This window comes from Diuraphis noxia, unplaced genomic scaffold (assembly GCF_037042655.1).
Source record: "Diuraphis noxia isolate RWA-SAM2 unplaced genomic scaffold, SU_Dnox_SAM2 contig0001, whole genome shotgun sequence".
Classification (NCBI taxonomy): domain Eukaryota; kingdom Metazoa; phylum Arthropoda; class Insecta; order Hemiptera; family Aphididae; genus Diuraphis; species Diuraphis noxia.
The window spans coordinates 11,488,681-11,560,769 of record NW_028301711.1 but is presented as its reverse complement, the minus strand read 5'-3'; the positions used below and the strand labels follow the sequence as shown (position 1 = coordinate 11,560,769).

General features: G+C 28.3%; 3 protein-coding genes and 2 pseudogenes across 6 annotated transcripts; 3 read left to right on the top strand and 2 right to left on the bottom strand.

The window, feature by feature from the left end:
• Positions 1 to 19,519: 19,519 nt before the first annotated feature.
• On the bottom strand, positions 19,520 to 20,211 carry LOC107171221 (uncharacterized). The gene is made up of 3 exons (XM_015521449.1): positions 20,143 to 20,211; positions 19,770 to 19,883; positions 19,520 to 19,711 (listed from the first exon to the last, which is right to left on the bottom strand). The coding sequence occupies exons 1-3, from the start codon at positions 20,209 to 20,211 to the stop codon at positions 19,520 to 19,522; spliced, it is 375 nt and encodes a 124-aa protein (XP_015376935.1).
• A 9,047-nt stretch (positions 20,212 to 29,258) lies between these two features.
• Positions 29,259 to 29,693, top strand: LOC107171222 (uncharacterized). Its single transcript, XM_015521450.2, has one exon. The coding sequence runs from the start codon at positions 29,259 to 29,261 to the stop codon at positions 29,691 to 29,693; it is 435 nt and encodes a 144-aa protein (XP_015376936.1).
• A 16,201-nt stretch (positions 29,694 to 45,894) lies between these two features.
• LOC107171223 (uncharacterized) lies at positions 45,895 to 46,666 on the top strand (annotated as a pseudogene). Its single transcript, XR_016189864.1, has 3 exons — positions 45,895 to 46,109; positions 46,235 to 46,404; positions 46,526 to 46,666. The product of XR_016189864.1 is annotated as an uncharacterized LOC107171223 (transcript).
• A 755-nt stretch (positions 46,667 to 47,421) lies between these two features.
• On the top strand, positions 47,422 to 57,448 carry LOC149059633 (uncharacterized). 3 transcript variants are annotated; one of them, XM_089217786.1, is made up of 11 exons: positions 51,072 to 51,166; positions 52,443 to 52,745; positions 52,822 to 52,872; positions 54,838 to 54,971; positions 55,035 to 55,155; positions 55,318 to 55,525; positions 55,591 to 55,770; positions 56,128 to 56,325; positions 56,386 to 56,499; positions 56,566 to 56,652; positions 56,723 to 57,448. In XM_089217786.1, the coding sequence occupies exons 2-11, from the start codon at positions 52,734 to 52,736 to the stop codon at positions 56,785 to 56,787; spliced, it is 1,170 nt and encodes a 389-aa protein (XP_089073912.1). In that variant the 5' UTR covers positions 51,072 to 51,166; positions 52,443 to 52,733; the 3' UTR covers positions 56,788 to 57,448. The 3 variants fall into 3 exon arrangements, with proteins under 3 accessions (XP_089073911.1, XP_089073912.1, XP_089073910.1); XM_089217784.1 differs by having other exon boundaries at positions 56,113 to 56,325; XM_089217785.1 differs by lacking the exons at positions 51,072 to 51,166; positions 52,443 to 52,745; positions 52,822 to 52,872 and adding an exon at positions 47,422 to 47,618 and having other exon boundaries at positions 56,113 to 56,325.
• Positions 57,449 to 65,367: 7,919 nt separating this feature from the next.
• On the bottom strand, positions 65,368 to 65,749 carry LOC149059632 (uncharacterized; annotated as a pseudogene).
• Positions 65,750 to 72,089: the final 6,340 nt, after the last annotated feature.

Here is a 72,089-nt window from a genome sequence, read left to right as displayed (position 1 = left end):
TAAATAGGGTATGGCCTGATTCATGGAAACTAGGTCCTGATATTGAATATACAATAACAGGATCAAACAAACCAATTTTTTATACACAATGTTTTTTAAAAAATATAAACGGTGTTATATTTAGCCAAACAAAAAAATCTGATAAAATATATAAAACTAAAATTGAAGGTAACTATTCAATTGATCAATTGAATAGTATATTACCTTCAAATATCAAATTACTAAATGATAATAATTTTATTAAATTAACTTCAAAAAATACTTGTTTGATAGACGAAAATTTAAAATTAAGTTTAGGGATTGATAATAATTTTTTATATAAACATGTAGGAGATTCTGAAAAATTAGATAGTAATATAAATAAACAATTGTTAGAAGTACATTGCAACATAATTGAAAAGTCTGTTTCATTTATTGATGAAAAAGTTATCGAAGAGGAACTTTTGTTTGTTTTTTATTATGATTCAAATAATCCTTTTATAAGATGTAATTCAATAATGTACAGACAAGTAAATGTAAGAACAATTCAAAAGATAGAAATATGTATTCTTGATCAAAATGGTGATATTGTTAATTTTGGTGATGATTTTATTGTTTATCTTGATCTAATTGAAGAAAAACAAAATAAATATTAAAATTATTTTTCAATAGAAATATTTCTATTGAAAACACAAAAATTTATTCCAGAAAGAGGTGGAGTACTATTATTGTTGTCAGAAAGACATGAAAATAATTCTCTTAAAAGAAGTGTAAATCTATTATCTAATTTAATTAGTAAAAGATTCTTCAATTGTTCCTTTTTCAATATCAAATAAAAATTCATCATTTCTGATGAAAAATACATAACAAATTGTACTTTTAGGTAAATCTTCATTGAAATCCACATGTAAAATAATATTTTGTTTAGTTGCAGAAATATTTGTTGGTTGTCTAGTCATGTTTACAAGATATATTGTTCTAAATGTTTTAAAATCGTTTGGATCATTATACATCAAAGGAAGTTCTTGATGAGTTTTATGAAAAGTTTTTTTATAATCCATTAAACTATCATAAGCTTCACAATATTTTTCATTCTTAAAATCTAAATCTTGAGTTTCTTCAGGATAACGTCTTCCATTTATTTCAAACCTAAAATTTTTCACATTACAATGATCAAATTCACAAGGATCATGTTCTTGAGTATTTAACTTGTTTGTTTGAAATACCACACCCGCAAACAAAGGACTATTAAGACTTCGATATTGAGTTGTTAAATCGAGTTTTATGGTTTTTCCTGATATATTTCTTTCTTCAATACATTGCCATGATTTAAAATTAAAAATATATTTTTTTTCTTGAGAAATTGTTTTTAAATCATTTAACAATAAAACTTTATACATAGGATTGAATTCTAAAATTGGAATTTTAATTGTAAATTCATCAATAATAATTTTTCCATCTTCTGTACCTGTAACAACTTTTTTTATTAACGCATCATCATCTGTATTTCTCGTAAAACTTATTTCCATATCACCTTGGAAAACAGGATATATTTGGTCTTTAAACCATCCTAATCCGAATTGTGATAACTTACCCATTACATTAAAACGACCTCCACCTTTATATTTACTTGAAAATCCTGAGTTTATAATTGGTCCGTTTGGATCCACAGAAAAATCTAACACACCTTTAATTGTACTAGCAACTCCTGGATTTTCGATTTCATCCAAGACTTTACCATGTTTTTTAACTTCAATTCTAGTAAATAAAAATGCAGGAAAATTATCAATTAGTTGTATTTTTGAATCTTTAGGATAATCTTTTCCATCTTTTTGCAAATATCTACCATAAATATAAAACTTTGCATCTTTAATGCTCAGAAAATCATCCATATTATCTATTCTAAAAATTGTAGTTTTATTAGGTGTATTAAGTTGTGAATTATTCAAAGGTAAAAAAGTTTTATATTGAGATCTTTCAATATATTGATCGTATTTTTTAAAAATATTATACATTATTATTTATAATAGCAAATATATATTTTTTTTTTTATATAAATGGATAAATTAATGGTAAAAAAATATATTGAAGATGATAGTAAAGAAAAATCTTTATTTGAAATACCTTCACGAGTTTTAGTGGTAGGAGCATCTGGCTGTGGTAAAACAACTTTGTTGTATAATATGATTATAAGTTATTGGATTCCATATAAAAATCTATATATTTTTACAAAAAATATTGATCAGCCAGTTTATAAAAAATTAAAAAAAATATTTGATGGAATATCTTCTATAAACATTCATTTTTCTGATGGTGATATAATATCTGTTGATGATTGTGAACCTAATAGTGTAGTGGTTATTGATGATTTTCTTTTAGAAGATCAAAAGTTGATAATGGAATATTTTATAAGATCGAGATCAAAGAATATTAGTGTTATTTATTTAACACAAAGTTATACTTCAGTAGATATAAAAACAATAAGAAATAATTTAACTGTTTTAATTGTTTTTAATCAATCAAATTATTATATTAAAAAAATATGGTCCGATTTTATTAGTAAAATTATACCATTAGACAAATTTAAAGACATTTTTAGAACTTATTGTAAAACATATGATAAAAAAAATAAAATAAAAACATATGGTTTCATAACAATAGACATAATAAAAAATGTTATCTATGACAATAAAGGTAATGATATTTTAAGTATTGATGAACGATGAAAATTTTTTTTTTATTTAATAAATGGATATCAAACAAATTCAAAATGAATTAAAAAATAAAATTAAAAAAAATGTAACATTTGAAGATCAAAACAATTCCAAGGTAGGAAATAACTTAGAAAACGAAACAGACAAAATGAAACAATTAATTCATCTTAGACAAAATTTACAAAAAACTTTTAAAAAATCAGATTTAGAACAATCCGAAAAAAATTTAAATTTTATAAAAAAAGATGAAGATGAAGATGAAGGTGACAACAATAACGCGTCCCCTATTCTCGGACACGTTGAATATACACCAAAAAATATCCAAAAAATAATTAATCTTAAAAAAAATTTACAAAATAACTATAGAAAAACAGTTTTAAACGATAAATATACATCAGAAGAAAAAGTAAAACATTATGAACCAATATTAAAAGCCTTATCAAACGTTGAATCATCTGTTAATGATGTTAAAGAGGTTGCTATTAAAACCGATAATGATATTCAAAAGATGATAATACCTACTCCTTATAAACCTCGTAATCCAGAATTATTACGATTAACAGAAGATCAAGATAATATGAAAACACCTAAAAGTTCTCCACTAATAACAACAAATAAATCTCCTATGCCTAAAAATATAATAATATTAGGTGAAAATGCGCAAAAATATTTACCAACTTTACCAAATGAAGCTAAAGGTGTTAATCCATTTGGAATATATTATATAAGTAAATCTGATGAATTCATGATCGGAAAATACCCTATAATATTTGACTTTGATGATATAATTTTAAATGGAAAAAAACATATACTAACCCCAGGTATGTGGAGATTATTAACTCATACAGATGTTACAAAATCAGAATTTTATACAAAAGAAGATTTTGAAAATTATGAAAAAATATTAATTGAAACAGATTCAATATACCAAAATAATGATATTAACACAGGAAAACCTAAATCAAGTGGAAGTGCTAAATATAATGAAATGATTAAACCTATTTGGGAAAAAATTAAACTAACATCAACAAAAACTAAAGAAAGTAAACCAAAAACATCAAAAAAAGATAAATCACCAACACTGAAAGAATCACAAAGTTTACCCAAAGGAGAAGGTTTAATAAAATATACAAATAATCCTATTGAATTTATTTATATCGATAATATAATAAAAATAATTGACAGACTATATTTTATATTAGCAGAAGAAATAGCGGGAAATTATGGTTTTCATAATGAAAAACTTGGTATTGTTCATTTGTTTAAACGAAACATGGAAACACTGATTGATACTCCCAAAAAAGGTGTTGAATATTTACTACAATCTTTGTTAAATTTACCAAAAGAAACAACAAATAAGTTAGAATATAATATTAAACAATTAATTGACAGACTACATGTTATATCATCTGCAGAAAGATCGGGAAAAAACACTTATCATGATGAAAAACTTGAAATTCTTAATTTTTGTATTAAAAAAATAGAAAAGATAATTGATATTCCCGTTAAAGGTGTAGAATACTTAATGTCGTATATTTCACATTTACCAAAGGATATTATAAAAGGTTCAGGGTTTTTTAATGATTTTTTAAATTGTTCAAAATTACCTCCGATACATTGGCCTGGATATAATTATCTAGGACCATTTACAAATTTAGATAAAAATATTCCCCCGATTAACAAGTTAGACGAATATGCAAGAGAACATGATTATTTTTATAAAGATCATAAAGATACTAAAACAAGACATATCGCTGATAAAAATTTACAACAAAAAGCAATGGAAAGATTTAATGCTTCTGATAGTTCTTTGAATGAAAAAATTGCTGCTTTGACAACTGCAAATGTAATGAAAACAAAAAGATATTTAGGAATGAATTTAATATTTGAATAAAATTTAATATTTTGTATAATAAAATGCATTTTAAATTAACTGAAAACCATAAAAAAAAATTGGCTGAAGCTCATAAAAAAAATTCTAATGCAACAATTCATATTGCTAGTGATAAAATATATAAAGGAGAAAATAAATATTATTTAGATCAAAATCAAATAGATAAATTAAAAAATGCCAAGAAAAAAATTTCTGGAGTAAGGTTGGAGATTACACCGAAGCAAATTAAAGGTGGATTTTTACCATTAATTTTACCTTTTCTAGAAGCTGCAGCAGTAGCTACTCCAGCTTTAATTGCATTGTATGATAGTTATAAAGATACTAAACATAAGAAAAAAATAGAAGAGGAAATAATTCGTCACAATAAAGAAATGGAAAAAAATAAAGGTTCTGGATTGAAGACAAATAAAAAAAAAAAATCGAAAAAATGATTAATTTCGATATATCAACATTTAGAAAAAACATTAAAAATTATCCAGGTTGTTATACAACTTTTTGGAGTAAAGTTAAAAATATAAATATCGAACCGTTAAGTAATTTTGATATAATAAAATTTGGAAATAATATAAAAAATTTTAGAGGTTGTTTCATGATAAATGAATTACCTGAAAAACCTTGGTTAAATGAATGTGGGATATTTAATTTAAATAATTCTACTCAAAATGGTTCTCATTGGGTTGCATGGAAAAAAATAAAAAATTATAAAATATATTTTGATTCATTTTCGAGTACTCCTCCTCCTGAAATTTTAAATTATTTAGGTGATGATAATCTGTGGTATAACAATGACAAGTTTCAAAACTATGATGATCCACCTATATGTGGACATTTGTGTTTAGAATTTATTGAAAATTATAAAAAATTTATTTAAATATTTTTAATAGAAATATTTCTATTAAAAATGACGATTATTTAGTTATATTCTAAGCATTTTGGTTTTAGTGTGTGTACCTCCCATGCCAAGGACACATATTTTAATATTTCCTAAATCTTGAACAACACAAATATCATGAAGATATTTGTAAAAAAAAGTACCTGTTGTAATTAATAAATCATTAGCAATCTTACAAATTTCTAACCATGTTGGTGATTCTAGTATTTTAGAAGCATAAGGCTTTCCATTTCCAGAAATATTGTTTCCATGATCGACAATTACAATATTTCCTTTAATAGGAATTGTATTTAGATTATATTTAATTAATCCACTATCCTCATAGTATTCGTGATTACAAAAGTTCACATAGATTTCATCATTTAATATAGAGTTTCTTATTTCATTTTCTTGTAGCTTATTAAATTTGTCTACACAGTTTCTCATTTCTTCTCGAAGTTTATTTAAATGTTTTATAGAATTTATGTTTGCCATTGTTTATTATAATTTTTATTTTTTTTTTTTTTTTTTAAATAAGATATTCAATTTCTTTTGAAAGATTTTGCATTTGAGGATTTTATTTCATTTTGTGATCTTTTTATGAATAAAGTTATTTTACTGATCTTTTTATGTTTAATTACAGTGTCCTGATCTTTTTATGTTTAATTACAGTTTACTGATCTTTTTTATGTTTAATCACAGTTTACTGATCTTTTTATGTTTAATTACATTTTACTGATCTTTTTATGTTTAATTACAGTTTACTGATCTTTTTCTGATTAATTACAGTTTACTGATCATTTATGTTTAATTACAGTTTACTGATCTTTTTATGATTTATTACAGTTTACTGATCTTTTTATGTTTAATTATAGTTTACTGATCTTTTTATGATTTATTACAGTTTACATTTTCTGATGATTTTCTGATGAAAATCAATCTTGTGATCTTTTACTGATATTTTTAGGAAAAGTGTCCTCAAGTGCCCCACTTACTACTATTGTCATATATTCTATTTTGAAACAAATCAATTCTTTTTCAATTAGGACACATTTTGAAAAAGGCATGGTTAATCAATTTTTCCAAAAACATTGCATGTAGTTATCATAATTCATAATACTTTATATTATCATAGATATACATATACCTGGTTTGAGGATAAATTGTTATCATTACGCGATTTCATAAATATTTAAAACTCAAACGCTCAAAACATTTTTCCTATAATGACGCTTCAAATTTTCTCTATAGCTATTTGAAGCAAAACTTATGGAAAACTTAGTGTTAAATTTAGATATAAATACAAACAATATTATGAGTTTTGAACTACAAAATAATTTGCAAATATTCATGGTTTTGACGAATTTTTGTCAATATTTGAAATTCAAATGCTAATAAAAATTTAATTTGAATTTCCGGTGGACATTTTTTTTGTGAAAAAGATTGACAAATTTTTAAGGAATCTTGTATTAAATTTTCAAATCTTTGATTTAAAAAGAAAATGTTTTATGAATTTCTAGCTTAAAACAATTTGCGAATTTTTGTGATTATTACGTATTATGTCAAAATTCAAAATTTCAATGCTTATAAAAAAAAATTGTGAGTATGAATTTATTTTATTTTTCAACTGCTATTGTAACAATATATTAAGAGCCTTGTATTAAATCTTCAATATTTTCTACCCAAAAAATAAATTTTTATCGATATTAATTTTAAAAAAAAACTAATAATGATCAAATATACCTATGAATAGTACAACATAAGTCAAAAATTTTTTGAAAATTTCATGGCGGATAGAATATACTTATAAAAACATTCGGTGAAAATTTCATGTATCAATGGTCATTTATTTAAAGTTACATCAATAATCAAAATCGATTTTGTCAAAAACTTATTGTGCGTAAAATTTCCCGTTTTTCCCTTAATTTTTAGTTTGTTTATCCCGATTATTTAGAAAAGTATATAAGAATTTTTTACTTTTGACCACCAAAGTACCAACTAGATTTACTTTCTGATCGATTAAGGTACTGAAGTCGAATGAAGGCGAACGACTTGAAATTGGACGTCGACAAAACAGAGTGCGTGATGTTAACAAAGAAAAGAGGGTACAAGGAACCAATATTCACACTCAACGGCACCATAGTTTAACCAAAGGAGAGTCTTAGGTACCTAGGAATAGAACTGAGCAAAAAACTTGGGTATAGAACGCACATTCAAGCAGCAGCAGTCAAGGCAGGGGAAACTGCGAGTGCCCTACAGCGGATTTTACCAAATGTAAGAGGCGCCAGACAATGCAAAAGGAGGATTATGGCTTCAACGGTTCAGAACCAGCTGCTATATGGAGCACAGATTTGGGCAGGAGCTCTAAGATACGAGATTAATGTTAGCACACTGCTCTGACCACAAAGACAAATCGCCCTACGGGTAGCCATGGCGTACCGGACGGTATCAACCCAGGCGATAATGGTGGTCGCAGGGATGATCCCGGTTCATTTATTGGCGAAGGAGAGACAGAAGTTGTACAATCATACCAAAGAAGGAAAAGAGATGAACAAACAGGATCATCGAGTTAACACATACAAAGAATGGCAAAAGGAATGCGACCAAGCGAAAAAGGGCAGATGGACGCACAGACTAATCCAGGACGTAGAGAAATGGTCAACAAGAGGATTTGGTAATACAGATTATCATCTCACTCAAATGATAACTGGACATGGGTGCTTCGGCTCCTACTTGTATAAGTACAAGAAACGCCTGAGCCCGGAGTGCGTGGATTGCAAGGCTGTGGAAGATAGTGCTGAGCACACGATTTTTGTGTGTGATAGGTGGTGGAATAAAAGAAGAGACCTTGAAGCGAAAATAGGAGGAGACTTCGAAGTGGACTCAGTAATAAAATTAATGTTAAGGTCAAGAAGCAATTGGAAAGCGGTGAAGGCCTTCGTCGGCGAGGTTTTGAGGACAAAGGAAGAGGAAGAAAGGCAAGCCCAAAGAGAAGTTTTAGTAGAAGCAGTTAACCATTAGATAAGTAATCTTACGTTGTACACCGAAGGTGAAATTAAAAGGGATAGAGCCCTTCATTATTATGTATTTATAATGTATTTATGTACTTACGTTTGTTTTCAATAAAAGATGTGGATAGGGTGGAAGAAAGGACGGCTCAACGGAGTGAAGTACCCTTCCACCCCTAGCGCCACGATTCCGCATAAAAAAAAAAAAAAAAAAAGGTACTGAAGTCAAAAATCGAAGCCCTTTTACTGCCCCAAAACAAGATGACCAGACACAAAAAAAAAAAAATTCATGGTTTTGACGAATTTTTGTCAATATTTGAACTTCAAATGCTAATAAAAGAAAATTGTGCCTATGTATTCTTATAATTTTTTAATCACTATAAGAATAACTTATGAGAAACTTTGTATTATAATTATCAAGTATTTTTATAGGGCCAAAAAATTTTTATCGACACTTCAAAAAAAAAATTTCTGAAAAATTGAAAATTTCAGTTGTCTATAAATATCTCAAAAAAAGTCAAAACATTTTCAAAAATTAAATCATGTAAACATCATGCCAATCTAAATAACTTGTGAAAATTTCAAGTATCTACGACTTATACTTTTTGAATAATAACAAATATTTAAATTCGTTTGAGGATAAATCGTTATCATTACGCTATTTTGAAAAAATTTAAAATTCAAACGCACTTAAAATTTTTCCTATAATGAAGCTTCGAGTTTTATCTATAGCTATTTGAAGGAAAACTTAGTGTTGTATTTTTAATTCTTAGTTATAAACACAAACAATTTTATGACTTTTCAACTTCAAAATTACATTAAAATATTCGCGTTTTGGACAGATTTCGTAAAAATTTGAACTATAAACACTTATAAAAAAAAATTGTGACTAACGATTTTTAATTTTTTTTAGCTACAATTAGAACAACTCATAAGAAACCATGTTTTAAATTTTCATGTTTTTTTGGTTGTTCAACATTTTTTTACCGACACTTCAAAAAAAAATTCTCAAAAAATTCGAAAATTTCAGTGGTCTATAAAAAACTCAAAAAAGTCGAAAATTTTTGAAAATTAAACTGTATATATATATCACTAACATTAATATTTGGTTAAATTTTCAAGTATTTACAGTGATTAGTTTTTGAATTACAACCATATAAAAATATTTATTTCGTCGAAAACTGGTTTTGCGTAAAAATTCCCGTTTTTCTGTCATTTTTTTTTTTGTTCTTCTCGATTTTTTTGAAAACTGTTGGAAAATGTTTACTTTTGACCTGTATAATACACCAAGGATCTTCAATTTTACATCGGAATCTACCCCAAAGTTTGAAATCGAAGCATTATTTCGACTAGTTATGCTGTACACAGACACAAAAAAAAAAGCGGGTAAGTCGTGGATGTCCCTGTCGCATGGTCGACTGATAGCCGCAGTATTCCGACAGGTTATCCGTAGGTATTTGACTTGCTGTGGGGCTTGTCAAAATACCCGCGGACGGCTGTCCGAAAAAGTGACTGGCGTTCGTATCTACCAGCGTTGTCGAAGCTTCCGGCTGTTCTCCTGTACCGTCCGCCAGTATATTGATTGGCGGTTGTACGGAATAGAATCTGACGTTCGCGGGATCCTGTCCTCTTTCCCGAATATGTCCTTCGAGCCTGATAATTATGTCCGGTTTAGAGCTGGACATGCTTATTCCCCGGGCCGTACACACGCTACGTAGCTCCGCCGTCGACAACTGTTGCAACGATTTACCTGACATTTTGTATTTCTTTTGAATAAAGTTACAAATGCGGACGTTTAACTGTTGCGTAGACGGTAGCATGTGCTTGCTATACGGGACGGATGCTCAGAGGGAGTGTAGTTTAGGACATGAGCGAGAAAGAGAGCAACAGAAAAAAAAAATTTTTTACGTTTTTTTTTTAAGAAGACGTAATTTGCGCGATGTTTTGATTACGCTCACGCAAACACTAATCAGCTGTACAGCTGATTTTGGCGTCGCCGGTACGGTCCAAATATAACGTAATTAGGTCAACGTATTCGGCGAAACCTGTTTGTCTCGGTGACGCGCGGCGGCTGCTCAAATAAAGACGGCGGCGGTCGACAACGGTGGTGTGCGGCGGCGGTGGTTTGCAACAACGACAGCGATACCGGTTTGAGTATTCTTACCCGTACGCTGCGCTGTTATCTGCGGTAGTGTCACCCGGCAGTGTTGCCAGGTCTGGGGAAATTTCCTCATTCTGGAGAAATTTGATTGGTCTGAGGAAATTTTTGGAGAAATAAATAATCTGAGGAAATTTTGGAGAAATAATACCAACCTGGAGAAAGCGAAAAAGAAATCTGAAATTCTTAGTTTACACTTTTCTTTGATGATTATTTATTAATTTTATTAAGAGTATATTATCATTAAATCATGATGAAGCGATGTGATTTGTGATAATGATATTACTATCACAAATTCTCGTTCACCAAAATATGTATATCTTTAATCAATAATCAATAATATACAATTTACAATTATATATGACAATTGCTAGGTACTAGGTAGGTAGTTCTTTGTTTGCGGTTATAGACTATAGAGTCTATGTCTATGTTCACTAACATTTATTTCATATTTGTCTTGTCATTCACTCATTCAGCCAGTTATTAAGTTAATTTGTAGTTTCGTGTGTCATAGTCGTAGACGTCAGTTTTTTTATATTTGAAATGTATACTGATTCGGACAATGTCGATTCACCTGACGAAGAAAAACGAAAATCATCTAAACGGAGATCTTCATTTGGAACCAAAAAAAAGCCGTATGCACATACATTTTGCAGTGATTGGTTAAAAAACCCATTATTTAGTCGATGGCTGAGACCAAGTATAAAAGGAGACTTATTTTATCATTGTGCATTATGTAACGATGATAATAAAGGTGGTTTATCAGCAGTTCGAAAACATCTTGCATCACAAAAACATACAAAAAATGTTAAATCGGTGAAAAATGTTGCTCCCATTAACAAAATGCTTGAGACAGGCAGCGAATCTGGCAATTTAGTCAAAACTGCAGAGTTACGATTGGCCATGTTTATTTCGGAGCATAATATTGCGTTTAGAACAACTGATCATCTCGTTCAATTACTCAAAGTACTTAGTTCCGAATCTCAAACTATTAAAAATATTTCGTGCAACCGTACTAAAGCTACAAAAATTGTGACAAATGTTATTGGTGCTACTGGATTTGAACAAACGGTGAGTAAATTAAAAACCCAATATTTTTCATTAATATTAGATGAGTCTACTGATAAGTCATCCATCAAACACTTGGCTTTGGTTGTTCGAATTTTTGACAAAGAGACATTTACAGTAACAGATAAATTTTTAGACCTCATACAAGTCAGCAATGCTACTGCATTGAGTGTATTCAATGCTGTAGTATCATTGTTCAATAAAAATAACATTCCATTCAAAGAAAACTTAATTGGTTTTGCTGCGGATGGGGCCAATACCATGTTTGGAGATAGACATTCGGTTAAAACTTTATTGGAAGATGCTGTACCAAATATTTTTGTAGCTAAATGTATTTGCCACTCTCTTGCATTGTGTGCTAGTTATGCATGTGAAAAAATTCCCATTGAAGTAGAGATATTAGTTCGTGATATGTATACTTACTTAAAATACAGTTTTAAGCGTCAAAAAGAGTTTATGGAATTTCAAAGTTATATTGACAGTAAGCCACATAAACTGTTACACCCATGCCAAACGAGGTGGCTTTCCTTATTATCCTGTGTCAATAGAGTTTTGGAACAGTATGCTGCATTAACATTGTACTTTCAAGGCGAATACTTAATTGATTCTAAAGCTAAAAATATTTATGACAAACTCACGAATCCAATTTTTAAATTATATTTACAGTTTTTATCATTTATCTTGCCAATAATTTGTGATCTAACTCGAGAATTCCAGGCAGAAAGATCTAAAATTTATATACTATATGCAAAAATGGAATCAGCTTATAAAATGATTTTAGAATATTATTTGAAACCAAAATATTTAACCGACACTAAAGTAAGTCTTGTCCAGTATAGAAATCCAAACCATTATTTACCAACAGAACAAATCTATCTTGGAGGAGATTGTAGTGCTGCATTTACTACTAATCCTAATATACTAAATAGAATGGAAAAAAAAACATTTTATGATAATTGTTTAGTTTTTTATGTTGAATGTTGCCATCAAATGTATAAAAGATTTCCTTTTAACTCAAATCACGTGAAGTTACTAAAATCATTAACATTTATTGACCCAAAAAACATAAAAGCTATTACATCAGTTGCTCCAATTGAATCACTGTTGCCAAAATTAAGCTTCAATTATAATAAATTAGATCAAGAATGGAGACAAATGAGGAATATGAATTTAGATTTTAATTTAAATGTTCTTGATTTTTGGAAATATGTATTTAATTTAATTGATGGTAATGACAATCCAGTATTTCCAAAAATTATCAAGCTTGTAAGCTATATACTAACGTTACCTCATTCGAGTGCCGCAGTAGAACGTATTTTTAGTACCATTAACCTCAACAAAACCAAAACTAGAAACAAATTATCCACGGAAACATTAATTGGCATATTACATTCAAAAAATATGATAAAAAGTGAACAAAAGTATGTTTTAATTTTTCTGTTACCAGGGAAATGTTACAAAAACACAACAATAGTATGTACAAGTAACTATTAAATAATAGTAACTTGATGATTATGTTATATACCTTAAAGTGAATATTATACCTAATTGTTTAAATTGTGCCTCTAAAGACTGAGATTTTTTAATATTATAATACAGTTTATTATTATGTTAAGTTTGTTAATATTATGTTATGGACGCGCACTTAGCGATTCCACACAAATAAAATAACACGAGTTTAAATTACTTTGGCTCAAAATAATATTCTTTATTTGATTGTAATACGTTTAATTATATGAAAACATTCTGCAATGGTCTGTCGTAACACCAACACTCAAACACTGACTGACTGCTACGTGTGCGAGTCTCCGCATACGAGCTGGTCGCCCGTTCCAAAGGGTTTATTCAGCAGATTCCTTAGACCAGTCGTATGGAAAAGGAGTACTACTCGCCTGTTGTCACACACGTATCAGTTTACAATATAAATAATAATAATAATAAGAATGTTACAACAGTATTCAGTGGTTCTTAACAATTATATAAATACCTATGTTGTTGTAGTACATAATATTAACTATTCAGTTTGTTTAATTGTAATATTCAATATGTATAAAATAAATATTTTATATTGCATTTCTCTTACCTACATGAATATGTTATATACCCTTAAGTGAATATTATACCTAATTGTTTAAATTGTGCCTCAAAAGACTGAGATTTTTTAATATTATAATACAGTTTATTATTATGTTAAGTTTGTTAATATTATATAAATACCTATGTTGTTGTGGTACATAATACTAACTATTCAGTTTGTTTAATTGTAATGTTCAGTATGTATAAAATAAATAATTTGCTTCAATCTGAATAATCTGATAATTACAATACCTGCATAATGCCGTTTCTATAGTTTTATTACTCTATGATTAATATCCATAGAACTTACTTTCACTATTACTATCTATTATCTAACTAGGAAGTTGTAGTTCATGCTTGCTATAGTAGTCTTATCTATTATCTGTTGAATGTTGGTGTATAATCTAAGATAACACCTAAACATTTTTTCCCTTGTACGTCGTAGCTGGTATCAATTATCTTAATTAAATGGTAAATCATTCAATATACAACTCACAAGTTAAGTGTATTACCATCGGCGAAGACCGAGCGAACCGAGGTCTGACGTCACGTGACGAAAGGCAAGTGTTCGGCGGGGTTGTGTTATATAACGCTATACTATTATAATTAATTCCCATAGCCGGTTCATGGTTATTCGCGGTCGCGACGGAATTCCCCTTACGTACCAGAATACTTCTTACGTAATTCAACTCGGGAACCTAGCTAACCGGAAAACACAGACCTGGCCAAAATAACTTAATACTACTATAGTAAGCACTTTTCCGAGGTATGTGTCAGCGTGAATAAAAACTCTTACCTTTACGCTGACTGCAACTTGAAGATTCCTCTTCGGGGAGCCAATTTGACGTGGCCTCGGCGACGACGATGGAGGTGGTGATTCGCGGAAGGCCGGTCGCTAACGTATGGAGTTGAGGTTGGTGTGACGGTATAAAAACAAGAACCAAAAGAAAACACAGACGGTCACTCGGTGGATGAAATGTGGGATTGCCACGTTTATTTACTGACAATAGAATTATGCGCATACAAAAAAAATATATAGTGACATACAAAGTGTAGGCATATCACGGAGGTCGGTCAACGAGAGAGCCCGGCGGCGGCCGGTACTCGTCCTGCGCGACTTGTCTTCCCGTCCCGCCTAGCCTTTCCGGCGTGGTGCGAGAGTCGACGGTGTCGCGTCGTTGTCACCCGTGGTGGTGGTTGATAAAGTCGTAGATCGGTCGCGGCAGTGCCTGTACTTTGTACTGGCTGCTGCTGCGTACCATGTCAATATAAACAAGAACAATTAGTTTTTAATTTTTAGTTTTTTTTTTTTTAACTTTAAATTTTAAATTTAATTTATAATTAATTTTTTTTTTGACGTCCAATTGTCCCCACGTCCAAATGGCCACGTCCAAACGGCTACGTCCATTTGTCCCTATTCGTGATGATATTAACTACTTTGCCAGTAAGTGTTGCTTCCGCAGAGAGGAGTTTTTCGACGTTACGCAGGTACTCACATAAAGTTTGATAAAAAATAATTATAGAATAATTGAAATGTTATGTAATTCTTGATTATTTTTGCTTATTTATGCTTCTTATGCTTTATTGCTTTATGATTTAATGCTTATTAGATTAAAAACTTGGTTAAGAAGTCAAATTGGACAGGAAAGATTGACTGGTTTGGCACTGTTGCATGTACATTGCGATATAGAATTAGATGCATGGAAAATAATAGATCGGTTTGCAGAACACAAACGCTTTAAAGAATTTGTATTTAATATTTTAATTAGATTTTTATTGTTATTATGATTATTAACTAAAGGTTTCATATTTGTATCTTTTTTTACCTATAAATAATTTGTATGTATGAAATTTGCAGATCAAAATGACTTGACTAGCAATAAGTTACTAATTACTATGTTCATAAATTAGAATTTAATAAATTGATTAGGGTAGAACACGATTGTGTACGTTTGTCCTTTTTGGCAACACGATTGCGTATGTTTGTAGATTGGTTAAAAGTACCTTTCAGGAAAAAAAAATAAACACGATTGCGTATGAAATTGTATGCAACATTGTCAAATTTACCAATTTCATCGTATATAAAATAAATAATAATATAATATAATATGTAATAATAATATAATAAATACCGAATACATTTACAGTTCTATAATAATAAATAAATAAAAAAAAAATAATAATAATAAAATAATAAATAAAATGGGATTAACTTAATAAATAAATAAATCGTCAATTATTATTTTAATAAAATTATCGTAAATAAATAAATAAATAAATAAAAAATATGTGAAAAAAGGACGTTGCATCAGCGTAATCGTTCTATTTACTTAATCTATACATTTACAACTTACTTGATAATTCGATTGACCAAAAAATATAATTTCATAAAATAAGACCGATTTTAATTCAGAAACAGTTAAAAATCCAAACAAGTCTCAAAAATCCAAAAAAAAGCACTAAAAGTTAAAAAAAATCATTTTTATTTCGTTCATAAGCAATCCAACGTTAATAATGTTTTTTCTTTTTTTTTTATTACAATAGGTATTATCTAAATTAAAAAAGAAAAAAACAAGTTATACAAGTATATTTTAATTTATATTTAATATATTTTTTTTAAGTTAAAATTTTATTTTGCGGGCTTTGAGCTCAGCTTAATCAATGGTTAAATATTAAATGACTATATAATATATATTATATTTCATAAAATGTTATTTAACAATATTAATTAATATAAAATAAGTATTTCTACTAAAATTTCAAAAATTACAAATAAATTTCAACGGGCCCCTGTACTCAAAGTCCATCAGACCCCCTTGTGGGGGTTCTGTATACCGGTATGAAAATTGGCAACAACGCTTAAAACTTCGTATGCAATCGTGTAGTTAAAAAACAGGTAAAATCGTACGGAATCGTGTTGCTTAAAAAGGTATAGCCGATAACGAAAGTACGCAATCGTGTTTTACCCATTGATAATGCCTATATTATTGTTTTTTTTTTTTTTTAAATTGTGTAAAAGTCGCCCCCTCCCCTGAAAACAGCACTTGAACTTACCTAAACATAGTAAACATTGATGTTTGATGATAAATGAATACATTATTGTAAATACATTTTATAAACCAATAAATAGCTCAACATAATAAGTCAGAAATGTTTTCAAAATAGTAGAAAATACTTAAGGGAATATTTAGTGATAAATTAATGCATATATTGCATATATATTTATTACTTTATTAGTTATACAAAAAAATAAAATTAATTTTGTAAAAATCCGAAAATGCGTAAAAATTTCCGTTTTTTCACATATTAGACGAGTGTAATATGTAAATATTTATTTATAATGAACAATCAAAAAATATGTGTTATTCTAGAGTTTTTGTGATGATCGTGTTACGAATAATTGCGTATGATCTACACGGCATTGTGTAACATCGTATTAAATACGTCATGATCTTGACTCCTCTCCAGTTCACCGATCTTCTACCACCATATGATTCTGGTGGATACATATTTCTTAAATATTGTCACCTTCAGAGCCTAAGGACTAAAAATTGCATTATCGTGACAATATCAAATATACTTACAAGGGTGAACCTTTCTACTTCACAAAATCCCATATAATAATATAATATCCTGCAATGGAATAGCATCGTCATGTTCAATCTATATGATATTGTAATATTTAGTTTCTTGATTTTCTTTATGGAATGTTAAATTCGACTTCATTTTGAGTTGAACATTACGTGTAAAATAGGTATTATAGCAGATAATTTTAAATAATGTCTAACTTACATGTCTGCTCTTACAACATTTTTAACATAAAAATAGCAATATTGTAGTTAAAATTGACTTATTTACATTTTATTTTACCATATTCTACCTTTATTTACCTATTTTTTAAAATAATTTACTAATAAAAAAATAATTACTTATATATCCACTGTTAATTATAAGATTTTATATCTTTTAATTCATGTTTGATACATTTGAAAAGGTGGATATTAAATATTTAAATAATATATTTGTTGATTAAAAATCAAAATCATAATTCTTATAAAATAAGATAAATAAAATGAAACTATTCCACTATTGTTCAACACTATTCAAATTTAAAAACATGATTTAATCTTATTCTTTAGAAAAATGTGGTGACAATATACATTATAACCACAGATTGCATAGATCAAATACGTTTAGCATACTAAATTTATCATATACTATAATCATTTACTATTCAATAAGTAGTATGCCATAGGATTTTGTGAAATAAATAAGTTAAAACTTCATGTATTTTTATATCGCCACTCATTTTTAAAGCACTCGGACTCTGAAGGAAATAATGTTTAAGAAATGTGAAATTTTACTTCTTTTGATCATTTTTCCACTAACACATTAATATATTATTAGATCAAAAGGATTAGTATCGAAATACATCATTAGCCTACTACTACTATCTTTGATTATTATAATATCTGTAGTAGACAGTAGTGAAATTGATTGAAAATAAGATTTAGTTGTTATCCGTACTCATATAAGTTGTCCAAAGTGTCTGCCTAGGGCGCTCATGAAATTTTTGAAGTACACCGGCCAACTTTAGGTACATAGTATTTTTAATTTGTTAAAAATAATACATTGATTTTTAGACTTAGAATTGCTACTATAATTTATTTCATCATGCAATTTTGATGTGTGATTTTCGTCAATATTTACTATCAAAACCAAATTACAGAGCAAATTGAGACTGCATCTCAAGCTAACAAATGTTGAAGTGGATATTGATGAAGTGATAAAAAATAGGAAAAAAATATAGCCTCATTCATATTAAAATAATATTTAAAAAAAAAAATAATTAATTTAAAAATTAAAGTCCATTGATATTATCTTGAGTGACCATAACATTGTCCTAAATGGGTCGTAAATGCTGTAAATACTATACAAATTTTTTTTTTAGGAGGGAATTCAATGAACAGTGAAATTGGATGTATTGAGGTTTTTTCGGTTTTTTCGGTTTAATATGGTAGTTTCTATCATTTGCTAAACAGCGATAACTCGTTTGGGTGCAGTTTAAAAAATTTACCTGAAAATTGTTTACACGTTTGGGCGTATTTATCAAAATACTATCGGGCACAAAACTGTAATTAGTAATCGAAACATCCAAATCATCAAAATGTTAACGTATTGATCGAAATCAGAATTGAGACCAATTTAAAATCTACAGCATTGAAAGAAAAATAACTAATTAATTAAAAACAAACTGAAGAAAAACAAGTTGTAAAAAAAAATTCCTGGAAACTTTTGCAATCAAAAAAATGTTATATTGAATTACATAAAAAAATTAGGACCACGCTTTGTGAGAAAAAAAAATTAATCAATTAATATTAAAATATAAATAATATTACGCCCAAACGTTGTACGGATTTATGCCCTAAAGAGTTCTGGTTTGGGTAAATGCGTCCAAACGTATTTTTCCCAGCTAGATTGTCACTGCGAATGAATCTAGTTACGCCTACGTCCGTGCTTAAATTGGTAAAAAGTAACTAATAAAGAATACATAAAATTGTACTAATAATTTGTGTTGATTGTATAACTAATGAGTTCGGTGAAATAATCTGGTTAGTTGGAATTTCTGATATAAAATGAAGACATCTTCATAAATCTATATCAGCCATTCAATATTCAAACACTGATAATTAGTTTAGACTAAAGAACTAGGTAACAAATGTTAACGAATAGAATGTGTATAATACTATGTTACACCTCTAAAAAAATGTCGTTAGCCGTTTTCGACGCTTCAATGAACTTCATATCATATATTCTTTCATCTTCCTTATTTTGAAAGATGTATCCGTACCGCGTCAACCCGATTATGCCTATTGGAGGAAACGGTACATTTGATAATTCATCGTTATGGAGTACAGCAATTTCGGTGGACGCATGGTTTTGCTGAATGTTAAAGCATTTTTGATAAATCCTAGTAAGCACTTAACACTGATTAACTTACGTTGGGTAAGACATCATTTATGTCATCTAAAAATTCATTCAGGACTTCTTCATGATCTTCAGGTATGTATACATTTACAAATTTTCTATCATTATTCAACCTATATTGTCTGTTCTATGTAAATTCACATATATAAATGAACATCCATGATGTGCATAATTTAATATATTATATTATTACATATAATTTAACGGGGTTGTTAAAAAATTAATATTTTATGTTATTTTTGATTAATCAAAAATGTATTAACTTGTAATAACTTCATTACAATATTGTCAATTATTCGATTATTTGTGAGATTCTAAGGGAAGTGAGAACGACAACAGCAGTGCTCCGAAAGTGTAGGATATAAACTAAGAAATATTTTACTTACTATTAGCCGAAATAATAAAGCTAATTGAACGACCATTGTTAAAATGATTTGTATTATAAAATTAAACATTATGAACTATACAAAATGATCAAGTAGAATAAAATAAAACGTAAGATAACAAATTTAATGCATTAAAAACAAAAATAAAAATAAATTACAAGCATATTGTCATGACATTGGGCTGATCTGTCTTTAAGCTTAATAGCAATAATTAATTAATGGCCAGATATATAGGCGGTAAAAAGTATATTTTAGTAGTTTTTCTTTTTTGAAAACATTTTTATACATTTTAGTTTTTTAAACATAAGAACACCTTATATTAGTGTTGTTTTAGTACTTTAGCTACCATAGCTATTAACAAAAACCTATAAATAAAACTAAAATTAATCAAAGACAATCCAAGCAAAGACGCTCTGCCAAGGTTACCAAATAATTTCATTCGAACACAGACACCTTCGGCACGCTTTGATTTGGAAAAATTTCACGGCGGTGTCGGTGACAGTTCGATCATCAAGAGACATTTTCTACCTTGTAGGTCACACTATGATCTCCGCCAACCTCGTCGGCCGATCGCGGATCGTCCCATTTATTGTTGACCAGTGGTGGTCATGTCCAACACCTCGGTTATACGTATTTTCCGATGCATAATATTGTCCACGTGTCGGAGCATTTTTCTGTTTGAAAACCACGTGTTGTTGGTACACACCATTTATTAAGTCAACGATCGTTGTACCTAACGGTGTGTTGTTCGTGAGAATATTGACACCCTACCGTCCGTTACCGCAAATTTGCTGCGTGACCACGGTATCACAATTCTATGGAACTTTTGTGCTGCTTATGAGAAGACATGTAGTTTCAGGTTAAGTGGCAGATCCTGGGGGGCAAATGTCCATTTGCCCCCTCCCCAAACGCCCGCTCCCATAGTGACTCTATGTTTTATGTTGTAGATATTCATATTACTAGAGTTACAGCATTCAATCATTTCTGTATGGGGCATTTATTGTAAATATCTAACATAATTGTGCATTGCGATTTATACTTATTTGGTAGTCAATGCAGCCCTCACAGTGCAGCTGTTGATCAGTTTCTTGGATTGGTTAGGAGCAACTTTCAAATGAGTACTGAAGCTTGTTTTATTGTAATCATTGTGCGTTTTTTCTTCACTTCAACCACCAATTGTTTTCTGGAGCTTTTGTGCTAACTGTGGTTATTGTTGTTTGCTAGTAATTACTACTAACATATCTAACGTATCTCTGCCATCAGTCCATGAGTGATATCAACACTAGAATCCTTTTTGTTTTATCTCCACTACTATACCATTTATAATACATTGTCATAATGTCTGCTAAAACAACTGTCGCTGTTCAAAAAGCTCCCAATGAAAACAGTATTATCCATAGGTACCCATGATGAACCTACCTCCTCAAATCCATTAGTTACCAGCAGATAAGATGATGTGATGTATACACTATTTTCATCCCAGAATGACTATGTGTCTCTAATAAAGCACGGCAGCTACCCTAGAATTTTAATTTAAAGACTTGAAAAACTGCCTTAAACAGCTATCCTGCAGATATTAAATCTGAAAATTCAGCGCAATGTACCGAAGTTGACTTGCTCAAGAAAAATATGACAACCTTTGAAACAGATCCAACCTCTGATATTGTGACATCTGCTGTTACTTATGTTTTACATGAGAGTTTTGAATGTGAGAGGTGTTTTTCAACAATATTGTCACAATTTGTTTATTTACGCACCACAAAATAAAACAAAAAATATAGTTTATCAGAAAGCTTTAAATTGATTAACATACTGTATCATAACTGTGTGTGCCTATTAATATCAATTGAAACCTTATAAGTAGCCAGTAATTCAGGAAAACTCTGTTTTGTAAGTATCTCATTGTTGTGACGTGACTATTTCTAAGCAAAATTATGTGTGATAAATAAAACATCATTCATACCGAGCATTTTTTTTTTAAATTACGGATTCCTTTTGTTCCTTTTAAGTTTTTTTTATATAAAAGTTTAGCTTTTTTATTTATCGAATGAGGCAATACGAAGTCGAAAAAGTCCCGGTTTTCACCTAAGGTGACTTTTGCCCTGGCAACGCCGGATGGGACAGCTAGTACCTATTATATAAAGAGTCTTTTTTATAAAGCGTCCCGTCCGAATGCACAAAGTGCTCTGAAACAATTAATATAAGTAATATTTTAGATCTCTTATTTTTATACTATTTCTATAAATCATGAGTTTTGACATATTTTATTCGATTATTATTTATATTATGAGTTAAACATTTTTAATTCGTTTTTGTGTATTACCACTTTTTTACGTCCACGTTGTATGGATACGTTTTCATTATCATGAAAGGCGATAACTGAATAGGATCCCATCCATTTGGGTTTCAGCTTTCGCTTTGGTTTGTTGTCTTTCACAAGAAGTTTATCCCCAATATTAATGTTGATTTCATGCTGTGTTTCATCATATGATAGTTTTGATTTTGATTTTTTTTTTCAATTAGTTTATCATGTGCAATTTTGTGTGACTCTTGAAATAGTTTCCTCATTTCTAAATTATAATTATTGTAATTGTAGCTTGGTTGTGGTATCATACATAAAGAGTGTGGTATCTCTAACTGTCTACTATAAAAAATTCATAAGGATTAAATTCTGTCGTAGAATGAAATGAGCTATTACACACAAACATAGAATATGCTAAGTATTGATCCCAATTCTGTTTTTTTTATTGACAAAATGTCTTAAATATTCCAGTGCAATCTTTCTAACGTACCATTTGACTGCGGGTGATAAGCTGTAGTTTTAATTTTGTCTATTTGAAGAAGTTCACAGTATGCTGTGAATATTTTGCTTAAAAAATCTTGTCTTTGGTCAGTGACTACTGATTCCGGTATTCCATACTGACAAGCAGAATTTTAACCAAAAAATTGATGGGCAGGAGACCTTTAACGGGTATAACCATCCCTGGACGGTTGAACCACATAGTGGACACGTTGTTTCCTATTCACCAGCCACCGATTTGGCATAATACAGAGCCTGCAGGGAAAGTCCCGGAAATACCCCGTACAGAACTTGAAGCAATAGGCACAACGCTTCCAGCAAACAAAGCGCCAGGTCGTCGCAGAGTCCCAGACTTTATCCTGAAGAGGATCATTTCGAAGAACCCGGAGCTGATTTTAGGGACGCTCAACAAATGCATTGCACAGGGTTTGTTTCCCAAACCATGGAAGGAGTCTGCCCTGGTTTTATTACAGAAAGGTAACAAATCGTTGGACCAGCCTTCTTCTTATCGGCCCATCTGCTTCATTAACACTATCGGTAAGCTGCTTGAAAGAGTTATTAAAGGGAGACTGGAGATACACCTAAACTAGACCAACGGGATCAGTAATCAGCAATTTCTTTAGAAAAGGACGCTCTACTATAGATGCCATAGAAACGGTAATGGAAGTGGTCAACGGGGCGGGTACAGGTCCGCTTTACAAAAGAGAGTTATGTGCCATGGTGTGCCTCGATGTGGCAAATGCCTTTAACTCAGCTCCATGTGTCAAGATTGTGGATGCCCTGGTGGAGAGAAGAGTGCCTGAGTACCTAGTTGTAATCTGAAGAACTTCCTAACTAATAGAACACTTATATACGGTGGTGCAGAGCGTCGGCAGTAACCAGCGATGTCCCCTAAGGCTCGTGGCTCGGCCCGATATTATGGATTATAATGTATGATGATCTATTGCGCACGGAACTGCAGGGAAACATCCGTGGCATGTCTAGTTCAACTCCGATAGCGTTTGCTAACGGCTATTATTGCAACGGGACATAACACATCGCTGCTAGAGGAAACTGTGAACAAATCTCTAAAGACGGTTGCAAAATGGATGAAGGATACGGGTCTCACGCTCTCTGTTAATAAAACAGAAGCGATAATGCTGACCACCAAGCGCGGCTACACTCCTCCGAGGTTCTTCCTTGAAGGTACACTACTAGAGCTGAATGAACGAGTATGCTATCTCGGAGTGGAGTTATCTAAAACGCTTGGGTTTGGGTAGCATTTGGAGTGTGTAGCGGATAAAGCCGCGAAAACAATTAATTCATTGTCAAGGCTAATGCCAAACATCGGTGAACCAAAACAAAAAAAGCGGCAGCTTCTTATGACTATCGCACAAAGCCAGCTTCTTTACGCTGCACCTGTATGGGCCTCGGCATTAGTTTATTCAAAATATGTAAACGTGTTAGCGAGACCACAGAGACTGATGGCCATCAGAGTAGCGTCGGCACATCGGACAGTATCCACCAATGCGATACTGGTGGTGTCCGTTTGGTCCCATTATATCTTGTGGTGTCTGAGAGGTGCAAGATCTACTCAGCAAAACGAGATGGTTCCGTGCCACCCTTAAAGGAGCAGCTAAGGGAGGAGTCTTTGCGTAAATGGCAAAGGGAATGGCGGAAGTCAGCAACAGGCAGGTGGACCAAAAGGCTCATTCCGGAGGTACTACTTTGGGTGTCTAGAACATTTGGAACCATAAATTACCACATCACCCAATTCCTAACCAGACATGAGTGCTTCGGTGAATATCTAAACAAATTTAAGAAACGGGAGACTGCGGTGTGCTATGATTGTCGGGCACCATTGGATGACGCCGAGCACGCGTTGTTCACGTGTGATCGTTGGTGGAGGCAGCGTCGTGGTTTGGAGATGAATATTGGCAGAGAATTTTCACCAGTCAGCTGTAACAACAACGTTTATAGTTATTATTTATATTAATTTATATTATAATTTATTATTTATAGTTACTATCGAGGGAGAAATGGGAAGCAATTACCAGTATCGTTACGCAAGTCTTGAAGACCAGGGAGGAAGATGAACGTCAACGACAGCGGGACCAGCAATAAATTTTTAGTAGTTAAGGCATAAAGCATTGTGGCCCGAAGGGCGGTTATAGGGGATAGAGCCCCTCATTGTTGTATATTATATCTGTAAGGACTGGGAATGGGAGACTAGCCCAAACCCAGTTCAACTTGGTGATGTTGTTGTTTATAAATAAACGGCACTCGGGCACCTAGGGGTAGGATTACCGGAAGGGAAAGTTCCCCCTAGGTGTCTACGGAGCGCACATGCAAAAAAAAGGTTAGGTTAGGCCTAATCTCCCCAGACAGGACCCACCTTGACGCGGTGGGGTGTCCGTAAGGTTGGCCCCCCGACTTTGTCCTACTGACTTCGGACTTTTGCCAATATTTAGCAACCTTTTAGCAACTTTTAGCAACCAACGTGAAAAAATTTGCAATCTATTACTTCGTGCTAAAAATCGGCATAATAAAATTGGGGGGGGGGGGCAACTTCACGCAGCCCCCCGACTTTGTCCCACCGACTTCGGACTTGTGCCAATATTTAGCAACATTTTAGCAACTTTAAGCAACCTACTTGAAAAAATTTACAACCTCTTTTTTACCAACTTTATCGGGAAACAAGTTCGGGGGGACTAGCCCCCCGACTTCGGACTTGTGCCAATATTTAGCAACCTTTGAGCAAAAGGTTAATGTCAATTATGAACTCTGAAGTTTTACTTTTTTACTCTTTGACTGTTGGTGTATTTAAATAATTTTGTAAAATGAAAATAAACATTGTTTAATATGAATTTAAAAAATTGAATTAAATTGAATGCATTGTAAAAAAATCAACCTTCGATTGAAAATGCTCATTAATTAAATTTGTATGTACACGGCCAAATGTGGACTTGCGTTTAAGCATTTTGATGTTGATATTTTAATTTTCTTTTGCAAGTCATTATGCGTTTCCCAGCGTTCATCTGATCTCCATATATGTGATATGTAGTGTTCAGAATGATACTCAATCACACCGTACAACGCATATCTGAAAATTAAATTGGTGCCTATACTATAATAATGATAAGTTGAAGACGTTATAATACGAATATTACGTATTTAAGTCATAAAAATTAATAGTTTTTGAATAACTATAATATTCAAAGCATATGACAACAATTTCATATTTAATAATTTTAATTTTAAATAGTTAATTTTGGTATATAATATATTTTTAGTAAAAATTTTAAGCAAAAGGAGATCATCAGTAAATTGTATAATATTGAGAAGAACGAATATTATATTATTGTGGTTATTACTTAGAACAAAATTAAATACCAGGATATCATGTAAAAATAGAAATGTATTAGAAATTGTATACATACTTGACATTATTGGCTTGTAACTGAGTTGGAAACATCGAAAGTGGAATTCTTTGATTTTCAGGAAAAATGTCTGTCTCAATCAAAAGGTGCTCCTTTATTGTTCTTCTTGAAGACAATGATTTATAACAATAACAGCATTCATACACCTGTTCCTTTGTGTAATCATTCAATGATTTCTGAAAATTCTTAAAGTCTTTAAATCTTAAAATTAACGTTGCGCTTTCAATATCTTTATTATCATTAGGTATTACAACCATCTGTTGTGCACCGTATTTTTTCAATCGCGGAAGGAGCGTTTACAAATAATTTCGTTGCAACAAACGATACATTACATCCAGCATCTATCACTTTTATACGAGAAATATCATTAGAGCTCTTAAAAATCGGCTTTAACAATTCAAGTCGATCTGTGTATGTTTTTTTTTGTTGGTCCATATAAAGCAAGACTTTTGCAAAAATTCAACATGTTGTTTTCACTAGAGTCTTTCACTAAAAGTCTTATAGGTTATAAAGTCTGTATATGCCATAGTAATTATTACTGCTAATGCATCAAATGGGTACGTGTTTATAACTATATATCTTTGTTTGGCTATATGCAATGGTGTTGCTATATTTCCACTGATAAGCAAGGTATTCAAGTTTGACCGGGTGTTTTTTTTTTTTTGCAATATTCTGTCAATTTAAGGAGTTTTTTCCATGTATGTTATTTTCCTTTTTCTTTTATATTTACTTTCAAAATCTTTGGGAAAAACTGGAATATTAGGCTTTCCTAGGCCACCCCAATTTTCAAATTCATCAAGTGATTTTAATGAAGTTGAATCATTGCTGGAATTAAATGTAGTCAGTGGATCAATTCCTTCTAAATGTTGGTGCGTTTCATTTGGCGAAATGGACCATAATCTTTTGATGTCTGACGAATCAAAGCTTACATTTAGTATTGATTTTACCTTTTAGATTGATTCAATACATATATCTTCTGACATTGGATTTAGTTTATCCATTTTCGTTGACGATGGCCCTACTGTCTCTGAATCTGAAATAATATCATCTGTTTGAAAATCCATATCCATGTCAGATTTTTTACTCAACTCTAAGTGATTATTTCTTAGCTGACTACTTCGAAATAAAATTGAGCTGCCTTCAATTAATTTTAGATGTTTGGAAACAAACCGATCAGCAGTAATTGGTTTCATTTCGAAACAAAGAATACGTGATTTTAAATCGGAAAAATCACTCTCCACTGATGCTGAAATGCAATCATATATGGAGTTTGAAATTTGTCATTCATAACTCCAGTCCAGATCGGAAAATGCTTGCATAAACGTAAAATTGTTTTGGATAAGTTTGGAATAAAGTATGCAGAACACGATTTCCTTTAATTTTTGATTGGGTAATTGCAATTTGTTCAATATCCTTCAAATAATCTTTAATTCCACCAATAACTTCCTCGTAATCATATTTTTCTTCATCTAAAACACTTTCTTCTACTTCAGAATCAATATCAATCATATATTCATCATTTATACCAATTCCTCTTATATTGTCCAAAAGCATTTTTCTTCCAGACTCCGCTAGTGTTGGATTGTTGTTGCACCATCCATCTGTTTCACTCATAGAAACTGTTAATAAAGCTTTGAGAAGTTCAGTGAAGCTTTCAAAAGAAACTGAAGTTAATAGAAGTCGTAAACACCTTACGTAAAAGTTTTTTAAATTGTTGTTATATTTATATTAATTTAATATGCTTCTTAACTTTTTATTTTATATTTAGTATTGATAGTCATTATTTGTTAATAATAAGTGGTTAGGTTTTTATCTATTTTAAATAAAAAATTTTGTATTTCTAAGTTGGCATAACCGATCTTCTGAAATTTGATTTTGTTGATATTTTGCTGTTATCAAAATCGGGAAATCTGTCCCAGCCACAAGTAATGTGTTTTGTGTTTTTAAATTAGGTTGTTAACACTGTAGTCGCGCCCATTTCATACAACAGCAACCGGTCACCATTGTTCCAACGCCTGCGTTTCGGCTCTGAGTTCTTGGACTCATCTTACCGTAACACCTGTTGCTGAGTGTGATTTCAATTTTTGTTTGTGTTAGTCTTTGATCTAATTTTATCCTAATAAACAAATATTAGAAACACTTGATTGAGATTTGTTGATTTCAATTGATTATATTACCGTTTTCTATTTAAATTTTTTTTTCTGATTTTGATCGTATCAATTCACTCATCAATCATGGAAATTAATGTGAGTAAAGTTAAATTTATTTAAACTCAAACTTATTTAATCTATTGCCCTAATTGTCTTTGTTACTTTTATACAGCCATACGTGAACCTACATGATTCATTGAAATCCTATCGGCGCTCACACAAGGTATTTTCACACATATTATATAAAACAAATATACTATATCCAGTAAGATAACACGCCGATTCTACGCAACCTCTCGTGTCACTTTTATATTGTAACCAGCTAGGTTAGTTTAGCCATATAGCAGAGTATCACGTAAGGCCCGTTTCACATGGACGCGTATCATACGCTACGTATCGTACACGCGTATTTTTAGTTTACATAAAGTTCATATGCGTCATACTAACGAGGGAAAAGTTTCATCGTCGGAGTGACACATATGCATTTAACTAATGTAATTGAAAACGTTTGCGTAAGTTACGTCACGTATGATACGCGTCTATGTTAAATGGCCCTAAGAACGCGCAAAATAACCGATTTAGGTCGGCTTGCAGCGCGCTCCTTCGCTTAACACGGGGAAGCTTCGTTTCAGAAAGCCCAACCTGACCATCAAAGGGTGTCAAATACCAGTTAAGCGTTCGATAAGATACCTTGGGGTCCAACTGGACACCAGGTTATCCTTTGTCGAACATATTAGCACCGTGGCTATGGGGGCGAGAAAGGCAGCTACTGCTTTAGGGAGGCTTATGCCAAATATCGGTGGCCCCTCGCAGTCGAAGCGCAGCCTATTGTCCAGCGTCATACACAGCCGTTTGCTGTATGGCGCAACAATTTGGTCGGATCGTGTGACCAGTATCAAGAAGTGTACAAACCTTCTCCAGCAAACGCAGAGGTGCGCTGCCCTAAGAGTGGCCAGGTGCTACCGCACCGTATCGGATATGGCCTCCTTGGTATTGGCTAGGATGCCCCCTGCTCAATTGGTGACAGTAGGCAGGAAGAAGAGGGCGGATGCCAAGAGATTGGGTACGATAATCCCGAGAAGGGACGAAATTGAAGAGATCCTTCACATCTGGCAGGCCCTATGGGAGTCGACACACAAATCCTCGTGGACGAGACGGCCCCAGATAGCAACAAAATATTAATATGATATGAAAAAATATTTTCAATGTAATAATAATGATAATATAAATGTTATTTTTCTGCTTTTTTTTAAGTACAAAAATGTTATAATAATATTTATAAAATAATGGTTGGCCACTAATATTTTTATATTATTCTCATAATAATATTTTTATATTGTTCTCAAAATAATATTTTTATATTAATCTCATTATAATATTTTTATATTATTATAATTATTTTTTGAATTTTAACCACAAATTGTGAATTTCCAAATAATAAATTTATATTTTTAATTCATGAATACTATACTTTTAACTGTCAATTTTTTTTTATTGAATTAGCATGGTATATGTATAGTATATTATTACAAATATATCTGTTACTTAATAAATACTTATTAATAATAGTTTATGTATAGTAAATATAATCTATATGTATACATTAAAAATGTTAAAATGTATTAATTATATGCATTCGTAGTTATTCTACAATTTTATTGATTCTAAATTTTGCACCAGCAATAAAAATTTTCATTGGTTGCTCCACATCAATCTTGTCATACTTTTGGTGCCTTTTCATATTTTTCACAGCATCCATAATTTTAAACTTTATTGTTATAACTATTTTTATACCAATACCTATTTATGATATTAAAATGTACCAAATATAATAGAATTAACTCCAAGAGTTGAAAATACTTTTTTCTTCTTTTGCCCCTTATAACTATACTCTTGTAGTAGTGAGTCTTTGAAAAGGAAACGCATCATGGATCTTAAAGGTACTTGGTAATGTATTACGTACGTAACGGCTAAGTTCAGTAACCTAAAACAAAAAATTATGAAATAACTTATTTAAAGGTTATAATTTATAAAAAAATTTCACCAAATCAAATAGGTTAATTAATTTATCATTAAATAATCTCAAGATTTACATTAACAATACAATATTAAAAACATATAACTTACCAGTTTCATTCTAAAACTATTGTCTAAAAGCTTATTTTCGAATGTTTGAAAAGCATCTTCATCTTCCAAAGGAAAATTAGTGCTCAACAATGTTTGAAATGAATCTGCTTCAAAATTACTCTCATCTTTATTATAACCAACATTGTTGTTACTAATTATTTCATCAAGTTTATCGACTTTTTCATGCAAAGATCTTATATCATATTTCAAGCTGAGAATATTACGGTTCATTTTTTCAAAGATATAATTATCTAAATAAAATGTAAAATAAATTAAAATTACTTATTAAAATTACTATTATTACTACTTTAGAATTAACATAAAATATTAAACTAAGTATAATTTTTGGAATTTCTGAAAAACTTTATAATAGAAGTGTCACAATGAATTTAATTAAAGCCATATTCATGAAACTATTTGACATTATTATAAATAATATATCTATTATTGCTATACATACATTTTTAAACATCATGAGACATAATAAATAGGTAAATATTTTAAAATTTTAATAATTTTAATTTAGACTTAAAAACACTAGCATAAATCAATAAATGTTTAAATATCAATTCAAATCTAGGCATGGGATTCCTGGCCCTATAAAGGAAATATGATGGATTTCTAATTGGCATAAAATATTTCCAACTTTAAATAAACATATAAGTAAACATACCACTATTATTATTCATCTGCTTGTTTTGAGTAGTTTGAGAAGTACTTGCTTTACAACTTTCATCATGAGTTACCTTAAATGGAGACGATGAAGTACTGATAATTGTAGCATGTTTTATATTATCAAACTTAGAAGTTGCATGACTTTTATCTGAAATAATATTGTTATAACTATAATATGACTTTTTATTTTTTTCCTCAAAATTGTATTAATCAGTATAAATGCACCATCATACCTATATAGTGCAATTATATTATCAAAAAAAAAAAAAAAATATTGATAGTATAGAAAATACAAAACTTACCAGCATTTTTAAATTGCTGTATTTTTTTTGGTGTACTAGGACTTGCTGACAAGCAAATCTTTTTTCTTGGATCACTATAAAATGAAATACTTTGATAGTCTGATGAAAATGGCTTAGGAGATACTGAATTCCCTAAAACATAATTTAACCATATATATCACATAACTAATATAACATCTTAAATGAAGGGTGGAAATGCAAAAGGTGGTATTGCCAAAAACCAAAATGTACACAAATCAAGGAAAACTGTAACACCTTTTTTTGACGACTATAAACACTCAGAATAAGTTTATTAATATGTAAAAAATAAAAATAAAACGATTGACAGTATCAAAATAATTCTACCTAAATTGTAAACATTGTTTTTAATGCTTTGAAAATTTCGTGTCAGACCAAAACGTGGTATAACCGGCAATACCACGTTTTGAAAAAGTAATGGCAATAGCACGTTTTAAAGTTGTTCATATTTCTGTTGATGCAAAACGCGTTATTGCCGGCAATATCACGTTTTGAAGAAAAGTTGGCAATACAACGTTTTGAAATAAATCCTTTTTTTTTTATTAAAACGAAGTATTACCATTAAAAATATATTTTTATAACATGTTATATTTTGTAACTTTATTAATATCGTTGTACCACTAGTAAAAATCACATTTTTTGTCTGTATAAAGGTTTGAATAAAATTAAATCAATTCAAATATTAAAAATTCTTTAATCTTATAGACATAATGTAATAAAATTATAGGAAATAAATATTTAACAGACTTTTTTTAATTCATCTTGTATTAGTTAGAAATAAAAATTTAAAAAGTTTAAAACACAACATATTGTTTATAATATAAGATAACATAAAACATAATAACAAATTTATGATTCAATAAACCCCTTTTATAATATAATAAAAAAATGTAACTCTTAAACATAATAAATATTAAAAATATTCTTAACTTACTGCAGTTTAGTAACCTTATATTTAGTTATTTAATATAATAGTAACTTATGAACACTTAATAACTAGCATCTTCATTGTAAATAGGAACATCATTTTCTTCTTCTTCAGTTGGTAATATTTCATTTGATCGAAAAATGTCTGTATAAAAATCCTTCGCGTCTTCTGGGATAACAAAAAACGCATTAAATTCTGCACATCTTTTTGTTTAGGCAGTTTCACATAATTAATTTTAGGTAATATATCAATTGTATCTAAAGTGTTTAGACTACAGCCCCTTTTGAGGACAGGTACTATATAAGTGGGATTTTCATTATAATTTGATGATACATCAACAGTCTTTTTCCCTTTATAATAAATAAAAATCTTCTGTTCTGTAGTTTTTATAACATTAGGTTTCATGAATTTTTTTACAGCCTTTTTTATATCGTATATAAAAAAATCTTTATTAAATACATGAACCGTAGCAAATTTTTTAAATATATCATAATACTGTTGAGGAGATAATAATATTTCTTTTTTACGTAAACACTTTTCAATACGTCCGAAAACTTGATCGGGGGGCATGTAACTATGCCCCCTTACTGGAAATATATGATTTATTTTATTAAATATGGTGTTTTTATAATTTATATAGTACAATAGAGTTGCTACGACAAATTGGTTTTTATTTTGAGCAGAACATGAGTCTGAAAATAAGTTAAGCTCAGTTATAGGAATTGATTCTTTCTTTATTCGTTCTTACAGTTTTTCTAAAAAATGAAGCAAAATAGAACACACCTCATTTGGACCACGAGCGCTTTCAGACTCAACCCATGTATATAAATGACAGTTCTCAGGGCTCTGTTCTGAATTAGAAAAATTAATACAAAATGTCAAGTTATACAACCATATCTGCCTACTGTAGAATGTGTCAGTCACTGATAGTTTTGGTATAGGTTGATTCTGCATCATATCAAATGATACGTTCACAGAACCTGGTTTAACATTAAGCATTGTTTTGGAAAATATTTTAGAACAGATTTTATGGGATTGTAATTCATTATTCAATTCCATTTTCTTTTCAGTATCATCTTCTATTTGTATTCGTGCATTCATTTCAGAGCAAAATGAACATACATCCTGACGTGGATGGCCAAAACTTAAGTTAAAGTTATTAATGAAAACTTTATGAAATTTGCCTCGTGATGCTGTTAGTTTGTTATCAAGTATTCTTTTTTTATTCCATTGTTCCCACAGATATTTAACAGACCACTGTGGTGGCAAATAGCTCCGTCCAGAATCACTACGTGCGTAGTGACTTTTTTTACATTTCAGTTGAGAGATAAATTCAATAATACTTAAGGTTACCTCATCTGAATTATCTTGATTCATACGGTTTCCGCTTCTTCTTTCTTTTGGACTTGAACCAGTTTTTAGAAATGTTGAAGCTAAAATATTGAGACGTCTAGGAGTGAAATTAGTGATGTGACTAAAAGTTTTTAAGCAAACGGGAATTTTTACTCCTAATTTGTTTGGTATAAAATATTTTATTACATTTCTCTTATTTCTGGTAGATTTATGACGATCAGTTCTAGTTGGAAGTGATATTGATATCATTGTTAGTATAAATTGATCTTGATCTATTTTATTTATTAGGTCTGAAAGGTTTTTCCTGAATGCATTTACCTCCTCAACAGATAGTTTATCAATTTTACAACTAGCATTTTGGTTATTTTCTTTGTGACCACAGTTCTTTAAAAAAATCCAATTTGAAGTTATACAGTTTTTTATCATTTGTTTTTCTTTTCTTTTGTTAGTCTTTGTTTGTTTCCTACCATTTAACACTGTTTTAACGGGTTCTTGATACTCTGGATTAGAACTAAGCATTGACATTTTTTTCTGGTGTTGACATGCACACTAACAGGTTCTACCAGGGGTTCAACATCAACATAATTAATACCTACATTTTGAAGGGATTTTTCTATAACTTAATTATTGGTACTAATAACTGGGATCTGGTCAACATTTTCAATATCCTGGATAACTATATTGTAAGGAACTTCTATCAAAACATCAGGATTGTAAGCAGATTCGTGGAATTTTTCAGGAGTAGAATCCAACATTACAATATCTGCATCAGTTAAATCTAATATGTTAAATTCCTAAACAAACAATAAATTTTCATAGCCAATATATTCCAAAATAATAAATTATTAAAATTATTCTTACATTGTACTGTTCCATAGAACTATGAATATTTTTTTCAGAAGTTAACCAAGCTCTTACTTTTTCATATTTATTAATGAAAAATAGATTTATAAATATAACTAAGTACTTTAACCACTATTACTACTATTACTGTAAATAGTATTTTAGTATTTTACCTCACTATTGTTTATAATCATTTGACTAACTGTAGTACTGGGCTTATCATACTCAAGTTGTCTGTATACATTTTTCTAAAATAATATAATTTAATAAAATGTTAAAGTAACTATATTAATAGTTGTATTATTGAATTGATTATCCTATGTATATTAAATATAAGAGTACATTCAAAATTAATTACATAAGGTAGATAATTTAATACAATATTAATATCTTAATAATATACCTCAGTGTTGTTTTTAACCATTTGACTAACTGTAGTAGTACTAGGCTTATCATACTCAAGTTGTCTGTATACATTTTTCTAAAAGAAAATATTAAATGAAATGCTAAAATAAATATGAATACATATGTAGGTACATGAAGAAAAAAAACTGTATACTGGGTTTACATTATTTAAGCAAGACACATAGTTTGAGTAAGGTATCTCACTTAACAGGAACATTATATTACTTATAGTTATATTGTTATTGTATTTAGCTTATAGGTAAGTACTTACTTCTTGAGCAGCTTTTAACATTTTAATTATTCTATTCATATTTTTAATAATAAAATAAAACTTAAAGCAAATAATAATATGAAACAACAAAATATGAAATTAATTAACTGTATGTTGTGTAATCATGAAAATTTGATCATTAAACCATATACTTGTAATCAGTTATCACATGTTACACATTAATACAATATTATATTGAATTGTTTTCTAATATTATAAAATTTGTATACTATCATAATAGATGAAATTACTTATAACAATCCCTTTAAATAATATTTAAAAAGCTTAAATTACTGTAGGTATTGTTAAATTGTATTTAACATAATGTAAATGGAATATCACGTTTTGCACTGATAAGAAGTTAGTTCCTATACATATAGCATAGGCAATAACACGTTTTGGCATAAACTTGGCAGTACCACATTTTTACACGAATATTTAATAGTGTGACCTAAATCAGTTAGGGAACGTAGTGAAGACGCGCACTACGGAGCCTAACCGGATTCGGGCACTAGTGCCCCAGCTCAGTTAGGGTTCGGAAATACGCTTCCGGATAAGGTCCATCTTCCTTTGGAGGAACTATTGCAACTTGAGTGCAATCCACAATACCAATAATGTCCGGAATTCCATATTTTTATCAGTGAACCTTATAAATTTTGTGTTTAGGAAAACAAAGTAGGTGTTATATTATAATAATTTATAGATACATGTGAATAAAAATACAATTGTTTAAATCCTTACTCCTGTCTGGTATGATTTAATTCGTCCAATGTCGATGGAAAGCTTACATATTTGTTAAAAATATTTGGCATATTCAATGCATTGCAAACTTCTTCAATGCATTTACTCACCGATGGTTGACTTAAAGCTGAAGCCCGAATTTCCCCAATATCCTGCTGGTACGAGCCACTCGCAAAAAATCGTAGAGCTGTTAATAACTAATTCATTACAAATTATAAGTAGGTACCTATATGTAATTTATTAATTAGGCTAGTTATATTTTTTTAGAGGAACTTAGTCTTTAAATATGACATCTAACATTCAAGATGAATAATATATAGGTTTTATATTCTTAAGGGAAATATAGGTAATTATTTACCTTACGCTCGATACTTATTGCTGATTTCCTAGACGGTGGTTCTAAATACGGACGCAATTCGTCTATTAACAAACTTACGAGGGCTTTGGTTAACCTAAATATTTTGACAAATGCTCTCTCAGTCAAACCTACAATTATAAATATAATTTTATTTATTTGTATCTTATCCATTAATGTAGGTAATATTAGATACTTATTAATAAAATAACAATTTATAATATTGTATATCATAAACCATTGCTGTACATATTTTTTGGGTATTTAATGGGGCTGTACTACTAATGCATTGATATCATTAACTAATTATATTTTATTTACATTGAATAAACGTGAAGTTTTAGTACACTAATATGATTGGTGTGCTAATGTAGTGATGGGTGAAAATAACAGTAACAGTGATTAGTAACAGTTACCAGACGAGTAGCAATAACAAGCTGTTACTTGGAAGAAAAAGTAACAGTTACTGAGTTACCGTGTTTTTTTTTTTTAGAAACATCGATTTTAACATGTTATAGTTATTTCTTGGTTATCGTTCTGAATAACCGTCGCACGTCGGGATATTGGAATAACGAATAGCAGACAAATGGACAATAGTTACTAGTTAGTAAACACCATGATAACAGTAGTGACTAGTGAGTAGTGACTAGTCCGTTACTCCGTTATAACAATTCGCTTTAATTTTTTTGTTATAATACCTACCGTCTACCGAAGTCCTATAGTATAATTATTAATACTAATACCTATTATAATTATAAATTAACAATAGTTACATAAGTTAATAGTTATAAACAGTAAATACCTGCATTTTTTTTAATTGTGCATTTATCAATGAAGACATTAATTTTATAAAGGAAAACATAAAAAAATATGCATTACAGTACATTTGAATAATTAACAGAAAACTGGTAAAGTAATATTTGTTTGTAATTATAATATTTGATACTTATTCAAATTCAATATAAAAAAATTCAGGCTATTTAACCAATATATTATTATAAATAAAAATTATAAAAACTTGTTAAAAAAAGAGCATCTCTTAATAATAATAATAATAATAGTAATAATAATAATAAAATAAATATAATAAAACCACTTGTTTACTACATTTATAATTTAACAAAATACATTTTACAAAACATTTTTTTATATAAATCGTTTTGAATTATAATGAAGAAATAATAACATATTGACCTTTTCACTTTTTAAACGACAGCGGCGATCATTCAGAACTAAACCTGCACTTGAAAATATCCTTTCACAGGGAACTGATGTACCTAAATGACATAAATAATTCTTGGCCAATAAACTTAGGTTAGGATAATTATAACTTTGTTCTTTCCACCATTTAAGCGGATCTTGGTTTCTGGATATTACTACATCGTCCATGTAACGTTGAACTTCGACTATTGCTCTTGATTTAGCATTCCCCAATGGTGTAAATCTTGCCACATTAATATCGATTTCGCTCCAAATTGAAAATTCTCCAGATTCGGGTATAGGAGTCGGCTGCATATTTACATCTGATTGACTCGGTTGTTCTTTGCCTCGAATGATTTGTGCTATATTTTCAATTATTTCATTTTTTATTTGGTTCACATTCATGAAAGGTAGGTGTTTAAATCGGGGATCTAAGAATGTACATTTAGAAAGAGTCATACTTTTTTCACAGTTTTTAAATCCATCCCTTGCATCCATATTAGCTAATAATTTTTTAGCTACAATCAATGCTCTTGGGGACAAATTAATTTTCAATAAATTATTGCACACTTTGTACAAACCCTGGACTATAACAATTACAAGCGACGCTGTCATATATTTTTCTCCACTTATTGCTTTAGTAGCCTCTTCGAAAGGTTTTAATATTTTAATTAAATCTTGTAAAATTATCCAATCTTCAGGTCTCAAAGTATCTGGAGCATTATCTAATAAACCTAACGTACCTCTAATTGATGTTTCCATTTCAACAAATCTATTGAACATGTATTAGGTAGAGTTCCAACGAGTTTGTACATCTTGTATAAGCTTCTTTGGCTCTTTTATTCCATTATTTATTTGGTAAGTTTTAAATGCATTATAGGCTACAGTGCTTTTCCTGAAATGTGATACTATACATTTAACTTTGTCTATCAGATCATTCTCAAGAACAAGTGCCGACTGTACTATTAAGTTCAATGTATGAGCAAAGCATCCCATATTTTTAAAAGACAATAAATTGAGGGCATTTTTAATATTGGAAGCGTTATCGGAGACCGCAAATGTAATTTTGTCTTTTAAATTCCAAGAAACCAATACTTCTTTAATTCCTTGGCTCAAATTAATTGAAGTATGGTTCAAGTCAAAAGAACGGCACTCTAAAAGTATAGACTTTAACAGATACTCGGAGTCAATGAAATGTATGGTGATTGCCATAAAACTTTCATTGTTCCTGGATGTCCAGCAGTCAGTGGTCAAACAAGCACTTTCAATGGTAGACACCAACTCTTTCATTTCTCCTAAACATCTTTCATGCATGGCCGGAATATGGACTTTTGATATAATGTTACGGTTTGGCAGTTCATAACTGGGGTTCAATACTTTAACAAATTCTTTAAAACCCGAATCTTCAACAACTTTAAAAGGTTGAAAATCTTTTACAAAAAGTTTTAAAAGTATTTGATCTAGTTTTTTTTTAGCATCTACTGATATTTTGTTAGGCAAATAATTTGAAACAGATGTTTGTTTACGTTTGCGCACTATAGAATTTGAAGCTTGGATCAAGGAGAAAGCATTTGACGAAGTTGTTATAGAAATTTGGTCAGATACATCAGTCATAGGAGTAGATGTTGTCGGTGTTGGTGGTAATATTGCAGAAGAACTTGATGCAACTGATGAGGGATCATCAATTTGTTCACTTTCATTATGATTCTAGAATAAATTAATTACAAATTTGATAAAATTTAAATAGTTGCTAGAGTATCTATAAACTTAGTATCTTGATCAGTTTTTAATTTAATTTCATTAAATATTGTACATTAATTGGAATATATTTTAAATAAATGTAAATATGTGTATTGTGTAATATTGGCATTAAAAAGATATCAAACTAATAAAATGAATTAATGTATCAAACTATACTTTTAATAACTATTCATTTTAAACTTGTTGATTAAAGTTAAAATTCTATAATATATTATTAAACTATTTAAATATAGTAATTAAATTTATTCAGTTACTAATATAAAATATTTGATTTTATTAGGTACTTACTTTCGAAGAATTTATCGGCAGTTCGATTCCATGACAATTGGATAAATGTTTTTTAAGATTATATATAGTTGACTTAAAAGAATATTTTTTTCGACATAAATCACATTTAGCAACATACTTATTTTGGTCAAAAATAGTGAAATGTTCCCAAATATTACTCGTGCGTCTATCCATATTTTTAAAAAAATGATACAATTTTTTTTACACTTTTAGAAACTTAGTTCACTAGGACAATAACAGTCAATAGAAACTAGCATTCATGTGCAAGAAATCAGAATGAATTATGTATAACAGATACATACTATAATACTAAAATATTTTACTGCAAGATGGGACACATCTATTTCAGGAATAAACCTGCATAATCCTGTTTGTAAAATCTTTCCTTTACAGACTATAGTACTAGTGCTATACACTATACAGACATAATATTTTAATTGGGATCTCATGTTAACTTTAGTTCACTGCTGTAAATAATATAACAGCCCAAAACCCCTAGTAAAACCTCAGACAAATTTGGTTATATTTTAATGAAGTGATAATTTTAATATGAAACAATAAAAATAAATAAATGCACATTTTTAATGCTCAAAAATATTTTTATTTACTAATAATTAATAATAACATGTAAGCACTATACAAATACAAATAAATAATTAGTATAAGCCACAAACGGCACAAACTATAACATAATACACATATACAATTTAAATATGTACTTATTCAATATCAATTAGTGGGAAAGAGACCTATGTACCTACACTAAAATAATTTGTAGGTACCTACTAAGTATGAACACGTTGATATTTAAACATAACAATTTTAACACATAAGATGCTTAGGCAATTTGAGAACCAACATCACCCATCGGGTACCTATCTATTGCTAGGCACTAGTTATTTAAAATTTTAAAATATAAATATAAGAATATAAGAGGAAAATATGATAAAACTGAACTGGTACCACCCCTGGAATACAGTCAGTAACATAACATAATAACAATTGATGCTTTGGATGAACAAAAATAACAGTAACAGTTATTTTCACTGTTATTTTTTTTGTAACGATAACAGTTGATAACAGTTACCAATTTTTATAACAGTTTAGCATGGTTATGCTAATGTAAAATTCAAAAATAGACCTCCTGTATTTAAACGCTCCTCTGCCTCCAACCAATATTATAAAAAAACGCACAGCGCCCTCTGGAACCCAAAAAATAGTACAAAAATATTATTATTTTTTATTATTATTACCATTTATTACTGTTTTATACAATTTATTATTTTTAACCTTTTATTGTGCAATATGGATAAAAATACAAAACAAAAGGGTGAAAACCGTTGCCATATATGTAACAAAAATTTCGCTAGAACCACAATATTATATAGACATATCGACGATATACATAAAACACCTAGAACTTGTTCAGAGTAAGTTATTAATACCTACTGTTGTGGATATATTAATTTAGAATACCTACCTAATATTATTAAAAAAATAAGTGATATGTCATTTTTTAGTAATTTATATTGTATATTGTTTTGTAAAAGAAAATAAAGTTTTACCTGGATACCTATTTGTCTATGAGAATAACATTTACTCACAATATTAAACAAATTGATTTTTCAACATCACATACATAATGATTAATGTTTAATAAAATAAAACAAATATGCCTGCAGTCAAAATTTTTTTAGTAATTTTGTCAAAAACTTAATATATTATTAATAACTTGTCAAATAAAATATATTTTTTTAATTTTTTTTATTAGAAAAGATAAAATATACAGTCTGTAATTAATATATACAATAAGTAATTTTGATGGTTTTGGATTTGTACAAGGCTTAATGTCATGATAGAAGAGGGTGTCCAGTGACACTACTTCAAACTTGAAATGAATAACATGTATTATAATATTATATATAAAACCAATAATACCAATACTAAAATGTAATTAATAATAACTAATTTAATATTATCTTGTAAATATGACAGTTATTTTTGTAACATAATTATATATTAAACATTAAGAGAAAATAATAAAACAAATTAAAAAAACAATTATGTTATTTACACTCAGTGGTATAAAAGTACAAAAATTGTATAGTTATAACTTATAAATTATAAGTAATATTAGTGGTATATGAAACACAAATAATATTTTGAAATAAATCAAAAATAATTAAATAATTTACATCATAGTATTGGTTTATTAAATAAATACAAATAAAAGTAACATTCATAAATATATAATAAAGACATGTATTGAAATTACCAAATTATAAATTAATCGAATTACAATAGGTAGTATAGTATATAAATTGTGTTTCATATTATTCATCTTTAATTGGTATATTATAAATCATTGTACAATTTTAATATTGTGTTAAACTGCTTAATATACTCACCAAATCTAAGTTTCTAACTGTAGAGTGGGTATTTGTGATCATATATTTCATTATAATAATAAACTATAGTTTTTAATGTTTTTATTATAAAGAAAAATAGATTTTTTTTATCATATTTTCATTATAGTGATAACGGAGAATTGATAATAATGTGCACGGATCAGGGTGGTTTTGAATGTTTTGATCCGCTCGTGCCGCGAGGAAGGTACGCACTACGCGATAACTTTACGTCTTTACTTACTACGAGTGGTCGAAACCACGGACTATCTTAGTCGAAACGGAACGGTGTATATAGATATATATCTGTGGTGCGAAACGTTACGAAACTAGCAGCTGTTATGATTTTCGGCCACGAATAATATTATACTTCATATTTTGTTCTATAAATATACCATGGTTAATTAGATTATTAGTTATCGGCATTAATTGGCATAGAACATAATAGACATATTAATATTATAGACATATTATTCTCTATAATGTTAGGTTAGGTTATAATGTAATCGGTGTTCATTTTGTCAATTTGTCATTGCGTATTTGGCATTTGCGTATTCGCATTTCGCAAATCTGTGCCCGTTTGTGCGACCGAGACTGTTTTCCCCGACATTTTAAATTGAATATGCATAGATCTATCCGCTGCCGTGTTGTTTTTTTCTGTGCTTCTTTTAGGTATGTTATTATATTACTAATAAGTAATAACTAATATTGAAGACATATTACAGCAGTCGTGTCACTCGTGTACACGCTAATCGTTATTGTGTATTGTTATAAATCGTTCAGAATAAAGTAGTGTAGGTAACTTAAAATACGCATTAATATTGATCTATCATAAGAACTAATAACTGCACACAACGATATTTAAGGTAAGTTATAACTTGTTTATTTTATTAGATAGGTATTAACGTGGACTTCTGTGTGACCGCCGGTGGTCTTCTGTATAATTCTCAACTTGTATACTTGTGTGATTTGCACCGGTGCCCATGCGACTGTAAATTAATAGTTTTAAATTATTAAATTTACTATTAAAATTTTTTGAATATCATATAAAATATATTATTATTATTATTGTACAAATTAGTAATAACATGCAAAAATATTGTCGATGAAGTATTTTGTGTAACCACCTTACTTTTAAAACTAAACAACCATTCACACACAATTCATATATTATACTATTACCATCACTTTAACCTATATTATGTTGATCCAAAAATATACAATGTATTAACAAAAGACATTGAACATAATAATATTACCTATAATTCTTTAAATATTGTTCTAAAATAAATTACACTGATGGCTAATAGGTACAAGATAAAATAATATACATATGATATACAGTGAGTGTAAAAGTAAAAAGTATTCGTACACTCCGTGTTTTTGAATAAATATACACTTTTCTTTAAAATATTTTATTTTTATCAATAAACCAACATTCACATAGTACCTAATTGATATATTACTAAATGTATTAAAAAAAAAAATCATGACAACAGTAATAATCATAATAATAATAATAATAAATATTACTACAATAAATATTTGTACACCCAATGATTTTAACTAAATAAATATTTTTAAATCATTACATAATCCTGTTTAATATTTTGTAGGGTAGCCTTTGGACTTTAATATAGCCTTCAGTCTCCTAGGCATTGAATCAACCAGATGAGATGTTGTTTCTGCAGTTATTTTATTCCATTCCTCTTTTAGAGTGTTTTTTAGAGTTTCTTTGTTTGAAATATTATGCTTTCGAATTTTTTTTTCCAAATGGTCCCACAAATTTTCAATAGGATTAATGTCCGGAGATTGTGGTGGTGTAACAAGGTATTCAAATTTTTTTTTGTTAGACTGGTTGATTATTTATTTTGACAAAACATATATTTATTTATAAACATGAACGCTGATTTTTGTTTAACAAGTTAAGTATTCTGAATGGCTAGAATAAATTCGGTTTGACTAGAATATTTTCTAAGTTCAGAATATTATTTTACGAGAATTTTCCCAAATCCAATTTAATTAATTAAAGAACAGACTGCTGTGAAGGTGCTCTGGCTAGTCTGGTCAAGTCGCGTCTGAATACAGGCCGTTTCTGGATCTCTTATATAGTACTACCCTCTACTCCCCCATAGTCAACTTGCTCTTGTCGCTGTTCTCACGGATATGGTATAATCATCTAAACTGATGGAAATGTCCCTCGCCCACATACAAGCTAAATGCGCATCCTATGCAGCTGCAAATCTCGATAATTTATATTATTATTAATATTAAAAATATATATTATTATATTACATTTGAACATTGGTTTTTGGAACTTTTGTACTGATGTATAGCCCTACATCTTGTGCACCCCTATTGGTGATATTTTTATAGTTGTATGCCCACATGATTTCGTATTTCCCTAATGTTAATGATTTCCACTAAATGCTTTCTCTCCTACAATTACAAAGTTGGTTGCACCCTACCCTAGCTTGGTTCCTGTTGGTACTTATAGTTGACCGTCTACTAGACAATGTGTGACGCTAGTCCATAGCAGTAATAATTATGTTTACCTATAATAATTTGTGTTCAAAAATTGTAAACTCATGAACTTCCAAACAATTATACTATTATGTACAATGGGGCACATTCTCTTCTTGAAGAATAAATAAAAATAAATACATACCAAATTTAACATAGTAGGTACCTACAGTATAATATTATACTGGTAGTAATGTATTATATTAAAATGATTAAATCAATTATTTAGAACAATTTCCTACCTACTCCCAATATTTAAGTTATTTTATTTAAACTGCACAACTTGTAATTTACTTATCTATCTAAAATTTGTAGTATACCTATCTCTCGATGGTACACGAAATAATTGATGAACAAATAATACTATTTGAATAACTTTATTAAAACATAACACAAACACACAAAAATATACGGGCCTCTATCAACCGCTTACCAATATCTTGCCTCTCACTCGAAACCCGCACTGTCCCCCTACTGTGGTGCTTACGTCCTTAAATATTATTTTACAATGAGCTGCCTCAGCTCATTTGCTTCATTGGCTTAATATTACGTAATTTAAATATTTAGCTAAGAGAAGTAATAAACCTATTATTAATTGGCACATGCCATATACAACAAATTCTAATGTTCTAAGTAAATTGTTAAAAATGCAAATATTTATAAAAATACAAACACAGAAATTGTTTTTAAAAATTAACACACAAATGGTCCAATGTTAAATGATTTAATAACACCACAATTTAAAACTGTTCATTTACTAAATACAAAAATTAAAACAACATGTAGGTATAACTGATCAATTTATATTAACTATATACAATAATATTATGAAAGTCCTAAACATAGCTCATACTAAAGACGACATACAAATGAAGTTGTTTTCATACTTGCATAGGAAAAATATTCCAATCTAAAAGACCATTTTATGAACAACCACTAAGTTTGGATATTTTAAAAATTTATACTGTTGATAATTTATCTAATGAACTATGTTGGATTCCAATGAAAAATTTAAAAATAAAGGTTATGCTATTGGAAAAATGTAATAAAAAAATAGCTTTGCCTATTATACATTTCAATTAATGATGATTAAACTAATTTAAAAAAAAAAAAAAATTGGAAGGTACCTAGTTAAATATATTTTTTTGTACTTAACCTAAATTAGTTAAATTTTATGTTTACAGTTATATTTTATACATTCAACTTAATATGACATACCACATAGTAATATTCATCAAAGAAGATACAGTTGAAGTTGTACCATCTCATTGGCCGTCAAAGATGAAACTACTTGTGCTTGACCTCATAGAAATTTAGATCCAAAAAACAGATTAAAAAAAAAACAAATCCTAATTCATCAGATTTCAATTGGTATGATGTTCGTATTTTAGCAAAATATATTGGTAAGTAAAAATATTCAACTGCAATAGTTGCTAATTTGCAATTAAATATGTTTAATTATTATTATGTATATTTTTATTTATAATTAGTTATTGTAATTTATAATTTTGCTTTAAAACGGTTTCAGCAAGTTTAAAAGATGCCAAAATAAAATGTAGTAAAGCAACTCATACCTCAGATTTATCAGAAATTGAAAATAAAGAAACTAGAAAACTTCGATGCAAAATATTTGGCGATGCTGATAATTATGGTTTTCAATTTAAAAAAAATCCCCTTCTAGAAAGTTATTTCTTGATGGTAATTAAAGTATTACATTTCAATGAATACACATACCTATACGAACTGTTGTGTTTGCTAACTATAAAATGAATTAAGCTATTTTTATTTTTGCCTTATTATTATTGTCATTATATTATAGGACCAAGCTCAAATATTATTAAAATAAACTCACCTGCATCATCAGGAAAATGGAAAGTAATAATTGATAATAATAATTTCAAAGTCCACTAAATCTCCAAAAAGAAAACTAAATTTTGATTCAATGTCCCAAAAAACAAATGGGAATCGTAATAGTAAAGGTTGTGTCAGTCAGTCTCCTAAACATTTTGGTAAAATCGTACTTACATAATTAAATTAACATAAAATTAAAATTATACATTAGTTATATTATTAAAATTTCAATTTATTTATTTTGAATCCCTGTTTGTATAAATCAAATAAGTTTCCTTGAAAATTAACTTTGTACTTTACTTATCACTTTCAGAAAGCATAAACACAGATTTGCTTAAGTCCCCTACAAGAAATTATCGCTTGAATGATCATTCAATGATCGCTTGATGGTGTTACTACTCAAGTTGATTTTAACACATCACCCATGTTTTGTAGTCTTTATACTAATGAGGTCTTAGCTATCGATGTTAATAAAATAAATAAATAATTTGCATCTTTTTCAATACCATAATAGATAACTGATTTGTGAAATGTATATAAGATTGAAAATTATTAATAATTTTTCAGGTTTAAGAAATACTTTAATAAATTTGACTCGTTCCATTACAAACATTAAATATGATATGAAAAATTATATGATAAAAATTGATAGGATTGAAAATATGTTGAGTGATATTCATACAAATCAAAACAAATCTTTTTCAAAAGAAGTTAATCATCTAGTCAATGATAGTATTTATAAATTCTCAATGACAAATATTAATGAGCTAAATATATTTGAAGAAAAATTTGGAGACATTGAATTTCGGCAGAAAGTGTTGTGTTAAATAATAATTCTTTGACATACATTTGTGAATAATTTTACTTTAAAATTATAATTTACTTTTTTATTATTATGCAGGTGCATTACTTGAGTAGACTAGAACACGATAGTGTCTCAGATATGACACGCCAAATAATGTCGAAGACGTTTCATAATAATTTGCTATCACAATTTTCTTATGCAGGACAGAAACATAAAACGGTGTTTGCTACTCTTCATTCCTGTTTCATCATATTTGGTAATTTTTTTTTTAGTACACTATATAATAATAATAAGTTATATACTAAATAGTGTTTATAAATATAATGTGTGTCAGAGCTGCTATGTTAAGTAACATAAATAGAATTATCCAAGAGAAAGGGCGTAATATTGAAATTTTCTGATAATATGAAACAGTATGCAAACTATACTCATATATATATTTTACTGCAGTATATTATTAATGAAATCATATCCCTGCACATACCTTAAATATGATTAAGACTTAATTTTTTAAATTAATATAATACAATAATAGGTTAATTAAACAATAATGAAACTTAAGTATTTAATTACATAATATAATGCATTTTTTAATAGGTTTTTAGCTATTTATTTATTTCAAAATGTATAAATCTTTTAAAATGCACTATTTATTTATACAATCCATTTATACTTTATTTACATTACCTATAAAGATAAAATGATTATTTGTTTTTTAATCGTTTAATATATTTATAATATACCCACTTATATAAGTTAAAACTTGTATTTGTTCTATAATTACTAAAACAATTAATAAATTCTTAAATGCTAATAATGATTGATAAAAGTACATAATAAGAATAAGTAAGAATTGTTTTGTATGTTTAAGATAAAAAAAAATAAGTTGTTTATTAATTTTACATTAACTTGAACCATTCTAATATTTCATACAAATAGTCATATTACTAGAAAAAATACTAAATGGAATTTAATTGAGTATGGAAAAATTACAAATGATAAAAATTGATATATAATTGGTAACTTGTAAGAGTTTGAACTTTTTTAATAAGAGTGCAATAAGTAGTTATAATAGAAAAGTTCAAACGAGAACTTTCCCATTTCTATCCATAATAATATATTGTACAGATTTTATTTGAATTTATTTGAATTTAACTAAAAAAAAAGCTGGTAAGTGGATGTCATTCTGCTGTATAGTAGATTGTAACTCGTAACTCTTTAAGACATGTTATCAACAACTTTTGGTTCGTTTAACTAACGAAACGACTACTATTGAATAATTATCAATAAAGTGATCATGTAGCAGTTATCGTTAGAGTACCTATTTAAAATATTCTATAGGTAACATATTATGGTAAGTTAGAAATGGCTCACAGCATAAAATATGTTGTAATTTATCATTATCACAACTTCACAGTTCGTCAGTTTCAAAATTTTAATTACGTCGTTAAAATACAAATATTTATAATCTTGTCTATTGTTATTTTTTGCATATTCAGTTTTTAAAAGTATTTGGGTGGTATAATATATTAATTTATATAATTTAAACTATTCAATAATTGTTAATGTAATAATATTATGGCTGAATAATTGGTTGGTAATAGTTAGAATTGGGAGAAAGGGTTAGAATGTTAGACAGGAGAGTAGAGAGAAAAGTATTCAAGGACATTCAAAATCCGTATGATATACCAATAAATGAATTTATGAACACATTCTGTATTATCCAGAACTTGCTATTGGCTTGATTAACAGTATTTGTGATTCACTTAAACGTGAAAGTAGGTTAGGACTTACTGGTTGAAATTCAAGTAATTATATAATTTTAGATATATTTTAACCTAAACATTGTTGCATACAATTGTTAAGGTGTTAAATTGTAACACTTAATTAATTATAATTACCTATCTATTGGATTATTACAAAATGAATTAAAGTCTAGGTACATTATATTTGTTATTTGTACAATGTTGCTGTTTTATTTTTCACATTTAGGTATTAGTAGTGGTGAACTTCTATGCAAAAGTTTGTTTAGTAAATAGTAAATGAGCTACAGGAAATAATTTTATTGTAAATTTTAGTCAGCTTTTGGTCAGCAGATGCATTCATAGTATAACCAATGCTATGAACCAAAAACGTTTGAGATGTTGAATTCGTTTTCCAATGACAGCAATTGAAAGAGACTTAACCTTACGATCGAGAAAAGTTTTCAAATGCCTTACATGCATTTGAAGGTACTATTGATGCTATTGACCGCACACGAACAAATATTATTGCTCACATGATTTTTAAAGTATTTAACAATAAGTAACATAAGAAGTTCATTAAAATAATAAAACTTCTAAATAAAATAAAATCATAATAATAATACCTAATTAACATTAGTCATTAAGGAACTAGATTTTATCAACTAATAGTTTCATTGCAGATACCATGTTTTCCTCGTTAATCTTCGTTCATCATTTTCGGCTATTTCACTCATAGCTTTAGCAAGCTCAGAAATATATAGACTTATGTTCTGAAAAAGTAGTAAAATAATCATAATTATTTAAAAGAATATAAACATAAAAATATATTTATTATTATTTATATCCATATGTTGTGCGTTTGTTTTGCAGTAGATGATCTAGAGGGGTATTAGCCTGTATTGAATGTGTTAAATTTGAATTTAATGATATAAAACCATTGTATACAAAAAATGATTTTGATCTAAGGAAGTCAGTAAAATATTATGATATTATTACGTCTAGTAAAGTATTTTATTTTGCTATTGGACACAGTACGTTGAAATAACTGTACTCGAAAAATTGCATTTGAAAGTGGCATTGTGTGTATATAACATAATGCTATATATAAAAAGTTTCAATACCCAAGACTAATATTTTTAAATTACAACAAAATAATTAAAAATGTTATTATTTGTTTAAATATCTAAAAAAAAATGTTTTTATATACTTTTTTAGTAATTTTTAGTTACAAAAACGAACTAATTAATAACTAACTATTTATAAGAACCTTATTTTTAAATTTAATTATTTAGGTATATGAATCAATTATTTTGTGCATTTTTACAAACTAAATAATTTGAAAATTTTGTCAAAATTTAAAATTTAATTTTTATAAAAAATATTCTCCTTTAATTTTCTCTGACAGCGACTTATAAGGTATTATACATTTTCAAGTTTTTTAAACGAGGAAATGTAATATTGACAATTAATAAATAAAAATAAAAAATGCTCAAGTTTATAAATAGCTCATTGTCAAATAAGATATTTTGAAAATTATGTCATGTAAGGAAAATGGTTATATTAATATTAGGTGAAAATTTCAAGTAATTACAATAATTATTAGTATTCTGAATTCCACCAAAACAGTAGAGATAGGTTTTGCTGAAATTCCCATTTGTTTTCAACTCAACCCTTTTAAAAATGAATGTAATGTTTCAATTATCACTTTTCGAATGCACCAACTAGATTTATTTTTCTATCAGAAAAGATGTTGAAGTAGAAAATCAGAATTTTTCAACTACCCAAATGGTTGATGAGACAGAAAAAGAATAGTAAAATATTTTAGAATACTACTTCAATAACATTATAAAATTATTTTCTTTTATAAACTATTGACCCATCTTTGATTTTAAACTATTTTTATTTTATGATAGTTTGTTTTCAAAGTTAACACAGGTGTTTCGGTTTTTCGACTTAGAATCTGAGCTGAATCAGGAATTTAGACTTCTAACTCATATTCAACGATGATATTTTCCATGGCAGCTTGATTTAAAAATTGTCCTCATCAAGGTCAGATTAGGTATGTTAACTAAATTTTTAACAATTTGTTTTTATTGTTACCTACTACAAAATAACTATTTTTAAATTGATTACCTACTTTCATAATCAACTTAAGGTCTAATTGGTTAAGTTCGGCTCCTAATATAGAATGATAACCTGCTGCCAAACGTTCTAGATCATCAAACTAATAAAAAATTGTATTTTACATTATAATAATAAGCCCATGTACTTATATTTGTAAAATATCACTATTTGTATTTTAATAGGTACTTGTTCGTCTGGAAATGAATAAGGAAACGTTGTGCCTTCTACATATTCGTTGCACAATCGAGCGAGAACTTTGTTCTCTCTATCGATCAACTCTGGAATAGTTATTACCATATTACCAGTTAGTCTTTTGGCGTTTTGGAGAGCAGAAGATTGTTTAGACACTTTAGATTTCACTTTATAACTATAAGATATCAAAAACATTTAAAAACAAATTGCATATTTTATAAAAAATATATACACAATCTTATAATTTACATTTATCAACCCCTCACGTTTTATTATTTTTAACAATTTGATTTTTATGCTTAAAACTATGGTGCAAACATTTTTTAACGGAAACTATTATTTTAGAATTTACGTTTATACGCATACGCTCAACATTACTTTATTCCAATACGCGACGCGTACTTATGTTTTTTTTTATATCATATAATATGATGTATTTGAAGCAGGCCAGATTAGTAACCAGTTTAGTGATCTTAGATAGGTTTATTCATTCAATATTTTAACCATTATTTTGAGTAACAGTAAAAAATCTGAAAGAGTAGCGCTTGTACCATTAGAACTAAATATCTTTCTGATTTTAAAAATTTCTTAAAATACCATCTACATTTTAAAAACATAAATATAATTAAAATTAAAAGTATATGCAATTTAATTGATGAATATACTTTAAATATTTACCATTTTTACCTCTTCACTATTAAAAATAAATTTTTAAGCCCCTTATTAGATAATAAACTAAATGTTATAAATAAACCTAGGCCATGATTGTATAAAACATGACCAATTCTCATTATATTAATTTAATATGCTTCTTAACTTTTTATTTTATATTTAGTATTGATAAGCATTATTTGTTGATAATAAGTGGTTAGGTTTTTATCTATTTTAAATAAAAAATTTTGTATTTCTAAGTTGGCATAACCGATCTTCCGAAATTTGATTTTGATGATATTTTATTGTTATCAAAATCGGGAAATCTGTCCCAGCCCCAAGTAATGTGTTGTGTGTTTTTAAATTAGGTTGTTAACACTGTAGTAGCGCCGATTTCATACAACAGCAACCGGTCACCATTGTTCCAACGCCTGCGTTTCGGCTCCGAGTTCTTGACTCATCTTACCGTAACACCTGTTGCTGAGTGTGATTTCAATTTTTGTTTGTGAATTTTAGTCTTTGATCTGATTTTATCCTAATAAACAAATCTTAGAAACATTTGATTGAGATTTGTTGATTTCAATTAATTATATTACCGTTTTTCATTAAAATTTTTTTTTCTGATTTTGATTGTACCTATTATCAATTCACCATCAATCATGGAAATTAATGTGAGTAAAGTTTAATTTATTTAAACTCAAACTTATTTAATCTATTGCCCTAATTGTCTTTGTTACTTTTATACAGCCATACGTGAACCTACATGATACATTGAAAACCTATCGGCGCTCACACAAGGTATTTTCACACATATTATATAAAACAAATATACTTTATCCAGTAAGATAACACACCGATTCTACGCAACCTCTCGTGTCACTTTTCTATTGTAACCAGCTAGGTTAGTTTAGCCATATAGCAGAGTATCACGTAAGGCCCGTTTCACATGGACGCGTATCATACGCTACGTATCGTACACGCGTATTTTTAGTTTACATAAAGTTCATATGCGTCATACTAACGAGGGAAAAGTTTCATCGTCGGAGTGACACATATGCATTTAACTAATGTAATTGAAAACGTTTGCGTACGTTACGTCACGTATGATACGCGTCTATGTTAAATGGCCCTAAGAACGCGCAAAATAACCGATTTAGGTCGGCTCGCGGCGCGTTCCTTCGCTTAACTGAGTATAGATATATTACCCCTTATCATAGGCGCAAATCACCAAAAAACATTAGGGGGGCTTAAGCACCAAAAATTTTTGAGGAAACAGACCAAACTCGTGAAAGGCTTCGCCCCTCACACACCCCAATAGTACTATGCTATATATTATATAAATAAAAATATAAAATAAAAATCAAAAATCAAACAAACACAACTAAGCATTTTATTATTATTATTTATTTATTAAAAATGTAAAGGCAATGTGCGCTTATTTTCAGCAAACTTATTAAAAATTATGTCTTTGTAATCAATCGATTATTATCAATGACTAAATCGCTCTCAATATGAATTATCGATAAGTCAGATAGTCTTTCCTGACCCATCGTGGTACGTGTCCAAGATTTCACAATTATTATATTATATAATATGTTTTATACGTCATTGCAGTTTAATATATCCAGACGTAAACTCGACATATTATATTATAAATAATTAAATAAATATAAAACTGTTTTTGAATTTTTAATAAATGTAATTATTTTGAAAATGTGATGGTAATAGTACTATAAGTTATAATCACGGGATTCGGGGTGCTAGCATTAAAATTCAGGGTGCTAAGCACCCTTAGCACCCCTGCGATTTGCGCCTATGCCCCTTATATTATTGTATGCACATCCAACATTATTACTTTATCAATGTTCACATAAAAAACTATTATTATATATTAATAGAAAACCGTGATCTATTCCCGTTATTATATCAATAATGAATAAAAAATTACTAAGGTACATATTTAATAAATTAAATTGTTGTTAAATTGTTGCCACGCACATAGAAAAAATCAGGAGGAGAAAGCTCATAAGAAATTTATAAAAATTGTATTTCATACCTCATTGATAAATAAAATATGGTGTGCATTTAATATTATCACCTTTAAAAAAAAAAATCAAAAGGAGGAATTGAACCCTTAAACTTTCCCATGTACATAATATGTAAGTATATAACTATGTTGTCTATTTAATATTATATGAAATAGTTTAATACTTAATACCATCACTAAATACTTAAAATAAATTTGATGCAAGCTTAATATATCACAAAAATGTTATTAGCATAAAATAATATCTGATTTGAAAATAAAATTTTTAGTGCCGCTGCTTTAATTTATTCTTCGAAAAAATGTATCCGAATCATTAAATTATAGGTACTAAAAAATTTGTTTGTTATTTATGTAATAATATCGAATTTATGTGGTCGTTTTAAAATACATATTTTTCGTAATTAAATTTCTGATAAATTGAGTTGTTTAGAAAAAATCTATTCATTTACTAATATAATAAATTAAAATTCAGGATATTTAACTAATGTTTTTAAATTATTAATTTGTTTTATATCTTTGTTTGAAGTTATACCGTGTTTTGCTTTCACTTGGTACTTTGTCTGTAATAGGCTCTATGTTATATACATAAACCTTATAAGTGTTACAAATGGCGATCCTGCATCTGTGATAAAATTGAGTCATTATCTAGTTGTTTACTTTATATTAACTGTATATATTTTTGACCTAACTTAAGTGGTTTTTTTGTTTTACTGTAGAATCCAGAACATAACAGAAAATTATTCATTCGTGGATTAGATGACTTCGCAACTAATGATTCACTTCAAGCATATTTTGAGCAATGGGGTGAAATTGTAGATGTTATTGTCATAAAAGACCCTATTACAAAGAGGTAACCATTTCTTTGTTGAATATTTTATCTAGTAATTAATTATTATATTGCATAAACATTTAGATCTAAAGGATTTGGATTTATTACTTATTCTCAATCGTCCATGGTTGATCGAGCTATGTCAAATAGGCCTCATATAGTAAATGGTCGTGAAATTGAAACTAAGCGAGCTGTATCACGTGAAGTATAAAATTTACATCAAATATTATTACGTACAATTTAAAAATTAATTTCTAAATTTAATTAACTATTATTTTAAATGTTTCATAATTTAAACTAATCTATCATAAAAATAGTAAAAATGTTTATTCTTAATCTTAAAAATATTTTATTTTTATGATCTTAGAACATTTGTGAACCGACTATTTCAACAACTGCTAAAAACATTTACGTTTATGGTATAAAAGAAATATCAGAAAATGATCTTCTTGAATATTTTGGAAAATTTGGCAATATTATTAATATAAAAATAATAACTGATAAGGAATCTGGTAAAAGAAAAGGATTTGGATTTATCGAGTATGATGATATAAAATCAGTCGAAAAAGCTGTTCGTGAGTATTATTAATAAATTAATATTTAAAAATTAAAACTTAAATATATGATTGTTGAAATATAGTTTTTAAAAGTCACCAAATTGCCGGAAAAAGAATGATTGTAAATAAAGCTATTAGGCGTGCTGATGGCGTTGGTGGTATCCGAGGTGGACATGGTGATCGTGGTGGTGCTGTTGGTGTAAGTAATGGAAGTAGCTTGGAAGGAAAACCGCAAAACGGACAATGTGGAGGACATAATAACAGTAATTATGAATCTATAAAATATATTTATTTACAACAATACATTTTGGATTCTTTTCACATTTAATAGTATTCATGAATTTAAAATAAATGAAGTTTTTAACTTATACAATCATATTCATTAAACAATAAATTCTATAATACCCTTACCTAAATACTTTGTAGATAAAAGTAACTTAATTAAAATGTTTAAAATATGGCTATCCTACAAATAGAAAATGTTCTATTGATAAAATATTAAATAGATAAATTTTATAAACAAACAATAAAATGTAATTTACTATTTTTAGTGTATTTGTATGTATGAAATTTATTTTATGTTTTATACTTTAATTGTATATTAGAATCAAATGGTGTAGGTGGAGGTTATGGAAATTCTGGAACGGGAGTTAGAGGTAGCCATATCGGAAACGTTGGCGAGTATGGCGGTAGTACAGTTGTGTACAATTTAAATTATGTTGGAGCCTGGCAAGGTACTCCTCAAAGATGGGTTAACAATAATTCATCATGGAGAAACCTAATACGTGATAGTTCAGGAACTTTACAACGACTACATTGTAAGTTTAAAAAAATATAATTTTCTTAATATTATTGTCTAATTTCAATGCATGTTATAGGTTATTGCTTGGATCCATATCAAAGTTATAACCCTATGATAACATATTATACATCACAATATTCAGTATGGTGCAATCAAAGAGGAGGTAATGCGGGAGGTCCACAACAACCTTGTAAGTTGGTTAAAAACACTCTTACCCATAATATTAATTTTTGTCTAATTTCAATGTTTATTATAGGTTATAGATTGGATCCAAATCAAAGTTATAACTCAATAAAGTCATATAACACCTCTAATTATCGTGCTACAGCTAATGGAAATCCAGGTAATTGTTCCTTATATATTGATTTTTCATTTTATTCAACATTTTAATTTTATAATTTTTCTTTATTCAGAAGCTGATAATGAAAATACTGGTGAACACACGTTATCACATTCATCTAAAGGCAAACACTGTTAAATCTGTAATACCAAAAATTACGTCCAAATTTATTTTGAAATGTTAATGTTAAATTCTTATCTAAAATAGTTTTTAATTTTAAAAAAAAGCTTTGAAGAGCTAAGCGTAATATCTGTTTTCTCTCTGAGACTCCCGCGTGCCATACATAAAACTCATTCGCCTAAAATTGTTTTAATGGTTTTTGAGTAACCTTAGATTAAAATTAACAATCACAAAAATTGTAAAGAATAATATTTTTAATGATGTGACATATTGGTTTTATACTTCATTATTAATTGATTTCGTATAAAAACATTGGCCTTTAAATGATATTTAAATTGTTTTAAGACAATATTTAGATATATTGGTAGCCCATTCTTTATTGACATTATTCTCTATCGAATTTGTGATTATTCAAAAACATAAAAAAAATTATCCATTGTAACTGTCACTTGTCTGTGTTGCGTGACGGCCATAGAGAGGAAACAAACAGCCATATTCCCTTAAAGATACAGGCATTTGAAATACTTTTCATACTCATCTGCTACACCTTCAGTTTATTAAAATTATCTTAAAAATATGTAGAGTAAATATGTTTTTTTTGTATTAATAATTCATATACTTTTTATACTTCTCAACTGTATGTATTTTCTGAAATAATATTATTAATTTGAGCATTAGCATGTACAATATTTTTGACATTAAATTTAAATACTTCAATGAATATGTTTTTGTTTATTTAACTTTAATACCCTATTTGGTGCTTTAAATCAATCTATGAAAATATATTAAAGTTATTGACAAATCTTCATCATTTACAGTAATTTTATTTTATGTGTAATAAGATATTTTATTATAAAATGAAAAACATAGGAAACAATACTTTTATCATTTCTGTATTATGAAGTATACATATTAAATATCTATTAACAAGTTAGTACATAATTATGTATACATAAATTGTAAATGTGTATGTTTATATAAATTAATGTATTATAACATAATAATACTTTTTAGCACTTTCATTTTCATGTGTATTATAAATGTTTCAACAAAATTTTCTAATAACAGTTTCATATATTATTAATGTAAATCTAATAGTTTTTGAAAACAAAAAATTCGCATAGAAACATGTAGTGTTAACTATTAAGACATACAATGCGTTCATACACTTAATGATAAACAATCCCAAGTAAAACAACATGACAGATAAATAGGAACTTTATAGTTTTTGTTGTTATACAAATTTATATAATTTTAGTGTCTTACGTATGATAAAGGATATAAAAAAATAAAAGCAAAGTGGTGAAAGGTCAGTCATGACAAAAACGGTAATTATTAAAAATTGAATAAACGTGATAAATATTCACTAATGCACTTGGTATTTTCTTTTAAATTAATCAATGAATACACACAACTAAACGTAAGTTAAGTGTTCTTTCAACAAAAGTTTTAATTTTCATATTTTAATTTATTATCGATAACTGTTAAGATTAGATCTGCGCTAATACAATATTAAATCTACTCTCATATATCATTATTAGTTGATGATCATATTTTATTATTTATAATTTTATTGTAAAATAAACAGAGTCAACATTATAATTTTAAAAATAAATTTGTAGTTAAATTTAGTCTAGTTTGTGATATTATTGGTTTATTCAACTATTACAATATTTTAATTTTTACCTATGTAATATTTTAATATTTGAAAATACTCGTTATTAAGGAGTACACATGCGGGAACAGAAAATTAGTTTTGCTCACCGTAATTTATCATGTTCTATATTTATAAGATAGAAACAACTAATTTTGAGTAGAGTTCTCTTAAACACATTTATTATTTTTTTTCAGGCATATTTTATACAACTATAAAAATCAAACTACAATTGCAATTTTTATTTTGAGGCAAGTGGGTGTACAATAATTGATCGCAAGCTTAAAATAGAACTCGTAGAATTCTGAGTTAAAGATTCTAACAGTTCTGACATTGAAATAACAAATCAAAATTACAGTTCAGGCATATCCAGGTATGTCCAGGGGCATATTTGCAAAATGTTGTAAAATTGAAAACTTTTAATTCAGAAGAATGTCGATTTAATAAATATATGAAAAAATTAAATGTTTTTACATTTTTAACAATAATTTTGTGAAAATATATCCACTTAATAAATTTTATATATATTTTTCATTTCTTGAATTTCAAGTAAGTTTTCATGGAATAGGTGATTTCATTAAGTTTATATATGATATAATAATTCATGATTAGAAGACACATTTAAAAGAACAAAAATAATTAAATATTAATTCAAATAGGTTTAGTAATTTTAGAGGACTATTATTATAAAATTTAACAAAATGGGAATTTACATATAAAATAAACATAAATTAAACATTTAACAGCTAACAAATCTAGCTAGGGTACTACAGATATTACCCGATATAATAAGTGTAATAATTCTGGGGCTTAAGACTTTAAGCAGTAGGGGACTAATAAGTTATGATACTGCTGTAAAAGCCAATTAAAGTAAGTAAGTAACTTATTTTACTATTTGTCGATAGGTATGACTCCTATAGAAGTCTACTATAGAGTAGATAACCTACTATAGAAGGTTGGTTAAATTTTTGACGAAAACATTGTATTTATTATACTATAATTAATATTAAATTATTATTATAATCTATATTTTTCTATTATAATATTATATGGTTGTTTGGTATTCAATATTGAGTAAAAACCATTCTTACCGTAGAACGGTTTAAGTATTTTAAAATAAGTGGAGATATACTTAAATTTGTATAATGTTCTTATATTATTATGGTTCACACACAGGAGTGATTGGAGGTGGAGATGAGTTGAACCTTATAATACAATTTTAGATTCTGAGTGAAGTGATGAATGTATTGATTTTACAATCATGTGTTTTTTGTGTATATTTATTGTAGGTACACTGTAGTGGAGATGCGGGTATTGGCACCCACCTAAAGAAAATTGTCCATAAAATCTTTAATAATTGCAGCAGAAATACTAGACCTATTTTAAAATATACCTAAACTCATCTTCTATTGATATATACGAACTTGAAACCGCTTAAAATTCCATAATATTAATTAATACCAAATTTAAAAAAAAAAAACATTTTGGGCGGCATTACCCTCACATGAGGGTAATACCGCCCACTAGGAGTCTAATGACGCCCATTTAATTTAATTTTACATAATTATTTTTACTTACGCGAAATCATGTATAGAAACTCATGTATATATAGTGGAGTGGAATGGTATTCTATAATGATTATATAATTTCTTTAACAATTTAGTACTAAACACCTATTATAATACCTACCTACAAATAACATTTTTTTTTTTTGAATTGTGATTTTGAATGAAACATAAAATATAATCTAATTTAAATTCAAAAATGTTTTAGGTATATAATAATTCATATTTTATATTATTTTTCAGTTCTCACTAGTAGTAGGTACCGATTTTGATGATTAATTACGGAGTATAAATAATTATATTATTTATAATAACAACAAAAAACTTTTACTTTATTTAACATCAAAACAAATTTAACTTATTTCTAGTTAATATTTTATAAGCTTATAACAACAACAAAAAATTCTCACTTTATTAAACATCACAACAAATTTTAGTTAATAGAAATAAAAAATAGTAACTTTACTTATGACTATTTAATTTTTTTTTTGTGGAAATCAAACAAAATAATAACTGTAGATAGACTTAATTTTCATCAAATGTTTATAAAATTATTTTTCTATTTCCATACAAGATAATTCTTTCAAAGAGCTATACTACAGCAATAAATACCTAGAAATTTTTATTTTTTCTTGGTTAAAAAGTTTATCAATATAAAACAAAATTCTTTATAGATTGTTGTAATATGAGTTTAAATAACGTTTCTCATTTATTAATGTTCTTACCGAAATAAAAAAAATTTAGTTAATGAATCTGCCTTGTAAGAATATGAGATGCTCATTATTTTACTTATTTTTATAATACGGACAAATATTATTTTAGGTAGTTTCAAGTATTTTATTTTAGCGGTAACACGGAACTCTGTATAGGCAATTTAGCTACATAACTGTCGCAAGTGAATTTTTGTCGGTATCTTATAATTTTACAATAACGTTTTATTACTTTCAGTTTAATTGTTGTAGATACCATTTTAATAATTAATAATTATTATTTATGGCATGGTATGTGCATGCGTATTCATAAAAAATACTTAGTAATATTTAAGAACTTAATAATATTATAATTGCGTGAGTGCCGGAGCTGTTCAACTATTATTACATAATTTTATAATATAATATTATAATTTATAATTTGTTTTGTACCTACATCTCAAACTTTCTTCATAACGATGTTATATTGTAACTCGTTAATCTCTGTTACATATAAAAAATTAATTGCTACAATTACAGTTTTTATTCGGCCGCCCAATAACCATAATAATAATATTATATTCCATTCGATTATGTGGCGATACGTTTTGTGCCACCACACCAGTGGCGGCGTGAACATTTTTCATTTATGAGTCCAAAACAATTTTTAGGGACCACCCACCCTCAAAACTGTCGGATAAATTGTTTAAGTATTAAAAATGTTCTTAATAATATTTGTGTCAAAAAACTGTCCTTCATCATATATTAGATAAATCTGACGACTTAACAAAATAGGAATTGAAGCTTTAATTGTTATGCGAATCTTTACTTGGTATCCCAGAATAATCAGTTGTATACTGTCTAGAGTCTTTACATAACAATGGTCAGCCAACTTTTTGCACTAAGAGGCCATATTCACAAATGTAATATTTTAAATATTCACTAATTTTTCAGAAATGACTTTATTTCAAAAATTATGTTACCAAAATATGATAAAATAAATACAAATACTTAAACTAACTGAACATTAATGATTTTTTTAAGTAGATGTGAAGTAAAAGCAAAAGATTCAATAGTTTGTTCAATATCAATCTCAATATCACGCTCGCATGATAGAAACATAAGACTCTCAAGCCTAGAGTGATTCATTGTAGATCTTAGTCTTGTCTTTATGATTTTGACCTAAACAAATTTAATTTATTTCATTAATTAAATTAATAAAACATTATAATATTATAAAATAGATATTTGAATATTTCATATTATATGACTTATTCAATTTCTCGAAAATTTAATATTTAAAACTGAAAAATAAGGATGTTATTAAAAAGAATTCAATAATACCAAATACCTTAGAAAAAGATCTTTCAGCAGAAGATGATGATTCTGGCATTGTGCATAACCCTTGATAGGCCAAAAACAAACGCCGTATGTAAACCATGGTTACTTAAAAGTTGCATCACATCTAGTATAGTTGTCTCGTTTTTTGTTCCTGGATCAATTACACTTTTAACACGAGTTTCGATAGATTCTTCACCTTCATCAGATAAAAATATAATCTCTTCATCATTAGATACAACTGCTTCATTGGGTTGGCATTTATGAAGTGTAGACGTGTAGTAGTTGGTAACGTTGAACTATTTATTAATTTGGTAAAGCATTTACTAAATGTAATGTATTCTGATATAAGCTGTTCATGATTTATTCCGTCAATCCATTGTGCAATACATGTGGCGGCCACACCAAATCTGTTGTGGTCAATTTTTTATATTCAACGGTTCTGTCGGAACCAAGGTGTGCGTTATTGCAAGTGTTTAACTTATAGGCAAGTCGGAAATTATTTTGTGCTTTGCAGCCGCTGCGTGTGTGACCCCGATTGCTGTTTTTGCAGTGTTCGGAACGTTCACTAAAAAAATGAATTCGTTCACGTTCACGTTCAGTCCTTAAAAAAGGAACTCGTTCACGTTCACGTTCATGTTTTTTCATACGAACGCGTTCACGTTCACGTTCTTTGAGAAAATGAACGCGTTCATAAGGTCGTTCATATAATTTTTTGTTTATAAATAGTTTACCAGCAGTTTACATAAAAACCCATAAACTTATAGGTCTCAACCCAAAAATAAAAACAATTTAGACTTTAGAGCATAATATACATTTTCTAAAGTGTCTAAATTATATACATATTAACATATTAACATATTATATTTATTAAATAGTAAATAAATTGAGCGTCTACAAAATCGTTTAAATTCATTAAAAATATAAACGTCGTTCACGTTCACGTTCTATTTTTACAAAATGAGCGACATTCGCGTATCGTTCACTAGACACTAACTATGAACGTGAACGTGTGAACATGCGTTCATGAACGACGTTCTTTCCAAACACTGTGTTTTTGTTACTGGAACATCGTGTCACCTGTCACCAGTGAAGGACCACGTGCATCATCCGACAAATTACTTTAAACCAGGTCGTCTTTATACTATTCTTTATTTGTACACTATAGTCTTCTTGTATTTTTTAATACTATATTATACGTATTATTATTATATCTATTTATTGTATTCATTATTCCCGAGCAGTGCCAGCCCAAGATACGGGCGAACCGGGTGGTTGCCGCGGGTTCTACTTTTTTAGGGGTGCTTTTAATATACGAATATTTTATACATTTTAGCATAATATTTGTTCAAATTAACAATAATATAGCGAAATGAATAAATTATCAATGGCAGAACATTCTGTTGTATATTTTTTTTTGTAGATTTTACTCCACTTTCTAGTTTTAGATTCTGAACGAAGTGATGAATGCATTGATTTTACAATGATGTTTTTTTTGTTTTTGTAACTATGTTCAGCATAACTAATCGAAATAATGCTTCAATTTCAAACTTTGGGGGTGGTTTCCGATGTAAAAGTGAATATCCTTGGTGTATTATACAGGTCAAAAGTAAACATTTTCCAATAGTTTTCAAAAAAATCGAGAAAAACAAAAAAAAAAATGACAGAAAACCTGGAATTTTTACGCAAAACCAGTTTTCGACCAAATCGATTTTTTTATATGGTTGTAATTCAAAAACTAATCACTGTAAATACTTTAAATTTTCACCAAATGTTCATGCTAGTGTTATCTATATACAGTTTAATTTTTTAAACATTTACGACTTTTTTTGAGTTATTTATAGACCACTAAAATATTCAATTTATTTGAGAAGTGCCGGTAAAAAAATGTTGGACGACCAAAAAAACTTTAAAAATTAATACAAGGTTCTTTATGAGTTGTTCTTATTGTAGCTAAAAAGCGTTTATAGTTCAAAGTTTTACGAATTCTGTCGAAAACGCGAAAATTCGCAAGTAATTTTGAAGTTGAAAAATCATAAAATTTTTTGCGTTTATAACTAAGGGTTAAAAATACAACACTAAGTTTTCCATAAGTTTTCATTCAAGTAGCTATAGAGAAAACTCGAAGCATCATTATAGGAAAAATTTTAAGTGCGTTTGAATTTTAATTTTTTACGAAATAGCGTAACGATAACGATTTATCCTCAAACAATTTTAAATATTTGTAATTATTCAAAAAGTATAAGTCGTAGATACTTGAAAATTTTACCAGTTATTTAAATTAGCATTTTATTTACATGATTTAATTTTCAAAATATTTTGACTTTTTTTGAGATATTTATAGACAACTGAAATTTTCAATTTTTCTGAAAATTTTCTATTGAAGTGTCGATAAAATTTTTTTGGTCCTATCAAAATACTTGAAAATTTAATACATAGTTCCTCATAACTTATTCTTAAAGTAATTAAAAAATTATAAAAATACATAGGCACAATTTTTTTTATTAGCATTTGAAGTTCAGATATTGACTTAATGCGTACAAATTACGGCAATTTTAAAATTATCTTAGATACAAATTCATAAAAGTTTTTCTTTTTAATTCTAAGATTTGAGAATTTAATACAAGGCTCATAATATATTTTTACAATAGCAGTTGAAAAATAAAAGAAAGATATAGGCACAATTTTTTTTTTCATGCATTTAAATTTTAATTTTGACAACATACGTAAAAATCACGAAAATTCGCAAATTATTTTAAGCTAGAAATTTACACAAAATTTTCTTTTTAAATCAAAGATTTAAAAATTTTTAATAATATATAATATATCATAGACTGACAAATCATCTCCGTTCAGAATCGATTTTCGTATACAATGATACCTATCATTCAATTCAAATCTAACCTACCCTAGTCAGAGGTCCATCCCACCACCTAATGTACAGCAGAGCGACATCCACTTACCCGCTTTTTTTTAGCTTCAATACTACAATCCCGACGAGTCTCGTTGAGTGATTTTAATGTTTTTTTTTTCCAAATCTTTTTGCACTTTTTGACTGTTAATATTTGAATGGTCTGGATTTTTTTTTTTATTTCTGCATTTGATTCTTCTTGTACTTTTCTAGATTCTGAGCAGAGCGAGAAATGTATTGGTTTTACAATGATGTAATTCTTCCGATGGATGAATTCTTGTTTGGTTGAGGTCTTCTCGGACTAGCAAAGCCAGTCGTCCTAGACATCGCGTTCAGCGTCTTCTAGGACCGGCCTAAGCCAGCCGTCCTAGACTTCGCGTTCACCCTGTCCTGTTCTCGAGTAGGTCAGAGCCCTCCACTCTAGCAAACTCGTTCTGCTGGTCATCCGTCTACAGCCGCTGCCGCCTGCCGGGCCCTTTCCTCGACTTCTTTAAGTGTCAGTATCTCTTCTACCATTTTTTAGAAGAGCCTGAGTGTTTCTTCTGCGTCTCGTAAGACTTGCTCCCTTTCTTGATGGTTCACCGGGAGATCTTCAAATAAAAAGGGGTCCGCAAAGTATGTTCTCCGCGTAGCCCGCTTCGGGAGGGTGGCCCAGTCGATTTCGGAGGTCTTCGCGGAAACCACTCCAGTTTTCACAGTTAAAGATCGTGTGTTCAGCAGTGTCCGAGCCGTTCGGGCAGTGCATGCAGCGGGGGCTATCGGCTCTGCCCATGCGATGGAAGTACCACTGGAAGCACCCGTGACCTGTTAGCGCCTGAGTCATGTGATAGGACCACGGGACCACGGGAGTCGTCCTATTCTCCCATCTTACGATCTTCGGTATAAGACTACGGGTCCAGGAGGCCTTTCTGGAAACAGACCACTTCCTCTGCCATTCGTTGATTGTAACCTTCCTTTCATCTCTTTTTATCCTAGCCCTGGAGAGAGGTGGGTCGCCTGGTAAAGGATCCACAGACGCCCTTGCCTTGATCCTGGCCCTCTCGTCAGCTACGAGTTCAGCCGGTGGCATGTCAGCTAGCAGGGGTGGCATGCCAGCTAGCAGGTAATCATAGGTACCTAATAGTGGATGTTGCACTGCTGTACAGTTAGTAGGAGGTTACAGGTGCGTTACTGTAATGGTTGGTATTAAATTTGAATTCAATGATGTAATATCATTGTTTACGAAAAACGATTCTAAGTGGAGACGATTTATCAGTCTAGGGTATGTTATAGATACTAGGTATATTTATTAAATTGTTATTATTTCAAAAAAAAAAAAAAAAAAATGTAGTTACGTCAAAAATAAATTCCAAATTAATCAAATCGAATTCATTGTGTACCCGACTCATTCAGTCATTCATAGTTGGTATATAAAATTTATTATAAGGTATTAATATAAGTCATTAACGACATTAACCATTCATATTAGAATATAAAGTATACTCTAGAAATTTAAGTACCCACGAGCCACGAACAATATTTTCAAATTTCAACAATATAACTAAAATTGTTATTCTTAATTATTTAATATGTAATTTAACCTAAATTTCAACTTAAAATAACTATGTTTGTATAGTTTTTAGATTTTTTTACAGCGGAATCAACTACTTATGTGGAAAATTGTTTTTAAATTTTCAATTCTTAGCTATGAAAGTTAAACGTTTTATACATTTATAACAACTCAAGAATTTGTAAATTTTCAATTAAATAAATTTTGTCAAAATTTGAACTTTAAATGGTTATAAAAAAATCGTACCTATGTATTTTTAATATTTTCCAACTGCTATTATATCAATTTATGGGGAACTTTGTATTAAATTTTCAAGGTTTATTACACAATGAATAACATTTTATCGACAATTGTAGAATAAAAAACGAAAATTTCAAATATCTATAAATAAATTAAAAATTTTTGAAATATTTTGAAAATGTCATCTAGTACAGGAATTGATAAACTTAACATATGGCATAAATTTCAATTTTATACAGTTATTCGTTGTTGAATAACAACAAAATAAGAATATTGGGAGGTACAAGAGAAATTGAGTGAATATCCAATGTTTTAATTCGAATGCTAATAAAAATTTAATTTGACTTTCTAGTAGACATTTTATATTTGATAAAAGTAGACAAACTCATGAAGAATCTTGTATTGCATTTTAAAATCTCAGATTTAAAGAAATAATTTTTTATGAATTTTTATCTCAAAATAAATTGCAAATTAGGTATCTTAATGAATCCTAATCTTTATAACGACGTTGAAATAAAATAAAATGATAAATTTTATCTTATTTTAAATTACTGCTTTAACGAAAATATACAATTATTATTTAATACAATTTATAGTTAAAAAACTATATTCACCGCTAAATATTTTTACTTTTAAAAATGTCTCCAACAATTACGTTATTTATATTAGTATATTATTAGTATTAACAGAAGATTATTATTATTATATTATTATATTATTATATTTATATAATTTATATTTTAGTATATCTGACGGTTACCTAATGATAATTTAATGATAATTTAAACAATCTATGAATTAATGAACATTAGTTTATTCGAAACATCTCAGTTTATCACACTATAGTGTATTATCTATAGATAAGTACATATTTAATATGTAAAATTTTAATAATTTAGTTCTTAATATTTAAAATATCTAGTTAGAATTAAAAAGTGTGTATGAAATATACAATAAAAATGTACCGATAAATTCAAATGGAGTGTAAAATTTACCAACATTTTTAGTGTAAATTGTAATTCTGATGATTTTTTTCAAAACGTTGACACATTTAAAGATAGTTCATCGTTTTTATTTTACAGGGAATGTCGATTAATGTATGTACTCAAACGTGTTACCTATAGGTATTGTGTTAATGTACTCGAAATAAATGTTTCAATCGTGTTCTAGAGGTGATGAATAAATGAAAAGGTAAAAAAAAAAAAAGCGGGTAAGTCGTGTATGTCGCTCTGCTGTACAGTAGGTTACAAGTGGGTTACTGTAATGGATGTAATCAAATTTGAATCCAATGATATTATATCATTGTATACGAAAAACGATTCTGAGCGAAGACGGTTTATCTGTCTAGGATATATTATAGATTATTAAAAATTTTCAAATCTTAGTTTTAAAAAGAAAAATTTTTATGAATTTCTAGTTTGAAATAATTTGCGAATTTTCGTGATTTTTACGTATTTAGTCAAAATTTGAACTTTAAATGCTTATAAAAAAAAATTGTGACTATATATTTCTTTTGTTTTTCAATTTCTATTGTAAAAATTTATAATGAGCCTTGTATTCAATTTTCAAATCTTAGATATAAAAGGAAAATTTTTTATGAATTTCTAGCATAAAATAATATACGAACTTTCGTGATTTTTACATAATATGTTGTAAAAATTCAAACTTTGAATGCTTATAAAAAAAAATTGTGACTGTATTTATTTTATTTTTCAACTTCTATTGTAAAAAAATGTTAGTAGCCTTGTATTAAATTTTCAAATCTTAGAATTAAAAAAGAAAACTTTTATGAATTACTATCTAAGATAATTTGAATATTGCCGTATTTTTTACGTATTTAGTCAAAATTTGAACTTTAAATGCTTATAAAAAAAAATTGTGACTATATATTTCTTTTATTTTTCAATTGCTATTGTAAAAATATATAATGAGCCTTGTATTAAATTTTTAAATCTTAGATATAAAAGGAAAATTTTTTATGAATTTCTAGCATAAAATAATTTACGAACTTTCGTGATTTTTACATAATATGTTGTAAAAATTCAAACTTTGAATGCTTATAAAAAAAAATTGTGACTATGTATTTCTTTTATTTTTCAACTTCTATTGTAAAAATATGTTAGGAGCCTTGTATTAAATGTTCAAATCTTAGAATTAAAAAGGAAAACTTTTATGAATTACTATCTAAGATAATTTGAATATTGCCGTATTTTTTACGTATTTAGTCAAAATTTGAACTTTAAATGCTTATAAAAAAAAATTGTGACTATATATTTCTTTTATTTTTCAATTGCTATTGTAAAAATATATAATGAGCCTTGTATTAAATTTTTAAATCTTAGATATAAAAGGAAAATTTTTTATGAATTTCTAGCATAAAATAATTTACGAACTTTCGTGATTTTTACATAATATGTTGTAAAAATTCAAACTTTGAATGCTTATAAAAAAAAATTGTGACTATGTATTTCTTTTATTTTTCAACTTCTATTGTAAAAATATGTTAGGAGCCTTGTATTAAATGTTCAAATCTTAGAATTAAAAAGGAAAACTTTTATGAATTTCTATCTAAGATAATTTGAACATTGCCGTAATTTTTACGTATTTAGTCAAAATTTGAACTTTAAATGCTTATAAAAAAAAATTGTGCCTACGAATTTTTAATATTTTTTAACTTCTATTGTTACAATGTGTTAGAAGCTTTGTAATAAATTTTCAAGCTTTTCTACCGAACAAATAAATTTTTATCGATATTTATAGAAAAAAAAACTAATAAAGTTGAAAAATTAAAATGTCCATTAACAGCTCAAAACAAATCTAAATATTTTGAAAATTCTATCAAATATATAACACGCCTATATAAACATTCAGTCAAAATTTCAAGTATCTGTGGTAATTTGTTTTAGAGTTACACCAAAATAAGGAAATCGCTAAAAGTGAAAATCCAATGTTGTAAAAATTTAAATTTCAAATGCTCATAAAAATTTAATTTGAATTTCAGGTGGAATTTTTATTTGTGATAAAGATTGAAAAACTTGTAAGGAATCTTGTATTAAATTTTTAAATCTTAGATTTTAAAAGAAAATTTTTTATGAATTTCTAGCTTAAAATAATTTGTGAATTTTCGTGATTTTTACGTATTTAGTCAAAATTTGAACTTTAAATGCTTATAAAAAAAAATTGTGACTATATATTTCTTTTGTTTTTCAATTTCTATTGTAAAAATTTATAATGAGCCTTGTATTCAATTTTCAAATCTTAGATATAAAAGGAAAATTTTTTATGAATTTCTAGCATAAAATAATATACGAACTTTCGTGATTTTTACATAATATGTTGTAAAAATTCAAACTTTGAATGCTTATAAAAAAAAATTGTGACTGTATTTATTTTATTTTTCAACTTCTATTGTAAAAAAATGTTAGTAGCCTTGTATTAAATTTTCAAATCTTAGAATTAAAAAAGAAAACTTTTATGAATTACTATCTAAGATAATTTGAATATTGCCGTATTTTTTACGTATTTAGTCAAAATTTGAACTTTAAATGCTTATAAAAAAAAATTGTGACTATATATTTCTTTTATTTTTCAATTGCTATTGTAAAAATATATAATGAGCCTTGTATTAAATTTTTAAATCTTAGATATAAAAGGAAAATTTTTTATGAATTTCTAGCATAAAATAATTTACGAACTTTCGTGATTTTTACATAATATGTTGTAAAAATTCAAACTTTGAATGCTTATAAAAAAAAAATTGTGACTATGTATTTCTTTTATTTTTCAACTTCTATTGTAAAAATATGTTAGGAGCCTTGTATTAAATGTTCAAATCTTAGAATTAAAAAGGAAAACTTTTATGAATTTCTATCTAAGATAATTTGAACATTGCCGTAATTTTTACGTATTTAGTCAAAATTTGAACTTTAAATGCTTATAAAAAAAAATTGTGCCTACGAATTTTTAATATTTTTTAACTTCTATTGTTACAATGTGTTAGAAGCTTTGTAATAAATTTTCAAGCTTTTCTACCGAACAAATAAATTTTTATCGATATTTATAGAAAAAAAAACTAATAAAGTTGAAAAATTAAAATGTCCATTAACAGCTCAAAACAAATCTAAATATTTTGAAAATTCTATCAAATATATAACACGCCTATATAAACATTCAGTCAAAATTTCAAGTATCTGTGGTAATTTGTTTTAGAGTTACACCAAAATAAGGAAATCGCTAAAAGTGAAAATCCAATGTTGTAAAAATTTAAATTTCAAATGCTCATAAAAATTTAATTTGAATTTCAGGTGGAATTTTTATTTGTGATAAAGATTGAAAAACTTGTAAGGAATCTTGTATTAAATTTTTAAATCTTAGATTTTAAAAGAAAATTTTTTATGAATTTCTAGCTTAAAATAATTTGTGAATTTTCGTGATTTTTACGTATTTTGTCAAAATACAAACTTTGAATGCTTATAAAAAAAAATTGTGACAATGAATTTATTTTATTTTTCAACTGCTATTGTAACAATATGTTAAGAGCCTTGTATTAAATTTTCAAGCTTTTCTACCCAACAAATAAATTTTTATCGATATTAATTTAAAAAAAACTAATAATGATCGAAAATTTGAAATGCCTATGAATAGTTCAACTTAAGTCGAAATTTTTTGAAAATTGCATGGTGGATAGAATATACTTATATAAACATTAGGTGAAAATTTCATGTATCTATGGTCATTTGTTTCAAAGTTACATCAAAAACCAAAATCGATTTTGTCGAAAAATGAGTGTGCGTAAAATTTCCCGTTTTTCCGTTAATTTTTAGTTTGTTTTTCTCGATTATTTAGAAAAGTATTAAGAATTTTTTACTTTTGACCCCCCAAAGTACCAACTAGTTTCACTTTCTGATCGAACGAGGTACTAAAGTCAAAAATCTAAGCACTTTTACTGCCCCAAAACGTGATGACAGACACACAAAAAAAAAAAACACACATCATGGTAAAATCAATACATTCATCGCTCCGCTCAGAATCTAAAATATTACCTTGAGATAAGAAATGAAATTTCAAAAAAATTACAGGCCATCCAACGAGAGATCAATAGGTATAACATCCTATAATTTAAGTCGAACAAAAGCTGAACTTAACCACATTAAGCATGTAATCTTAAATAATAAATATAATGATTATTATATATATATTATACATTATGTAATTACTAATTATCAATGATGACAAAATACTAACTGTTATAATAACTGTTTATTGAATAATTTTTGGAAAAAACAAATTATTACCTAATCTGTTGCTTTAAAAACGTTATATAATAGGTTTTATAATCTACAATCACCAGTTTTTTTAAGATACCTAAATATGA

Bases quoted from the DNA above. Each gene is read 5' to 3' on its own strand.
- LOC107171221 (XM_015521449.1), bottom strand. From the start codon at position 20,211: ATGTTTAATTTTATAATACAAATCATTTTAACAATGGTCGTTCAATTA. The intron at 19,884-20,142 runs GTAAGTAAAATA...GAATTTACATAG, and splicing joins CTTTATTATTTCGGCTAATA to AACAGACAATATAGGTTGAA. The intron at 19,712-19,769 runs GTAAGTTAATCA...TTTAACATTCAG, and splicing joins TAAATGATGTCTTACCCAAC to CAAAACCATGCGTCCACCGA.
- LOC149059633 (XM_089217784.1), top strand. The intron at 54,972-55,034 runs GTAACCATTTCT...ATAAACATTTAG, and splicing joins AAAGACCCTATTACAAAGAG to ATCTAAAGGATTTGGATTTA. The intron at 55,771-56,112 runs GTAATTATGAAT...ATTGTATATTAG, and splicing joins ATGTGGAGGACATAATAACA to AATCAAATGGTGTAGGTGGA.
- LOC107171222 (XM_015521450.2), top strand. From the start codon at position 29,259: ATGGGGGCGAGAAAGGCAGCTACTGCTTTAGGGAGGCTTATGCCAAAT.